The sequence below is a fragment of the Desmodus rotundus genome, chromosome 9, assembly GCF_022682495.2.
Source record: "Desmodus rotundus isolate HL8 chromosome 9, HLdesRot8A.1, whole genome shotgun sequence".
In the NCBI taxonomy this organism is placed as follows: domain Eukaryota; kingdom Metazoa; phylum Chordata; class Mammalia; order Chiroptera; family Phyllostomidae; genus Desmodus; species Desmodus rotundus.
The window spans coordinates 45,250,819-45,322,907 of record NC_071395.1 but is presented as its reverse complement, the minus strand read 5'-3'; the positions used below and the strand labels follow the sequence as shown (position 1 = coordinate 45,322,907).

The window sequence follows — 72,089 nt, the reverse complement described above, 5'->3', positions numbered from 1 at the left end:
GCCATCCCTGTCCTGACTTGGCCCCTAGATGCATCGGTAACACCGGAAACCTGTTTGCCTCTCTGCATAAAGAGCAAAACAATAGTAATAGTAATAACAGCAACAAAGCGTGCTCTAGCCGCTTCCCAAGACTTTTGTGTGCAATGTGCACCACAGAAACACTTTGGAAAAGAATCACAAGCAGCACAATCTATTCACCACAATGGTGACGAGAGTTAAATGAGTTTATGCATAAAGGACTTGGAGCTGTGCCCTGAAGATAGCCAATGCTCCATCAATACTGGTTATTACTATCATCACAGCACAGTAAGTCTTATTCATGGTACTCATTGCAGTACACTTAGCTCTCCTCTCCCTGCCCTTCGTTCTCCCACCCAGGTCCTCTATTCACTGATGACCAGGAGGAGGATGGCAGCATAGAACGAAGCTGCTCACATCGACCTCACCTGGGAGCCTGTTGGAAAGAAATTCAGAGCCCCAGGCCCCGACCCAGGCCTGCCAGTGGGAATCGCACTTAACAAGAGCCCCCCAGGGGTCCCAAATGTAGTAAAGTGTGAGGAGAACTATCCTGGAAATGTCCTCCTGGGGTAGGCCCTCCTAGTTCCCCCACACGCTTGCGCAGCCCCCTCAGGGCGCTCTTCCAGCTCCTCATCATTTGTTTTGTGTTGGTTTTTCCTGCTGAGTGGAGAGTGTCATTCTGGAAAGAGCCCACTATTGACTGATATGTCCCCAGGGCCCCACGTGGAGCTAAGCACAGAAGTGGTGTCCTAAATATTGGTGGAATAAAGTGGGGGAGGAAAGGAGGGAGGGTGAATGGGTGAGAAAGGGAGAGTAAGGGGTACAGAGGAGGGGAAGGGAGAGAAAAGGGGAGGGAGAGGGAAGTAAAGAAGGGCAAAGAAGGAGGGAGGGAGGGAAGGAAAGAGCGATGAAGGGGTGAGGAAGACAGGAGTAAGGGGGAGGAGGAAAGAGGGAAAAGGAGAGTGGGAGGAGGGTCGATGACAGGGAGGGAGGAGGAAGGGAGATAGTGTGGGTAAGGAGGAGAAGGAAGGAGGGAGAGGTGGGGGGGAGAGAAAAGGAAACCCTGTGGGGAGAGGGGAGGGAGGCAGCACCTCCTCACTCCACTCTGGGTACAAGAACGCCCAAAGTGATTAGGGGCACCCCCAGGCAGTATATCTGTGGAAGTGTGGAACCAAATACTCAAACTTCCATTTCTGTCCTTGTTTCATCTGAAATGAAGGAAAGCATTGGCCTTCTTAACCCTTAATGTAGGGTTGGCCTACATCTGCTTAGCCAGTTGGCAGTGACCCTCACTCATGCTCATCGTTTATTCAATCGATATTTACTGAGCACCTACTGGGTACCAGCCTGGTCTCAGGCACTAAGGACACAGCAGTGAACAAGACAGATAAGAATCTCTGCCAGGGACATTCTAATGAGAGAGACAGACAGGAAACAAGGTAAATAACCAGGCCGGCCTGCAGTGATGTACCGCAGCCTGCTCAGACCTGTGTAAATGGGTTGATGGATTGGGATATTGGCTGGTGAATGGAAGATTTCTGCCTAGAAAGAGTCAAGATTGAAGAAAATATAATGGAAGCAGAAAGGAGCGGTGAGAAATGGCAAAACTGGGACTCTGTCCTCTCCTGGCACCAGGATCCCCTCAATCACAGGAAGAAGTGAAAACAGTGTGATCTCATGCAATCTCTGCCAAAGAAGCCCAAAACCACTCTGAGCTCTCCTGAAGACGTTGTGTGATGTGGACTCCCACTTGCTATGGTTACTTCACCTTGGTGGGCACTATGCCTGGTGCGGTTCCCACAATGGGCAAAGCCACGTGGTTAGCAGGATGCAAAAGTTTTCAAACAGTCAATTCAGAAGGTGGTCTATTCTATAAGACAATTGATATGGTTTCTTCCGTGGGTCAGTGAGATAGGAAAAGGGGGGCAGAGTATCAACAAAATAAGTCTAGAGATAGAACCACCAAAAAAATAAACAGAATTACCATACCACCCAGCAATTCCACTCCTGGGTATACACTCAGAAGAGTTGAAAACAGGGTTTCAAAGAGATGTTTATATATCTATATTCATGGCTGCATCATTCACAATGGCCAAAAGGCGGAAGCAACACCAGGGTCCCTTGACAGATGACTGGATAAACCACATTTGGTGTATCTGTACAATGGAATATCATTCTGACACCTGCTACCATATGGATGACCCTGAGGACATTGTGCTGAGTGAACACGCCAGTCTCAAAAGGACAAGCACTGTGTGATCCCACTCACAGGAGGTCCCTGGAGGAGTCAGATCCACAGAGACAGGACGTAGATGGTGTGTGTCAGGGGCTGAGGGGAGGGGGAGGGGGAGTCAGTGTCTGATGGGGACAGAGGCTCAGTGTGGGAGGACGAAGTCCTGAGACGGGGGGTGGGGATCGGCATGCAACAGTGTGACTGTACTTAGAGCCACTGAACTGAACACAAAAATAATTATGATGGTAAATTTTTTATGTGTATTTTACCACAATAAAAAAGCCATGACTACCAAATGCAATACACAGACCTTGATTCTAAGAAATTAACTATAAAAACGGAAGCGGGGAAATTAGAATGCTGACTGGAAATTAGAAAATAAAAAAATGTTAATTTTGTAAGTGTGATATTAGTAAGAAGATGCCCATGTGCTTTAGAGGTGTGACCTGAAGTTTGTAAAACCACCCAAGGTCTGGGATTTCCTTCAAAACAACTCAGAAAATAAAAAGAGGAAACGGCCTAATGACACTAACCTGGCGAAATCCTGATAATTACTAATGTGGGTGATGGGAATATGGTGTTGACTGTGTCCTTCTCTCTGAATGTATTTGAACACTTTCAGAATAAAACACTCGTATGGGACACAGTATTCAAAAAGCGAAGACAAGCCTCTAACACGTTTTGAGGGCAAAACTGTTTTGTGCCGTTAAATTTTACAAATTAAAATCATTCAAAAATATTTACTTATTAACATCTCACCCTTTTCACATGTTATGTATTTTATAGTGCGTATAATAAATACAGTAGAATACTTATGTAATTGATAAAAATATATATACATGTGCTGAAAATGTGTCTGTTTTGCTGCTGGGGTAGGACTTCGGAAGTTTGAAGACCACAACTATAAAGATTCTTCGAGTCTTTTCATGGTCCTAACAGGCAACGAGGATGGGAAACTACGGCAGAGGTTAGCCATTCAAGGAGGTTGTGGCAGAAATGTCATCTTAAACAAGGCCTCCCGGCTCTGAGTTCCCTGTAATGGGTCTCCCTTTCTTATTTTCTGACTCACATGAAAGCAAGTTTCTGCTACCTTCCGGGTTGGGTTGGATACCCCGCCAGCGTGGCAGCGAGGAAAGGGCAACAAGATCATAACATTTGGGCATACAGTAGGTGCCTAATAAACACTAGCTGTCATTATTATTATAAATTATACTTAATAGTTTTCCTTGGACAACAGGGTTTTAAAAAATTCTATAATTTACTGACCACTTTTCCTCCCCTAAAAATCTCTTCTCAGTGGGTCTGTGGAAAGAACTCATTCTAGCCCCTTAGAGAAGCCTCACTGTTTCTGAGAAGATTAATAAAAGTTCTTTTTAAAATGAAAATAAAAGAAAACCAGAGGAGGATGGAAATAAGTGGACACTGAAGAGGAAAGAGAAGATGAGTCCTGGAGCTGGGGGGGGGGGGGCGGGGCAGGGGGGCGAGAGAGGAGTAATGTGGGGCGTTGCAGCTGCAAACAGTGGGTGCACCCCGGTTACGTGGCGGGGGAGGGGAGGGAGAGGAGGGGGAAAGGTGAATGGGTGGGTGGGTGGATGGATGGACAGATAGAAGGACAGTTGGGTGGGCACCTAGATGGATGGGTGGAGAGGAGAAAGTCAAAAGGACCAGTGAGTGTCCTTTGCCACCACCATTGCTTTTCCACAGGATGCCAGCAAGTGCCACCAGGTGTCAGCCTAACCTCAGGAAACTACCTCAGGGGCCAGACTGGCACTAGCTCACTCACTCAGCCTGAGCCCTTCATGGGTCATTTTGATAACCCAGGGTTCACTGCACCCTATATTTACAGAGCCCTCCACAGCACACCCCAAACTCCACGGGCATTTCTACCCCAACTCCCCTTCCAGCAGATGAAAAAATAAGAAAGCCTGACAGAGAGCTGTGTGTGGTACCCGAGAGGATATTGCTAACTTCCCAGAGGTCAGACTGGAGCATGGGGGGATGGGTGGGGGCAAGGGAAGAGAGAATTTTGGGGCCCCTGGGGATGATCAGCATCCATGTCAGCCTCAGTTCCAGTTGCCCTGAAGTTACTATTCACTCCCACCTTCCTGCCCTCTGCCGGGGAATGCACCCAACTCCAAGCCTTTGCCAAAGAAACTCTTGAGAAAAAGAAAAAGAAAAAGGTGCCAGCTCCCCGTAGCCAGACCCAGACGTTCATGCAAATCACCTTCGGTCCTGCAACAGCCCAGATGGAGGAGAGGCTGGGAGCCCAGGGAGCCCCCTGGCCCAGGAGCACATGGGCAGAGGCAGCCTGAAGCCCGGCCCTCTACCCCACAGCAACTCCCAGGAGAGAGACCCACTCTTGGGCAAAGAGAAAGGGGGGCCAGGACCAGTCTCCAGAGCCACCCCATTCTCCCAGCCCCCTCTCAACCTTTGTTACAAACTTGTCTTCTGCCCCCAAACCCACAGGTTGGGAAGCACAAGTCCTGTTCCCCACACCCCCCCATCCTCCACCCACCCCAGAAAAGCTGCATTGGAAATATCTGCCAACCTTTCCCTGGTCCCCAAGCAGGGTCCTCTGAGGATGTCTTGCCACCTACAATTAACCCTATTGTTTCCATACTGTGAGATGCCCTTGGGGGTTCACAAGAGGGCTTAAGGCAGCTGACATTGAACAACAGGGAAGGAATCTGAGGTGTCAGCAGCCAGCACAGCTTACAAGGGAATTCCAGCCACAAGCACCCGCCCCCACCACCCACACACACATACACACAAAGTTTGCCAGAAACAAGCTTTGCCTGACCCCAAGAGACCCCGTGTACTGCCCCTCACCCCATGCATACTCACTCCCATTCCTTTCTCCTGGCCTGGGGGGTGCTGTGGATTTTGTGTGCCTGGTGGGCCAAGATGACATCCCGGTGGTCCACCAGGCCACCCCGCCGCTTCAGAGAGGGCCCCTCGCAGCTGCTGCTCATCCGGTGGGACCGAGTGACCTGCCAGGTGCTGGGTGGGCCCGAGGGGGCCGGACCTGGGGGCCCTGAGCCACCGTCGTGCAGAGCATCATAATAACCATGGGGGGAGAACATGGGGTCTGGGACCCAAGAGGACTTCGACATCCATGGGCCTCACTCAGAAATCTCAGGATCTTCTGCCTCCAGCACAGGGTAAAACTAGAAGAGAAGAGAGAAAGAGAAAGGGAGAGGGAGAGTGAGGGGGGTTGCAGAGAGAGCAAACACAGGAACAGGAGAGGAGGCTGATGGAAGGACAGTGCAGGTGACCAGACAGCCACCTTCACAGGAAGTCAAAACACACCCCAGGCCCGGCCCAGCAGGATTTAGCATTTCCTTGGCAACTTGGGGCAGGAAAGCCAGTTCTTAGAAGCTGCCTGGCAACAGGTGCAGGTGATGGACTGAAAGACCATGAGCTGTGTCTCCCAGCACAGGCTCCACCTCAGAGGTGTGGGCCGCAGAGGGCAGGGCGGTGGATGGCTCAGCCTCTCAGTGTCCCCCTCTGCAAAACGGGTAGTCAGGAGCCTGCTTTCAGGATCCTCTGATCCCTGGGTCCTGTGAGCTCTAGAAAGTCAGTTAGAAAACTGGAAGGGTGAATTCAAGGCTCAGCTTTTGTTTCTTAGTTTTTAAAACAGATTTTATTTACTTATTTTCAGAGAGAGGGGAAGGGAGGGAGAAAGAGAGGGGGAGAAACATCAATGTGTGGTTGCCTCTCACGCATCCCCAACTGGGGACCTGGCCCGCAACCCAGGCATGTGCCGTGCCTAGACTGGGAATCGAACCAGCAACCCTTAATTTTTTTTTATTTATTTATTTTTTTGGTCAATCCTCACCTGAGGACATTTTTTCTCATTGCTTTTAGAGAGAGAGGAAGGGAGAGAGATTAACATTGATATGAGAGAGAAATATCAATTGGTTGCCTCCCACACTCGCCCTGACTGGGAATCGAATCTGCAACTTTTTGGTTTATGGACAATGGTCAAACCAACTGAGCCACACCACCCAGGGCTCAAAGGTCAGCTTTAAAATCCATGGGGTATGGTCATCTCTCCAGTGAGCCTGCTCTTGCCACCTCAGTTGGCTTTCTGGAAAGAGAAAAGGGACAGAGCCCCACCCCTCACAAATATTTCGGATGGATACTCAACAACCAGAGGAACTTAAAGCCCCGAGAAGATCTTTGTGTCCATTCCACTCTCACTCACCCAATAAATGCTGAGTGAGGCCACTATGTGCCCGCCCTTTGCCGGGCACGAGAGGCAAGTGTCCCTGCATCATGGAATGGGCATTCTCCAGGGGTGAGGAGAGGGGATGGGCAATGAGCAAAAAAAGTACCTTATGCAGAGATTAGGGGTTGAAAAGTGCTGTGTAGAGAAATTGACCAGGACAAGTGTGTTTATTCACTGGGGCTGCTGTCATTGTGCCACAGACTGGGCAGCCTAAACACAGATGCTCATTTCTTCATTGTTCCGGAGACAACAGTGTCAGCAGGGATGATTTCTCCATAGGCCTTGCTCCTTGGCTTCTAGATGACATGTCTTCAAATCATCTTCCCTGTGTGTCTGTGTCCTAATCTCCTCTTCTTATGAGGATACCAGTCATATTAGATTAGGACCTTATTTTACCTTAGTTACTTCTCTAAAGGTCTTTTGCCAAATACAGTTGTAGTTCTGAGGTGCTAGGGGTTAGAACTTCAACATATGAATAGGGGGCGGGTACGCAACTCAGCCTGGAACTGATAGAAAGTGTTGGGTGGGCTAGTTATTATATTAAATAGGGGATCAGAGAAATAATTGCTAAGGAAATGATGTCTAAGCAGGGACCCTAGGAAGTGATGCAGTAGCCACGTGGGTATCTGAGGGAAGAGTGTTCCAGGTAATGGGAACAGCACGTGCAAAGGTCCTGAGGCAGAGCCATGTGTGACTTGCCCAAGGAACAACGAGGAGCCCCAGGGGTCTATGAGGGATCAAGGTGGAGAGTAGGAGAGATAAGGGTGATCGCATAAGACCTGGTGCACCATGGGGAGGACTTTTCTTAGTTCTTCTTGGAGTAAGACAGTCCATGGCTTTCAGAATGCACACCACACTCAAAAGCGTATTTTTAATCCCAAACTGATTTTCCCCACTAGCATCAGCCCCTCCGTGTCTGTCCAAGAAAAGCAAACCCATTGGAAGGCTGGCCTGAATGAAATAGAATTAGGAGACTAAGCCTCACGTATGAATATTGTCTAAGTCACCTCAGCCCACGGAGGCATAAGGAGATGGGTGCAGAGAATGAGGCCACCCCCAGGATGCAAAAAAAAAAAAAAAAATGGGCGTGGGAAGAGAGGCCTAGCAACCTCCTGTGTCCTCTCTCTCTCCCTGTGTGAAGCATCCACAGATATGATCGCTCTCCAGCCTCTCTTAAGAAGATAACTTGATGTAAGTTTCTTTCCAAATCTCATAACTAATGGGGTTTAATAGATCAATTGTTCCTGATGCCTTGAAGCTTCCATTTACTCCCATGAAACTTTACTTGTAATTGCCCACAAGCATGAATTTATACTCTTCTGTTTCTCCAAATATTTCTTTCACATTGGAAAAAAAAATCTATTCCTTTTATAAGCACTTACACATAGAAGGCATTTTGTTCTCCATTTTACAGCAATAAAACTGAGGACAGACCCTGGCCAGCTGGCTAAGTTGATTGGAGCGTCATCCCATACACCAAAAGGTTGCAGGTTCAATTCCCAGTCAGGGCACATACCTAGGTTTTGGGTTCCATCCCCAGTCAGGGGGCATGCAGGAGGCGACCAATCAATGTTTCCCTCTCACATCCATATTCCTTTCTCTCTCCCATTCCCCCACCACTCCTCTCTCCCTAAAATCAGTGATACACATCCTTGGGTGAAGATGGGTTTTTTTCAGATTTTTTTCAACTCAGGACAGAAGGTAAATTCAAGGCTTTATCTCTACTTCCGGGAGTCACCCCCTCCCCACCAAAAAAACATTCTTATTGCACCTATATTGAAGAAAGAACCCAGCTGGCAGGTTGGGTGTGCTCTGTAGTATCTGCAATGCAGCTAACACCCCAGAGACCAGGCACAGTGGAAACACCTGACGGAAAAAGATTCGGGCACCTATGGAAAAGGTATTGGTACCTGAGAAGATGGGGAGAGGAGCAGGAAAGACAAAGGCTAAGGCTCACACTCTGGGTGACATCTTCTGAGACATCCACATGCCCCTCCTGAGACAAGATGATCCACTTCTGTCCCTGCCACACTGTATGTGCCTGCCAGTCCCCCATCTCACTACGGGCCCCCTTGTTTATCCTGACGACCGAACCATAAGGCGAGTCATCACTCATGGTTCCTCCCTTCCCTTCACTCCCTGATTCAAATCCTCCAGTAAGTCCCATCCTCTCACCTCCAAAACATACCTGAATCCCCTCACCCCTCACCACTGCACAGCCCCCTCCGTGCTCACGTGGATGCAGGCAGTCGCCTCGCCTGGGTCGGTCAGCTTCCCCATCCTCAGTCCCAACCTGAATTCAGCTGGGCAATCAGTGGGGTATTTCAGAAACATCAGTCAGCACCCCCACTGTTATAATAATAAAAGCCACACCCTATGGGCCTGTCCCATCTCTCCAACCCCATCCCCATCCCCATCCCCTCCCTTCTCCCCTTTGCTCTCTACACTCTGGACTCACTGGCCTCCTCACCCTTCCTGGTGCCTGATGGGCTTGTTCAACCTTTGTACCTGCTGTTCCCTCCTGCTAGAATGCTGTTCCCCTCATTTTCAAGAGGCCCGCTCTCTCTCACCATTCAGGGCTGTAGTTAGATGCAGGCACCCCTATCACATCCTCCAATGAGGTCTTCCCTGTGGTGCTAGTCCCTCCCTGGGAATGGTACTTATGTGTGGGCTTGAATAACATCTGCCTCCCTGCCATAGGATGTCAGCGCCACCTGAGTGAAAATCTTGTTCTGTCTTGTCTGCCACTGTGTCCCCGACACCTTGAGTATTTCTTACATGCATGCACGCATGAATGAATTAATGAATGATCTTAGGAATGGAGCTTAGGAAATCATTAAGCACCTTGCAAACTGCTGCCTAAGGTCCAGGACTTCTCCTAAGCAGGGGAGGGATGAGGTGTGGTCGAAAGGAAGATGTATTCTGGTGCCGGGTCCAACCTTAGCACATAGTCAACAAGCTGAGTGGTCTCCAGCAAATTACCTAACCCTCTGAGTCTTCTGCACAGTGTGGGATGATACCATCGTGGTGGGTTGCTGAGCTTACCAGTGACAAGGCAGCACCCTGGGCACAGCACAGGGCCCTGGCAAGCGTTGGGTCAACACTGGCTCTTGTGTTGATAGTGGGGCTGGTGGGCGGAGCCTGGTGGCCATGGGAAGAGGGCACAGCTGCTTTAACAGCACTGTCTAGTGTGCCTTGCAGAGCCCTCACCAGCAGTTCCACGGGGGCCCCAGCTGTCTTGTGTGTACACATGCGAAACAAGCCTGGCCAGCAGGACCTCCCAGCCGGCTGTCCCTCCCCGACACCTGCCAGGCCCGTGACCAGGTGTGCTGTTCCCTCTGTCCAACCACAGCACAGAGGACATGGAAAAGCACACAGGGTAGGCTTTCCCTAGAAGCAGCCAGTTTCCATGAACAGACGGTTCCAAGAGAAGACAATGGGGGAAAGCAAATAGAAGAAAGTAAGTGTCATTAAGCCTGAGGCCCCAGACAGCCTTGTTGTTAATGCACTAAGCACAGAACTTTCCAGAAGCGCCAGATACTGCTTGTATCCACAACTTTCCCAAATCCAAACTTAAGCCACACCTGAGATGGAGGCTGACCCCCACCTCCATGCCTGGACCAGCCTGGGTGGCCACGGCAGCCAGACGGGGCCTACAGGTGCTCCTGATTGATAGGAGCTGGTCCAGGAGCTATGGGAGAGGAGCAGGGAGGGAGCAATTGCAGAGAAATCTGGGGCCTTCTGTGACCTGCCTTATGTGGACAGGGAGCCAGGCTTCCCCACCCACAGGTTAAACGAATGCTAATACCTGGTAAAAGAGGCTTTATCCATGGCAAAATTTAGTAAAAAGATATGGCACTTAGCAAAAAAGTAGAGGAAAAGCATTCTCTAAGACTTGGCAGGCTCATTATACACATTAGAAAGCCACGTGATGCTCCCGGGGAGAGGATGGGAACTCAAACCTGTCCACAAGGTCCTTCAGCCAGGAAATAAAATAAGGCCAGGCAGGTGTTGGCACCTAACCCTGCAAGCCTTCCATTTATTTTTTGAAAGATTTTATATATTTATTTTTAGAGAGAGGGGAAGGGAGGGAGAAAGAGAGGGAGAGAAACATCAATCACTTGCCTCCTATGTGAACCCCAACCAAGAACCAAACCCACAACCCAGCCATGTGCCATGACTGGGAATTGAACCGATGACCTTCTGCTTAATGGGAAAACATCCAACCAATTTAGCCACACCAGTCAGGGCCAAGCCTTCAATTTATTCACTGGTGTGGAAGGATTTCTTTGGCCCTGTATGAGAGTAAAACTTAAAAGCTAAAAATGGCCAGGTAGTTTCACTCCTGAGTTCACGTAGCCACCAAAGGGCATGTTACCAAAGGGCATGTTCATAAAGCTCTATCTATAGCTGCTCAAACAGGAAATAACCCAAAGGTCCATCAACAAGAAAACAGAAATTGTGGTTCATCCATATGATGGAAAACGGCAAGCAATGAAAAAGAATGTGCTACAGGCAGCAGTGTGGATGGATCTCACAGACACAGACCCAGGACCCACTGTGCAGTCCCTTTGAGGTGAAGTTCAAAACTAGACACAACCAGTCTGCAGTGAAGAGAGTCAGAACACTGTCAGCTTTGGGGGCAGGGGGTTGTTGACTGGGATGAAGCACAAGGGGGCCAGCTGGTAGGGTCACCTAGATAAAACACAGGACACCTGGTTGCACGAGATACACTTATGCTAGAAAGCTGTTCATCGTTTACCTGAAATTCAAACATAGCTGGATGTTCTATGTTTATTTTCATTTGCCTAACCTGGCAACCCACCAAGGGGATGGGTTCCTGACACCGTAAATATTTCTTGTATGAATGAATGACTCTTGACCTTTTATATACACATGTGTAAAAACTCACGTAAGCAATATTCTGCATGTTTGTTACATCACAGCAAATATTTTTAAAGCTAAAATAATCATACTAAATTTATTAAAAGGGATTAGAAATGCCCTTCCTCCCTACAACCAAGTTTTGAGTTGGGAAGTAAAGGAAACATAGGCCACATCCCCCCACCTAAACACAAGTCCCAGAGGCAGAGAGAAATCTACTCCCTCATGTTAAAGGTGAGACTGAGATTCAGAGAGGTACAGTGGCTCACCCGAGTTCCCACAGCCCAGAACACACAGGTCAAGGATCTGGACCCTGGATTTTGGGGAGGCCCAAGGCCACTCTCGGAGGTCCATCCCAGAGTCTGACAATGAGTACTTTTCTTGTCAAACCCAGTTTTCCTGAAACATAGACAATCTATGGTTGCAGGGTTTTGTCCCTCATGATCTTGGCCCCTGGAAGTGTTACATTGCATGGCAAAAGAGACTGCCACTGAAAACAACGCTACGTATTTTAAGATAGGACGATTATCCTGGATTACCCCAGCTGGTTTTGAGATGAAGGAGCCACAAGCCAAAGAATGTTGGCAGCTTCTAGAATCTGAGAACCACCTCCAGCTGACAGCCAGCAACGGAACAGGCCCAGAGTCCAGCAACAGCATGAAACAGAATTCTGCCACCAGCCTGAGTGAACAAGAACATGGGTTCTCCCCAGAGCCTCCAGAAAGGCACACAGCCCCACAGCATCTGGATGGCAGCCCAGCCTAGACTATCAGACCACCAAGCTATGGAAACAATGGGAGAGTAACTGGGTGCCGATGTTAAAGCCCTCATTCTGTGATCATTTGGCACGGCAGCAATAGAAAAACAAATATACAATCCTATACATGTAGAATAAGCTTTTTACAAGCATGGAATTTGTGAAATTATATATGTGTGTGTATAAACCCCTAAATACATAAATATATATATACATAAAAGTCTGTGGCTCTTTTGCACTGAGTACTATACGTTAGGCAACATTCCACACCAGTCCCTTCAATATTTTCTAATACTTCTATTAAATTTACCTCGTATGGATATCTGAGTCTTTTATATTTTTGGCTATTCCTCTAACGTTGCATCCACCACATTGTACATAGATTTCTGTGAATTTCTACAAGTAGTTCTGTAAAATGAATTCCTAGAAGTAGCACTGCTACTTCAAAGAGTGTGCACATTTTAAAATTTGACAGGTCATGCCTCCAAAACCAAGGCCGTGCCCTGGTGAACACACAGGGGTCAGGGACTAAACTCCCAGCTCCTCTTGAATTGGTGCAGCCATACAACTCATTCTCATCCATGGATGTGAGCAGACGTGAAGAGTGTCACCCCCAGGTTAGAGCTTTAAGGAGCAAGGGTGCTCTCAACACGTTTCCTTTCTCCTCTGCCAGCTGCACGTGGAAGACACTAAGGGCCATGACTCGTTAGAGTCTGGGCCCTTGAGTCACTGTGTGGAGGAGGACAGCCATCTCCTGATAAGAAACATCCTCCTGGGGCTATCAGGTGAGTTAGAAACACATTTCTGTTGTGCTTAACCTTTCATCCAGTTGGAGGCCTATTTGTTACAGCAACCTTCCTATCTCAGTCAGCTCCAGCTGCCATAACGAGATAGCATAGACTGCATGACTTAAACAACAGACATTTATTTTCTCACAGTTCTAGAAGCTGGAAGTCCGACACCAGGGAGTCAGCATGGTTGGCTCCTGGTGAGGCCTCCTGCAGATGGCCACCTTCTCGCTGTGTCCTCATGTGGAGGAAAAGAGAGAGAGGAGGTTCCCTGGTGTCTCTTCTCACAAAGGCACTAATCCCTCATGAGGGCCCCACCGTCATCTAACCGTGATGACCTCCCCCCTCCAAATGCCATTGCATTGTGGGTTAGGGCTTCACCATATGAATTTAGGGGACATGATTTGGTCCCTAGCAATTCCCTAACTAACACACTACTTGATGGAAGCAGCACTGGTTTTATTTCATGAATATTTTCCTTGTATTCTGAAAGCTTAGTATTCAAGGGGAGTACACACAGTCCTGTGGAGCACACCACAGTGTTCCTTAAAAAGAGGGCTAGAAGACAGCATCTCCACATGAAATCATTTCCTCTCCCCTCTTCTCTCATGATCTCTCTTTCTCTCGGCCTTCACTCTCTTTCTTCCACTTGTTGTTCGAGCTTCTCCTGGGCAGTTTCATTCCTTCCAGTCTTGATCTATGTGCTAAGATCTCAGCCAATGAAGCATCTTAATCTAGCCCTGGACAAGACAAGGGTTACGGAGACCTCTGGAAATGGTGTTCTCTGCTGAGTTCCAGGCTGAAGGGTGTGAAATTCAGCAGACCATGAATTCTAATAGCTGGGATGAAGATAATATAATAAATGTCATCTTTAACGAGACTTCAAATGTACTTGTCATCTTCCAGATGATGTTTTACTTGGCTGATAGCAACAGTGACTTCTGAGCCCAGGGCAAACAATCTCCAGAGCAGGTAACCAGATCTGTGGTGGGTGTTAAGGCTCCACCTAGAAGTAAAAGCTTATAACAGGGAGCAGTAAAAGCAAAAATCAACAAGTGGGACATCAAAATAAAATGCTTCAATACAGGAAAGGAAACCATCAGGAAAATGAAAAGGCAACCTACAGAGTGGGAGAAAAGACTTGCAAATCATATTTTGGATAAGGGGTTAGTATCCAAAATATATAAAGAACTCATATAACTCAGTGGCAAAAAAACAAACTAATAATCCAATTGATGGGCAAAGGACATTTTTCCAAAGAAGACATCTAAATGGCCAACAGGCACATGAAAAGTTACTCAATATCACTAATCATCAGGGAAAAGCAAATCAAAACCACAGTGAAATGCTACCTAATACCTGTTACAATGGTATCCTCAAAAAGATCAGAGATTATGAGTGCTGGCGAGGACGTGGAGAAAAGGGACCGTGCACACTGTTGGTGGGGGTATAGGCTGATAACAGAGGTACAACCCTATTGTCCATTGACGGATAAATGGGCAAACAGAACGAGCATATCCATCAAAGGGAATATCATTTGGGCCGTTAAAAGGAAGGAAATTCTGACAAATACTACAACATGGGTGAACCTTCACAACATCATGCTAAATGAAATAAACCAGACACAAAATGACAAATACTGTATGATTCCGGTCATATGAGGTCCCTAGAGAGTCAGACCCTTACAGGCAGAAAGTAGAATGTGGGTGCCAGGGGCTGGGGGTGAGGGTGGAGAGTTAGCGTTCAGTGGGCACAGAGTTTCAGTGTGGGAAGATGAGCAAGTTCCAGAGACGGATGGCAGCAATGGTGGCACCATAATGGGAACGTACTTAATGCCACTGAAAAATGCTCACAAGGGTAAATTTTTTGAAGTGTGAAAAAACGCGACAGGTGATATAGAGGCATCCACCCATCTTCCTAAATGTACTTCAACAGTCACAGTAGCCCCAGCATTTCGGCCTTCTTGCCTCACAGCATCAGATACCCCCTTACTGAGGGTGCTGAGAAGTAGACAGAAATATGTACAAGGCCTTTCATGCTATCTCAAAACCCGGAGCCACCCTATCTCAGGCAATGTGGGTTCGCCCCACACCCCACCTTTGCATAGAGAAGCTAAGAGCAAGGTGAAATCACAAACAAAGTCAGGGGCAGCAAGAACTTTCATCGCTTGGGGCAAAATCCAGAATTGCCCCACATACATGGGAACAGAGCTAAATAAAATGGCAGGCAGATGGCAAAGGCTGAAGACGAGGCTGAGACCGGCGAGCCGGCGTAGACCTGAGTGAGCCTGCAAAGATCCATCCCCTGATGAGAAGAAACTGTGTCACAGCTGGTCTGGCTTTTCATTTCTTTTCTCCCTTGCTGGCCAATCACAGCTCAGCAATACACATGCTTCCTCCCACCTGGATGAACTCTTGCCTGAGGTCGATGGACGGTTTTCCCTGGTAGCCCCAGAGGAGAACAGTGTGGGTTTTGGGCAGGATCCACACGAGCTTCAGAATCTCAAGCTGAATTCTTTCTCCCAACTTCAGTTCATGGGTCCATTACCCTCCCCATCACTCATTCATTCATTCATTCATTCATCCATTCATCCAGCAGTATTTATGGAGCATCCCCTGTGTGCCAGGCACTGTTTTAAACACTGTTTAGACCAGGACAAAGGTTCCTGCCCTCACAAAGCTGACGTTCTCATGGGGGAGATGAGCAAGAAACACAATAAACAGTTAAAATATGTAGAAGGTCACACGGAAAAAAGAAAATGGAGGGAGGAAGAGGGAAGCAGAAGTGGACTGTCAAATGGCCAGGAAAAGCCCTAGTAAGAAAGAAACACTGGAGTAAAGACCTGAAGATGCTGAGGGAAGGAGGTGAGGGTGTCTGGGGGAAGAGCATCCAGGCAGAGGGGACAGCCTTCGCAAAGTCCCTGGAGCAGGAACGTGCTTGGTGTGTTCGAGGAGCAGCAAGAGGCCTGTGTGGCTGGAATTGAGTGAACGAGGGGACAAATAGAAGGAAGTGATGGCAAGGAGGTGACCGAGACAGATGGTGCAGGGCCTTGTGGGCCTCAGGAGGACTTTGGTTTTTGCTCTGAGTGAGGTGGGAGCCATGGGAGGTTCTAAGCAAAGGAGAGATGTGACCTGACACAGGTATTCACAGATGCCCTATAGGGGTCAAATTTGCAAGAAACCCAAAATGCAGTGGAATTTATCACCCAACCATTGTGGGGCTCCCTCTCTCTCTCCTTCACCCCACATTCTACTTATGGTCTGGGCTGCTAATCTTACCTTCTACTTCCTCTCCCACTTGTCCTGGTCAGGCCCTCCTTTGCCCCACCCAGATGGACAGTAACCTTTCCTCCATGTTCATCCCTCCCTGAGTCTCTCCTCCCTCCAATTCACAATGAACTATCAGATTATCCACTGGCCATCTCCAAAGGACCCCCCCTCTCCCAATTCTGAACACACCCCTGACTTCTGTACCCTTTGCCTCCATCCTGAATGCCTGTCCATCTCCCCACCCCCAAATCCAGCATAAAAGACGCTTCTGCTATGAAGCATCCAAGAGAATTCTACCAGTGCTTACGCCTGTGGTCTGCCCAACCTGCGCATAGCTCCCTGCCTCCAGCACCTGCCACCCCCTGCCAGAATGGGATTCATTCTGGCAACAGGAGCAAGGGACAGGCCAGAGTTGCTGGGGAGTTAATACTCTTGGAAGATCCCTCAACCAATAGCTGATGGGAGTTGGTGGACAAATGCCCCCAGCTTTGCAGCCAGCCTGCTTGGGCTCAGATCCTAGATCTGCTGCCTCCTACTGCGTGACCTTGGGCAAATTACTTCACGTCTCCAGCTGCAGTTTCCTCATCTGTAAAACAAGGATGCTAAGATCAAGCACTTTACAGAGTTGCTGTGGGGATAAAATAATTTTATTTTATGTAACATGCTCAGAGCAGCGTCTTGCATGTAGTAAGCCCTAAATGCACGTTTGCTGGTATTATGACTGCGACTACCATTAGGATTGTATTCTCTGCTGACTCCTCACGGCCTGGCACAGGACCTGGCCAGCAGGAAGGACGCACAGTGCTTGTTAAAAGGCAAATCAATTATCGCCCTTGTCTAGGCAATATTGCAGCCAGACCAACATTCCGAACACCTGGCACCATTTATCATTCTCTTTTCTCTCTCTCTCTTAAACTTGCTTGATACCATGGGCACTAGAAGGTGGTTAAAGGAAAAAGAACAGACTTCCAGGAAAAAAAAATTAAGCTTCTCCCTAGAGTAGTGTTCCTTTAATGCTGCTCCCTTAAACAAAACCATTATACATCTGCTCTCTAAGATGTTCTCAGCAGGAGTGGGTAAGTAGTTGTGCCTACATGCTGTATCTTTGATTTTTTTCCCCTTGATTTGACTTCTTAGTATTTAGCACTGGTGGGAGTTTCACTATCTGCCTCACTCAGGCTTCCCCTTCAGCCAGTCAGTGGCTTGTGTGGTACAGTGTATTGCTATGTTAAGGCATTAATTCATTACAGTGGCGATTATCCGTACTGGCTGCTCTGTTCATGCAACAAATATCTATTGAGCACCAACTGTGTGCCATCAGGAATCAATTATCGTGCATGTCGGGATCTGAAAACTCTGGAGAAATGCTCTAGAGACTGCCTCCCCTTGGGGCTGGAGGAAATTTTCATGATGGTTCTTGCTGGAGGGAAATTATTGGATACCAAAAGTGGGAGCCACTTCAGAAAAAAGTGAGTAGCCCTGACATTAGATCCTGAAAAATGTGTTTGGGGACAGAGAATCCCTACACTCTGTTCTTGCTCTCTAAGAATTAACATTTCAATTACGTCTGTAATATGATTTTGTTACTCGCACATGACCGGCATGATTTAGGGGAGGGGTGAGGGACATGTGGATGAAGGGTAGGATGGAAATGTGAACCACAGAAGAAATCAGAAGTGAAAGAAGCCAGACACAAAGGGCACCCCCTGTACGGTTTCATGAGTACGAAGCATGGGGAAGAGGCAAATCCATAGGGACAGAAGGCAGATCAGCAGTTGCCAGGGGCTGGGGGAGGGGGAATGCGGAGTGACTGCTATGGGGACAGGGTCCCCTTTCCGGGTCATGGAAATGTTCTGGAACTAAATAGAGTTGGTGGTTGCACAACATTGTGAATGTGCTAAGTGTTGTTAACTGTTCACTTTAAAATGATTAAAACAGTAAACTTTCCATTGGGTGTATTTTACAATTTTTAAAAAGGAAAGAGACCTGGTCAGTGTGACTCATTTGGTTGGAGACTCGCCCCGTAAACCAAAAGGTCGCAGGTTCCATTCCTGGTCAGGGCACATACCTAGCTTGTGGGTTTGGCTCTCAGGCAGGGCTCCTGAGAGGCAACCTATCAATGTTTCTCTCTCACATTGATGTTTCTCTCCAACCCTCTCTCCCTCCCTTCCCCTCTCTCTAAAATCAATAAGCATGCCCCCATGTGAGGAGTTAAAAAAGAAAAAGAAAAGAAAAGAAATTGGACACCACCCTTTCTCTAGAGAGGAATTTAAAAGTAGCCAATATAGCAAAGTTTAATGTCCTTTTCCTTTCCTTTAAAATTCAATGTAATTCTATCCAGTGACTTTTTAAAGCAGTGCATTTTTTCACCTTTTTCAAAGAAACAAACAAAAATGAATTTAAAAAGAAAAACTTTGCATGCTCGCCTCAGCAGCACATGTACTAAAATTGGAACGAAACAGAGAAGATTAGCACGGCCCCTGCACAAGGATATCACACCAATTCGTAAAGCGTTCCATATCTTTAAGAGGCATGGGATATTAAATTCTACTTTACCGATTGGTTGTTTGCCACTGGCCAGGATTCTGAAAATTATAAGTCTTATTACCCTAATGTGAAATAATGTCAAAAACAATCCATCACTATGGATGATTTAAAGTTATCACAATAAATATGTGACCTTCATTTAAAAAAAAAAAGAAAAGAAAAACTTTGCTTATTTAACAAAAACGTAGCCAAGATTTAGTAAGCACCTTCGATGCACCCAGCACTACGGGGCAGACCTCCCAGGAACTCTACCACACAGGCGCCACGGTTAGCCTGGGTGCCAGCCCGAAACGCTGGGGCCCAGTGACACCCCCAGGGCTTCCCCGACTCTGACTGGCCCAGGGCTCCCCCAGGATCAATTTCAAATGCAGATTCTATCAACAACTCAGCAGAGCTGGATGGTGCCTAAGCCTGCATCCCCAGAGGGCCCAGGGGGTCCCACATCTGCACCTGGATGGGAGGCAGGGGCTCTGGGGGCTCTGAGGAGCTGGCCCTCTCGCTTGGCTCAGTCAGCCCTGCCTCCTCCATCAGCCAGGCTTGGCCTTGCTGGAGGGGTTCGGACACGCTAAGGGCCCTTGCCTGTCTGTCACTGTGAAGATAGCAGGGTTGAGAGATCCCAGAATAGAATCTCCCTCACTTGCCCTCTGCCACTAAGGGGCCTCTGGTCCTGTAAGCTAACATTTTGAAAAGAATAAAAAAATAATAAGAAGAAGTAAAACCTGGTGCCAAGGATTTGATGTCCCAGAGCTGCTGCACATGGCATTACTCTGTGGGTCATTTGCCCAGTAATTTGTTCAATGTCAAATCTACCCTTTGCCTCAGAAACCTGGTCCTGATCTTTCTGCCTACTTAGGCGGTAGGGGCAGCACTGAATTAAAGCTATCTCAGCTGGAGGGAAATTGGCACTTGCCCCTGGAGTTACATCTCTATGCATCTCTGCAAACACCTACGTGGTGAAGGGAAAAGGAACATCCAGGGGAATGAACTCAGCTACTCAGACGGCTGGCATTGGGAGCCTTCCTGCAGCCTGGGCTTGGGGTGTTGGGGGCACTAGAGGCCGTGTAGGAAGTGAGGGGCCATCCTCAGCCACAGACACCTCACACCTCCCCCAAAAGGGAACTGAGACTGTCCTGGAAAGAGTCTGTGTTGAAAATGGCAAGGTGGCCCTGAAGTTGTGGACTTTGAACAGAAAACTGGGACCCATCTAAATACCTAGTGGAGACCCCCATCCCAGCGCACATTTGTTTGGGTGTAAGGAGGGGCGCAAGTATCAGCTCCACTCTTGTGGGTTCAGCCACACGAGGTAGCACCGCCAGGAAGGTGCGCGGTGCTCCAGTACCCGTTCTATTCTAGCTCCTTCTCCAGGATCCGTCTCTCAGGACCCCCCAAAGCAGGGCCCCTGGAGAAGGGCAGGCGAGCCCGGGCCATGTGCCTTCCTCCTGCGCCCCCCGGGGTCCCCACAGCACGTGTACTGGGAAGCTGTAGGCAGCACAGCCCGAGGGAGGAGGAGAGGGATCCTGCCGCCAGTCTTTCTCACTCGAGAAACAAAAGCCACACGGAGAGAGTCAGCTCTGTACAAAATAAAAGCAAAGGGAGGGGTGGTCTAGAGGTGTGTCAAGCGCTGTCCCAGCTTTGTGTGCGGCACAGGGAGGGGAGAATATTAAATATTAAACGGAGCGAGCGGTTTCCTAAGACGATGTCATTCTTCTCAACAGCCGAAACCCCATCTGCCATCTCCCTTGTTCCAACGCACTCACGCTGCATTGAGCACAGAAAACAAGGCCCCGCCTCGGGGCTTCGGGAACTTCTGCGTCCTGGGACCCCGAAGGGAGGCGATGGGGGAGGGGATGCATGCTTGCTTCCTAGCCCTGTCACTTGTGCAGCCTACCTGGTCTCAAAGTAGAAAGAGGAGACTAGACCTGAGTGAATGTCAGGATGTCGGGATGACATAAAAAAGTAAAATTTGACTTAATCAGACACCAATCACCGGGGAAAGGTCCGCTGTCCAGAGCAGGTGGCATAGACACCAAATCTACAAAGGGGCTGAGGGCAGTTGAAAGAAAATGGAATTGTAAGAAGGAAAGAAGTATATGCTGGAAGTCAGGGATCTATCTACCCGCCCCTCTGCCCCACCGCCAAGAGAAACTACCCAGAAAGAGAAAGCGGTTTTTAAAGACAGAAACAAGTAAATCTGGAAATAAACTGCCCACTCCCACAGAAAAGCTATTCGTAGTGAGCATATGCGGGAGACCATGCGTTCCCACCTTGGCTCACGGAGGTAACGTTACAGCAAGAAAATAAAGATCGAACCCTGCGCAGGACCCTGTCCCCAGCATCCCACCTCTGCAAGCCCCACTCACTCACCTGTATCGCATGGGCTCTGGGGCTCCCCTGGCGTGGCTAGTGCGCAGCGCAGCAGATCCTCCAGGTGTCCCTCGGGTCCCACCTTGTCAGCACCCCGGGGGCCAAGCCGGCTGAAGCCCACGCATCCATTGCCCGCCCAGTGCAATGGAGAAAGGGGCCCTGAGCGAGGAGAGAGAAGGGGGAATGCCAGAAGAAGCCGTGCTCGGAGCTGAAGTCTCCCCACAAAGGCAGACACCGATCGGGGCTGCTGTGCCAGCTGCCAGGGGGAAAAAGAGGAGGAGGTTTCCCTGATGCCGGGAGGCGGGAGGGGAGGAAAAGCGGCTCCAAAGCTCCTGATCACCTCCAGCGATGTGCTGCACAGGGATCCAGCTTAGGGAGGTACATCAAGCCAAGGGCATGAGCTTCCATTGCTCCTGGGGCAGGGAGGGGGGGTGAGGGTGGAAGGAAATCAATTTCTCCCTCTCTTCTATATGCCCCTTACACTGCCCTGCGACCTCCCCTCACGGGCAGGACTCTGCTCTCTGGAAGATGCTGTTGTTCCCCACCCCACCTCCTTCCAGACTGGCTTCTTTTAGGGACAGAGGAAAAGTGGTAACACGTGGGCTCTCCTTCCTCCACCTTGGGGGTCTGCAGAGGGGGCGTGTGTAACCAGCCTGGTGGGGTGGGATCAATCATGCTTGGCATTTAACCACGTCCCCTCCACCAGATTGAAACCTAAATTATTGATGCCCTAACAAAAAAAAACCCATCATTAGAGGACAGCTGCCAACCCCTGTCTGAGTGTTTCTATTCATTCTCAAAACAGCTCCCCTCACCCCCAACCTCCTTCCTTAAGGCAAAGGGGTTGTAGTATTCGAACAGAAAGGTAGGGAAAAGGGAAATTGAGTCATTCGATGCAGAAAGGCAATTGGTTGCAAGTTCGTTGGTTTGTTTGCCACTTGTGTAGGCTCAGGATACCAAAACTGGAGTGACCCGTGCCTCTTCTTGCGGGCCCCCTTTTAAAGACAATGCCTCCTAGGCAGCATGTAGAACACAGAGGCCCCCTGTCTTCCCAGGATGGAGACAAAGTGAGGTGATCGATCTCATTGGGGAGAGAGGCATTATTTGTTTGCTTTTAATTAAGGTGTAATTAACATATAACATTATATTAGTTTCAGGTGTATGACATAATGATTCGATATTTGTATATATTGCCAAATAATCACCCAAATAAGTCTAAGAAACTGGCATTGTTCTCCTTATACAACAAGGAGAATCGAACTTGGACTGGGTGCTAGGGGATCTTAAGGAATTAGTGTTAATTTTGTAAGGACTGTCGGTAGTATTTTGATTGTGTTTTTCTTAAGTCCTTATCTGTTAGAGATGCATATTGAAGTTTTTATGGGTGAGGTAATACGATGTTCCAGGAAACTAAAATATCCATAGACAGATAAGTGGATAAACAAAATGTGGCCAGTCCATACATCGGAATATTATACAGTCATAGAAAGAAACCAAATTCTGATATGTGCTACCAGATGGATGAACCTTGACAATATTATGCTGAACGACACAAAAGGCCAGGTAGGGTGTGATTCTTTTGCTAAGGAATGTCCAGAACAGGCAAACCCATGGAGACACAGGTCGGTCAGGGGAAGGCAGGCATGAGTGACTGCTAGTGAGGACAGGTCCTCCTTCTGGAGTGATGGAAATGTGCTGGAACTAGGGAGAGGTGATGGTGCACAATATTCTGAATGCACTAAAAAGGGGGGTTCATTTTATGTGATGTGAATTGAACCCCAGTGAAGAATAAACAACAAAAAGGGAGGAAAAGGGAAGGAGAACAGAAGGTTGCTCATTGAGGAGGTTGGAGAATGGGGACCTGAGGATCCATTTATTTTTCATTGATTCTTCTCTCTTCCTTGTGTGTGCTTGGAATTTTTTTTAAAGAGATGAGGTGTGTGGAATAGGAAGAACACAAGGGAGAAGGGGCTTCTCTGTGGGTGAGAGCGCCCCCAGGTCCGCACTAGAGGAGCCCCTGGCCTGCAAAGTAAAAGAAAGTGAAGGAACCAAGCCCTGGGGTCCCGGGGCCTGGCAGATGGTGTTGAAAAGGTAGGGGGTGGAGGAAGATCATTTGCTTTTATGTGTGCTAAAACCACTTCTGGACAGATGCATGAAAACCAATCACAAGGGCCCTCTGTGGGGTGGGGGACCTGCCTGAGGGGACAAAGATAGAGGGGGCTTTCCCTGCTGACCTCTTTACGTTTAAGGGTTTTTAAACCATGTGTGTACAGTACAGATTAAACTATTAAATTGAAAACTGAGATGGTGTATGTCAAGAGATGGCACACCTTTTTCTGCAAAGGGCCAGATAATGAGTATCTTAGGCTTTGTCAGTCATGCGATCTCTATGACCTCCCCTCAGTTCTGCCCCTGTCCAGGCACCCTGTGATGGGTGGGTTTGGCTGTGTGCCAGTAGAATTGGTTGTTGGATGAATGTGGCCCCCCGGCTATAGTGTGCTGACTGCTGGTGTGCACAAATTTCTCAGCACCTGCTACATGTCAAATGTTTTTCTTAATTCTGGTCACTGCCACTGACAAGCTGTGTGATCTGGGGCAAGTCACTTAAGCCTCCACGTCCTCCAGTTCAAAACTGGGAGGGCTGTTTCGAGTGTAAAACAAGACATCTGATATTAAAGTGCATTGTGCTCTCTAAAATGCTACCCAATGTAAGATGTTATCATTGTTATGCCGAGAGTCATAAGCCTATACAATTAGCATGGAATTTTCCTGTTTTTAAATCACATGACTTGTATGAATCACTTCACAATGAACATAAATAGCCACTGCATAAGGGAAAAAGTTCTTTTTCCTTCATGCGAATGAGACCATCCTGAGTCAGCCACCTTTTAAACTCTTGTGTCTTTTGCAAGGTTTGATGACCACAAACAGATTGGACAATTGGCCCCAGTTATTCGTCCTCCCCGTATCCCTATCTTTGTCATTGTTCTCCAAACACAGACTTGAATCCTCACTCTTTCTTGTGACACAGAGAGGCTATCTCACCTCTCTGACCCTCTGTAGCCACCACTATAAAGTGCAGTAACAAGAGCACCTACCGGAAAAGGTTATGGCAAAGGTTAATTCAAAAGTGCAGATTGAGAACGTCACATGGGCCAGGATGCAGCAAGCATGCACCACTCTACGTTAGCTTCCACTCTCATTGTCACCATCACCATCTTCTTTGCTTCTCAGAAAAATCCGGAGCAACAGTGAATGATCAAGGGCTTGGTGCCAGACAGCCTGTGCTGGAACTCTTGCTCTAGTACTCACTAGCTCTGTGACTTTGAGGAAGTCACTTAATCTCTCTGTACCTCAACTTTCTCGTCTGCTGGGTGGGGATAATGATAATATTTACATTACAAGGCTATTGGAAAGTTAACAGCTACAGAGCACTTGGAACAGTGCCTGACTCATAGTGCGTGCTATAGAAATATTCGTTGTTGTTGTTAATATCCATCAGGGTCCATTCAGAAAACAGAGGGCTCAAACTGGGTAATGTGAGAACCATTTAGTAAAATGTACTTACAACAAGAGCAGGGTCAATGGGATAATGCAGCATCTCCCAGCTAGGACTAGAAACAGCAGGGAGCTGTTCGCACCCAGTCCCAAACGGGCAAAGAGGGGGAGCTGTTTCCGAACCTGAAGACAGAGACAGGGCAGGGCAGCGAGCAACCTGAAGGAGCTGTGGCCTTCAGTAGGTGGATGCACACATGCATGGCAACCTGGTATAGAGGAAGCCAAGAAATACATTCCCCAGCCTCAGTCTTCTTTCGTCTTTCATCTGTGAGTGCCTTCAACTGGCTGAACTAACTGGAAGCCAGGTGCGATGGCTTAATTTCAACATAACTGGGCTACAGGGGGTGCCCAGACACTTGGCCAAATGCTATTCTGGGTGTGTCTGTGAAGGTGTTTTCAGATAAGATTAATCTTTAAATAGGAGGGTTTTGGGTAAAGCAGATTTTCCTCCGTAGTGTGGTGGGCTTCATGTAATCAATTGGTGGCAGGACTAGAATAAAAGATTGAGCTCCCTGAGTCAGAGAGATTTTCTCCAGGAGAAGTCTTTGGATTTGAACTGGAACATTGGTTTTTCCTGCCTTCAGAATCAAACTGATATATTGGTTCTTCCTTGGTCTCTCAAACCTGCCAGACTTCAGACTGGAACTATACCATTAGCATTCCCAGATCTCTAGTTTCCCAGCTCACTTTTAAAATTCTAGACTTGTCAGCCTCCATAATTGCATGAGCTAATTCCTTATAGTAAATCTGTTTCTATATATGCACGTCCTATTGGTTGTTTCTCTGGAGAACCCTGACTAATACACCAGGAAACAAGAGAGCCCAGTGATATCATCCTTGTAGGTCAATCTCCAAGGGAACAGAGCAGAATGGAGGTGGGTGGGGGGAGGGTGGGACTGGATGGCCAATGGACTTTACCCCGTTTCATTTAATCAGTTCTCAGTTGTCAGAGCATCATCAGTTACTGTCTGAATCCTGAGATCCAGATCATTTTTCTCAGCAGTCTGCTTGACCTGATTTTTTTCTTCTCTGGATACCAAAGGAAACAGATACACAAGGGAAAAATAGATTCTGCCAGAAATCCCCAGTAAATCTTAAGGATCCCCTCTACCTATACATTTACTTCCCTAGTGACATCTGTTTTTGAGCCAGCTCGCCCAGAAGAAGAGGGTCATTACATTCTCTTGATTATATTTATCTTGCCCAAATGAGCAGACACCTGGCTGAACTTACACTGACCTCCAGGGTGGCGGAGATGGCTCTCTGAGCCCAACAGCTGATGCTGCACACACAGAGCGCTGCTGGGAAATGTGACACGGTCCACCATGTGCTCAGTGAACACCTTTACCATCTGCCCAGTGAAAGAATTACTGCTTCTGTATCCTGGGCAAAGTCCAATTATCTGGTAACAGAGAAGGGTGGGCAATCAAGAGGGAGGAAAGCAAGAGATAAAATGTCCTCATTCCTGGCCTATGTGAGCCAATCATTTAAAACAAGAAAAAACACACAGTGAAAGTATTCAAGCTCTCAAATCCAATCTGCCTGTGCTAGACTCCAACTTTGCCACTTCCTACTTCCATTATCTCTAAGGTGCTGCTTTAGCATACTAGGGCAGCCAGAACAAAACAACTATGAACTGCTTGGCTTAAACTATAAGGATGTATTTGCCCGAGGTGCTGGAGACTAGAAGTCTGAAATCGAGGTGTCAGGAGGTTGGTTCCTTCTGAGGGCTGCAAGGGAAGGATCTGCTCCAGGCCTCTCTCCTTGGCTTGTAGATGGCTGTTTTCATGGTGACAGGGTGTTCTCCCTGTGGTGCGGCTGTGTCCAGATTTCCCCTTCCTTTAAGGACACTGGTCATATTGGATTCAAGCCCACCCAGTGACTTCATTTTAACTACAGTTGACCTTTGGACAACACAGGTTTGAACTACATGGGTTCACTTTTACTCCACTTAGCAGTGGGTCTGCACAGTTCAAACCAGCCTTGTTCAAGCATCAGTTGTATTTTTGATCTGAGGTTGGGAATCTCCATATGCAGAGGGCTCACTTAAGTTATATGTGGATTTTTAACTTCAGAAGTGGTTGGAAGCCCTGAACCCCTCATTGTTCAAGAGTCACCTACAATTACATTTGCAGTGATCCTATTTCCAAATAAAGTAACATTCTGAAGTTAAGATTTCAATGGAAGTCCTATATTTGGGGGTACTATAGACTGAATGTTTGTATCTCCCAAAAATTTACATGTTGAAATCCTAACCCCCAAAGTGATGGTAGAGAAGGTACAGACTTTGGGGGTGATTAGGTCATGAGGGTAAAGCCCCATGAATGAGATTAGTGCTCTTACAAAAGGGACCCCAGAGAGCTCCCTTGTCCCTTCTGCCATGTGAGGACACAGCAAGGAGACAACCATCTATGAACCAGGCAGTGAGTCCTCACCAGACACCAGATATGCTGGCACCTTGATCTTGGACTTCCAGTCTCCGGAATGGTGAAATACAAATGTCTATTGTTAATAAGCCCCCTTCATATGGCATTCTGTTTTGGCAGCATGAGCAGAGTAAGATAAGGGAAACACGTTCAACCCATTGTGGCAATCTCAGTTTCTTCCTCATAAAATACTTTAAGAATCTTGAATGGGCTAATCATCTTGATAAAATGATTATAAAATAAGTAAGCTCTTTAAAGAGTGTTTATCATAGGGTGGTCCTCAAAAACTGTCAGGCTAGCAAAAGACATTCTGAAGGCTTACAGATGGAGTCTGATGGTGGGAGGGACACGGAGAAAAGCCTGCCACTAGGTCAATCAGGGATAACACTTTACACTCAACTTCACTGAGGTGTATATTACCTACAATACAATGCACCCATCTTAAATGTACAGTGTGGTGAGTTTTGACTAATGTACACACCCGGTCACCACCACAACCACCAAGATCCAGAGCATTTCTCCAAAAGGTGTGTCGTGCCCCTTGCAGTGAGCACCTCCATCTCTGTTCCCCAGACAACCACTGATCTATTTGTTGTCACCATACATTAAATTCCCATCATCTATAATTGCACAGAAACAAACTCACACATGATGCCCTCTTTTGTGTCTGGCTCCTTTCACTCAACAAAATGCTTTTGAGATTCGTCGATGCTGGTCTGTTTATTAGTTTCTCTACCTTTGTATTATATGCATTGTATGAATGGACCACAGTTTGTCCCCTCACCTGTTGATAGACATCTGGTTCATTGCTGATGTTTGACCATTATGAACAGACCTGCTCTGAACATTCATGTACAAGCCTTTGGGCACATATTTTCATTTATCCTGGGTGAACAGGAGTGGAATTGCCAGAACATCAGGTGAGTGCAGGTTTAACTCTGTAAGAAGCTACCAGATTGCCCTAGCCGGATGGCTCACTTGGTTAGAACATTGTCCTGTACACCAAAATGTTTTGGTTTCAATCCCTGGTCAGGGCACATAGCTAGGTTGCGGGTTCCATCTCAAGTCAGGGTGAGTACAGGAGGTAAACCAATCGATGTTTCTCTTTCACATCGATGTTTCTCTTTCACATCAATGTTTCTCTCTCTCTCTCTCTCTCTCACAAACAGACATTAATTTATCCTGCAATGGGTATAAACATTGTCATAAACTTTTGAGAGAGCAAAGTTATATTCATCTTATTAGTACTCATATTATTTAAAATCTAAACATGATGCTATTATTAATTTGAAAATTTTTGGAAATATGTAGTAGAACCAAATTAAAGGTAGTCTAAGCAAAATGATGATGATGGTGGTGGTGATGGTAAAAGGGAAAGGATTATCATACCTCAGGTAATACAAGATCAAGCGTCAAATGGGTTTCTCACAGGAGCTAGGACTGGTCATCAAAAAGTCATCAGAACCTGGTGCTCTTCAATGTCTACACATTGGCTTCAATTTTCCCACTCTACATCCACATAAATATTTATGCTCAAGTATTCATTGAACACCTTACCATGTGGTGGTGAAATATATAGCATTGTGGTCAGGCTTGTGAGAGACAGGCTGGGCTCTGCTTCTTTCTGGATTTGCTCTTGTATAGGGAACGTATCTGCAAGGCAGTGGCAAATGTAGCCCAGCCCCTGACTAGGAAAATCAGTGTGGAGCAAGTCGGCACACAGGACCCGAGCCCACGGATTGGTTTTCCCATGGGGAATCAGGCCTGCATTGTACCTAGGCTGCTTTGAGGCTTGCTTTTTGCTAAAACTCCCTCACTCTGAACTGAGGCAGCAAATGTTTATTGAGTATCTTTAACTTCCTAAAGTCTGTGCTAAACCTCCCAAGTATGGAGTGTAACCAGTTCAACCACTTTTCCCCTTGCATCTGCAACATCCTTTTCTTTGAAGTAATTAACAACATTCTTTCCTTTGTTATCTGTAAAAGGTAATCACCTAAAGCAAACCTGTGCATTGTAAATGAGGACCATCCTCCATGTAATGTGCCCAGAAAAGCAATAAAAGGCTGTCCAGGCAAGGATGGAGGCTCTCTCTCACTTAGAGAATGGCATGCCATCCCTTTTTCTCCACAGGACTTCTGCAGTCCGTGTGAATTTGTCGCAGCTACAACACACGGATCCCACTGGCCAGAGTCCACATCACTCTTGGGCAATGTTTTTAATCTCTCTAAGTCTCAGTTTTCTTATTTGTCAAGTGTGAATAATCATGGGACTTGAATTACAGGGCGGGTGTGAGAAAATGAGATAATAAATGCATAGTGCCTGGAAGACAGTAAACACTCAAAATATGGTTGGTTATTATTATTTTCTTACATTTGTTATGTTGGGAAGAAAATAAGAGTGATCCCCCTCTCATCATGCTTTCAATCAAGAGACAATTCTAAGTTAAAACACAGAAACTTTAGTCGCAATCCAAAAGGAGAGGAAAGGGTCTGAAATAGTCAGTTGGGGTGAGATGCTCTTTCCAATCCAGACAATTGTGGCTGGGGGAAGGGAGGAGGGAGTAGCAATCACATTGCACAGACATGGCTCTCTGGCCCATTTCTTTGGATGGAAGAAGAATTCCCAAAGAGATGGGTAGAGAAAGGTCATTGCACTGTGGACAAGTAGACACTCCAAAAGGTGTTCATTACAATAACATTTATCTCAACTCTTTATTTCCAACATTAACTCTTACCTAGTGAGACAGTTGCACAAATCTTCAGGACAGCTTTGTGTCAGTTACCTATCACCAAGATAATGCTGTGTAACAAATATGTCGGTGGCATAAAAACAGTAAGTGTGTTGCTTGTACATCTGGAGTCAGTTGAGAATGGTCTTGGCTAGACTTGCTCACAAGTCTGGTGGTTGGTTGACTGACCCTGGGATGGCATGAGCAACTTGGCTACACTCCATATGTCTCTCATCCTGCTGCAGTCTAGCCCAGGTGTGTTCTCATGGTGATGGCTGTGGTGCAAGGGCAAGTCAGCCCAGTCACATAGGCACCTTTCAAGCACATTCTTACCAACATTCCATGCACCCAAAGCTAGTCACATGGACAAACCTACAGTCAAAGCGCTACTGTGCTACAAAGTTAGTAGCAAAGGTGTAGATACAGGGAGGGGGGAAGAAGTGAACCATTTTGGCATTGTTGGTAAGAGCAAAAAAATTCTGAAGTAACTGAAATGCCCATCAACAGAAAATAAATTATGCTGCAATAGGGAATGGCATCTGTATTAGTTTCCTCCTGCTGCTCTAACAAATTAGCACAAACTCAGTACCTTAAAAACATAAAAATATTGTCTGAAATGGGTTCCACTGATCTGACACCAAAGTGGGGGCAAAGCTGTGCTTCTTTCTGGATGCTGTAGAACAGAATGTATTCTTTTGCGTTTTCCAGTTTCTAGAAAGGCATTCCTTGCATTTCTTGGCTCACGGCCTCCTCCTCCTCCTCCATTTTCACATTGTTTTCTGTCTCTGGTCTCCTGCCCCTTCTTATGAAGACCTCTATCATTACATCAGATGCACCTGGGTAATCCAAGCTAATCTCTCCATCTCAATATCCTTAATTTAATCAGAACTGCAAAGTCCCTTTTGCCATAAAAGGTAACATTCACAGGTACCAGGGATTCAGACAGGTTACCATAGCACCCTCATCAATCACAAATAAATGCATTAAAATCACAAGCTATCCAATGACTTTTAATAAATAAAGCAGATAGCAGAACAGTAGACACAATATGTTCTAACTTTCAGCATTAACATTGGCATATGCATATTCATAGACATAGGTTTGAGGAGATTCTTTACAAATCACTGATATTGATGAGCGCTCGGTGAAAGCGGAGATCTTCACTTTCTTTTTTTCACATTTCTGAAGTGTACTTTTTCTTCCAAGGTATATAACTTCCATAGCTGTAAAAAATGCAGAGGAAGATGAAATAGCACTATTTTCATCAGCTTTATTCAATGTTGTCTTTAGCCATTGGAGGTCAAGATTGTAAGTCATTGCTATTACCAAAAAGACAATAAGAGATAACAAGTGTTAGCAAGGATGCAGGGAAAAGGGAACAGTTGTGCACTGTTGGTGGGAATGTAAATTGGTGCAGCCATTATGGAAATGAGTGTGGAGGTTCCTCAAATAATTAAAAATAGAACTACCGTATGATCCAGCAATCCCATGTCTAGGTTGCATCCAAAGTGGAAAAAATCTGGATCTTGAAAAGATATCTGCGCTCTCATGTTCATTGCAGCATTATTCACAACAGTCACAATACGGAAACAATCTAAGTGTCTAATGACAGATGAATGGATAAAGAAGGTATGACAGTAAGTGGCCGGAAATCTGGTGATGGTAACACAGAGCTATAAGTTTTGTTTTGGAAGCTTTAGAAAAGGCTTCCCTGATTTAATGTCATTTTTGGAGGTTGCAAAATCAATTGATGAGTATCAAACTGGAAACCTGGGCAAGTAGTAAGGGGAATAGGGGTAAAACAGATTCGGAAATCATGAGTATATAAGTGATAGCTGGTGCAAAAAGGCTGGATGAGCTCCCCTAGGGAGTGCGAGGAGAAATAGGAGCAGAGGAAAAGACAGGCAAATGAGGAGGGGTGGGATAAAGAAGCAACCAAGGACAATGAAAGGCAGAGGGAACAGAGCAGCTTCACAAAAGCCGTGGGCTGGAAGAGTTCCAAGGTGAGAGCAGCTACAGTGCCAACTGGTAAAGATGCTCAAGGAAGTTAGGGGAGAAAATTAGCCATGGGTTTGAACAAATATGAAATCACTTGTGACTCAAAGTTAGGGGAGAAAATTAGCCATGGGTTTGAACAAATATGAAATCACTTGTGACTCAGGCAAGAACAATTGGAAGGAGTGCTGGGTTGCAAGGCAAGCAGAAGTGGGTTTGGGGTGAAAGGAGAGAGAATGGAGTAGAGTTGTAAAGGGCAGACACCTCTCGAAACCGTTGGCTGAAAAAATGAATAATCATGCCTGATTGATATAGGTTGTTATGGCAACCAACTAAGACAATGATGGTGGGTGTTCTTTTTTAAAGGACTTTTTTAAATTGAAGTATAACTTATCTACGGTCAAATCTAGCCTTTATTAGTGTTCAGTTCTATAAGGATTGACAAATGCACATAGCTGTGGAATCACCACCAAAATCAAGATGCCAAACAGTTCCATCACCCCCATCAATTAACCCTTTCCCACAGCTTCCATGCATAATGCTCATTGTTCTTTTTCTGTTCCTACAGTTTCTGCTTTCCCTAGAAAGTCATGTAAGTGGAAATATATAGCATGTAGTCATTTGAGTCTGGCTTCTTGCACTCAGCATAAGTGCATTTGAGATTCATCCATCTTTCTGGGTCTATCAATAGTTTATTCTTTTTCTATTGCTGAATAATATCCCATTGTGTGTGAAGGCACCTTGAAAAACTTATTATTCTTGGCAAAATATGTGCAGGCATGGGGAGGAGTATGTTTTAGTTTGGGGTCCTGCAGAGGGAGAGTCTTAGACACTATGCAGGTGGAAGTCGTTTATTGTAGAGGTGGTTCCAGGAGAGTGGGGGGGGGTGTGGGGGGGGAGCGGGGAGCAGTGAGACAGGGAAGGAAGGCAGCTGGTACGGAGCGTGTTAATCAAGTGACCATAGTAGGCAGCTAGAACTCAGTCCTGCTGGGGACTTCTGGGAAGCAGCATAGAATATAGACCTCAGTATTGTCCAAATGAGGGGTGAGGAAGTTGGGGTATTTGCCTACCATCTCCTACACTCGTTGGTTGATGGCCACTCATGGAGGGCATCCTTTCCCAGGCATTTCTGGTCTGACTGCATAGATCACTATGGGTTCCCCCAAACGCCAGAGAAGGTCAGCAAATGAATGCAGATGCCGACCTCTGGAACCTGGGCCAGGATGTGATGACTAAGAGTGAGAGGAAGGGGTGGGGCACTGACTGGGCTTCAGAGTGTATGCACAGCTCATGAACTATCTCCTCTTAGTTTTTGTCTCTTTCTTGAGCTGTACACATCACATATTTTTTACAGCTATGCAAGATGCTTTGCATGAAGACCTTCTAAATCATCTCTGTCATCTAATTGGGCTTGTCACTCACAGCTAACATTGCTGTATTTATAGTTACTCTCACCATATAAGGTCTGAAGGTTTATTTTTGGGCTTGTGAGTCAGGCAGGCATACCCCAAGTATGCATATTGACATCGCTGTTTATCTGTCTCTTTGGAAAAACAGGGTGTCATTTTCCACTTTTCCCCCTGCCTCGGTGTGCCTACCTCTGACCATTGTCTAGCAGCTTTCTTGTTTATGTTAATTTTCAGAAATATCTTCCATGAACTTCGTATTATTCCAAATATTCACAAATACATTATTTTACTTAATCTGCATGGTAATGCTAGGAGAATGACAGGAACCTCCTTGCCTCTTAAGCATTTTACAGATGAGAAAAGTGAGGCTCCAGCTTATTAAAACTCACTTAAGTTTCCACTGCATCCTTTTTTTTTTAAATCATTTTCTCTCAGGACTTTTTTCTAAAAGATTTTATTTATTCATTTTTAGAGAGAGAGGAAGAGAAGGAGAAAGAGAGGGAGAGAAATATCAATGTGTGTTGCCTCTCATGTGCCCCGTACTGAGGACCTTGCCTGCAACCCAGGCATGTGCCCTGACTGGGAATCAAACTGGCGACCCTTTGGTTCACCAGGGCTCCACTGCATCCTTTAAGATGACTCTGGTTTGGTTTTTGTTTTGTTTTGTTTTGGTTTGGTTTATTTTACTTTTAGAGAGGGGAAAGAGAGCAAAAGAAACATCAATGTGTGGTTTTCTCTCGCATGCCCCCAACTGGGTTCCTGGACTGCAGCCCAGGCATGTGCCCTGACTAGGAATCGAACCAGTGACCCTTTGGTCCGCAGCCTGGCACTCAATCCACTGAGCCACACCAGCCAGGGCCTGGTTTTGAATAAGCAAAATTTCAAACTGAACTGAACATAAAGAGGGTTACTGGCTGCTATGTACTGAATTGTGTCCCCCTAAAGCTCACATATTGAATCCCTAATCCCCAGTGTGGCTATATTTGGAGATAGGGCTTTTAGAAGGTGGTAAGGTTCAATGAAGTCTTAAAGGTGAGGCCCTAATTTGATAGGACTGGAGTCCTTGTAAGTGGAGGAAGAGAGAGATCACCTATCTCCATGTGCGTGAGCAGTGGAAAGGCCGCATGAGGACACAGCGAGAATGAGGCCACCCGAAAGCCAGGAATAGAGCCCTCACCAGAAACCTAATCAACTGGAACCTTGATCTTGGACTTCTAGCCTCTGGAACTGTAGGAAATAAATTCCTGCTGTTTAAGTCACCCAGTCGATGGTATTTTCTTATAGCAGCCCTAGCAGACACAGTAACTATAAATAAAGGTTTGATGGGTTTTCAAGGGAGGCTTGGCCTACTGGCTCAATGATGTCATCAATGGCCTAGTTTCTTCCCATCTCTCTGCTCTGCCCTCCATGGTGTTGGTTTCAACCGGTGGTTGGCCGTCCCTGTGGTCACAAAACGGCTGCCAGCTGCCCTGGTGCTTCAGGCTTCCTGTTCACAACTAGAGAGGGACATAGATAGTCTCTGTCCTGAGATTCACTCTGATTGGCTTAGTCTATATCACATGACCACCTCTGAGACAATGACTATAGGCAGATGGATGGGGTCCACTGACTGGCCTAAACTGGTCACATGTTCTACCCAGGAGCTAAGAGGGAAATCAGATTTCTCCAGAAATAAATGGAAACCAAAGCAGAAAGTAGTGAGAAGGGATGCATGGAAGTCATGTGTACTAGTCTGATTGGGCTACCATAGCAAAACACCACAGACTAGGTGGCTTAAATGACACAAATTTATTTTCTCACATTTCTGGAGGCTGGAAGTTCAAGGTTAGCTGTTGGCAGGTTTGGTTTCTCCTCGGGTTGCAGATGGCCGCTTTCTCTCCATGTGTCCTCACATGGCCTTTCTTCTGTGTGTGTGAACCCTGGTGTTTCTTCCTCTTCTGATAATGATACAAATCCTATAGGATTGGGGCTCCATCTTTATGACCTTATTTAACCTCAGTTACTTCTTTAAAGACCCATCTACAAATTCAGTCAGTGCTACAACATATGAATTTGTGGGGTGAGGGGGACACAACTCAGTTCACAAGAGTGTGCTACTTAGGAGTACCGTCATCTGAAGCTTACCAGCACCTGAGTAAGCGCGGCTTAAGTAAGTAGGCCTTTAATTTTCTCACATAACAAGTGCAGGGGTGGGTCATGGTTCTCGTGTGCCCCAGGAGATACCCAACCACGCACGACCACACTGACCATTAGCGTGAGCACCAGGACCAGGACAATATCCCCTACTCCCAGCCCAGTGCCTGTGCCATTCTACTCTCATTCTTGACAGCTTTCAGGACTAACAACTAATCAGGATTAAATGTCAAGAAAATATTCTTAAAAATATGTGGCTTTCCTCCCATCTTCCTAAACTGAGATTCTCAGAAGTATTTTCCTAAACTATCCTCTAGATCAACCAACCATTCTCCAAGTGTGCTGTGTGGACCTCTGAGGGTCCCTAAGACCCTTCCAGGGGTCCGTGCATCAGTGATGTGCTGGAACCAGCTCAAACCAGCTAGAAGAAGCTGATTGTTTACATTTTCAAGAATCGTTGCAAGCCACTTAAGTAGCTTGAAATTGGCCATGGAAGAAATATTTACATCCCCCCACCAAAAAAAAAGAAAGAAAGAAAGAAATATTTACACCCCAGAAATTAACACAATTAGCCCTCTTTTCCTTCCTTCCTTCCTTCCTTTCTTCCTTCCTTCCTTCTTTTTCCTTTCTTTCTTCCTTTTTTTTTTTCCTGGAGAGACTGTTATTAAACATTTACCAGCACACTACTGTTCATAATAATATGAAGACATTATTTTCTTCTTTCTCTGTGTTGTCATTTGCACTGTTGCTATGAAAGCAACAGTGGGAAAAACTACTGGAATCAAGGTACTATCCCCAAACTGTACTAGTAGTCACATTCCTCATCTCCACTCACAACAAGGAAAAACGGAAAGGAAAAAAAGTGGGAAGCATTATTCACAATAGCCAAGAAGTGGAAGCAATCTAAATATCAATCAACCAATGAATGGATAAACAAAATATGATACATATATACTATGAAATATTATTCAGCCTTTAAAAAAGGAGGAGCCCTGGCCAGTGTGGCTCAGTTGGTTGGGCGTTGTCCTGCAAGCCGAAAGGTCGCAGGTTTGACACCCAGTCAGAGCACATGCCCAGATGGCAGGTTAATCCCCAGTTGGGGCTCGTGTGAAAGGCAATGAATCAATGTTTCTCTCTCACATCGATGTTTCTCTTTCTCCCTCCCTACCTCCCCTTCTCTCTCAAAAACCGATATGCATGTCCTTGGATGAGGATTAAAAAAAGAAAAAGAAAATTCTGGCACACACTACAACATGGATGAAACTTGAGGACATTATACTGAGTGAAACAGGCCAGTCACAACAAGAACTGGTAATAGTCTACATCCTGTCTTAGATGTGTTCACATAAATGTTACACATGTAAAAACTCACTGAGCTGTTCACTTAAGATTTGTTTAAGTTTACTCAAAAGAAGGAGCTAATCACTACTAAGGACTATGCAGAAAGACAAAATCACAGGATGGTTAGCCATTCCTCAAGAAGAAAGATCAGAAATAAAAATCAAGCATCTGTATTTTTTTTCCAAGTGAATTAAATCAGTCACAAAAGATAAATGCTACATGATTCCACTTCTATGAGGTAGAATAGTCAAATTCATAGAGACAGGAAGTAGAATGGTGGGTGCCAGCATTTGGGGCAGAGGGAATGGGGAATTAGTGTTTAATTAACAGAGTTTCAGTTCAAGAAGAGGAAGCGTTCTGGGGAAGGAAGGGCACCCAGATGGAGATGGATGGCTGTACAACAATGTGACCAAATACCACTGAACCGTACACTTAAAACTGATTAAGAGGGTATATTTTATGTTATATGTATTTTACCACAAGTTTTTTAAAAACTGGAAGAAGTTGAAGCATCTCTAACTACTACCTCTTTGCTCTGAACACATTGCTTTCTAGTGCTTCCTGGGCAATTTCAGCATGTGGTCCACCACTCTGAACCTGAACGCCCTTCCTGATGCCCTTCTCTCCTAAGACAGCTGCTACCTGACCTGGGAGATGGGTGTCTCCTCTGCTTGGAGAGCTCCCATGACAGCCACAGAATATCTCTCAGAATCACGGAGATGGATGTCTTTCTAGCAGCAGAACATCGTGGAATTTCAGCATCACACGCATTAAGAAATAAAGGAGCAAGAAGGGCCTCACTTAGACAGCAGGGACCAGCCCAGGGACACATGGTTCCTCTCATAGGCCCCCAACGCAAACAACTGGTCTCAATTTAGGAAGCCAATTGGCCACAGCTGGGAACTTCTTCCTTCCGGATCATGGGGCTATCCGACTGGCACATCCCCCACAGGACAAGGACATAAAGGATCCGTAAGCAGGGTAACTGTGACGGGGTTCTTTTTTAAAGATATTTCTTCATTATAGATGCTATCTTAGCCAATTCAGGCTGTTACAACAGAATACCACAGACCCATGGCTTATAAGCAACAGATATTTATAATACTTTTCACAGTTCTGGAAGTCCAAGATCAAGGTGCCAGTCCACTTCCTGGTTCATAGACGGTATCTTCTTGCTGGGTCCTCACATGGCAGAAGGGATGAGGGAGCTCTGTGGGGTTCCTTTTAAAAGGGCACTAATCTCATTCATGAGGGCTCCACCCCATGACCCAATCACCTTCTGAAGGTCCCACTTCCAAATACCAGCACATTGGGGATTAGGTTTCAACATATGAATTTTAGAGGAACATACACATTCAGCCCATAACAGAAGCAATAATACACATCAGTTAAAAGCTTAAAAGATATGTATAAAAAATCAAAAGCATCCATCATGGCAGACAGATACTGTTTTTAAATGTGCAACACCCGTTGCCACAATCTTTCTGATAGCAACAGCCTGATTTTCCTTTGGAAAACCACCCACCTACATACGTTTCTCATTTCATGTGGCTGGAAGGACTCTGACTGTATTTCTAGCTCCAGCGGTAAATTCACCCCTCAGAAGCACCCCACCCCCTGCCCTCTAAGGCTATTCTGGGGGGAAGATGACCCAAGATGAACCAATCTGATAATGCCAGGATTTGGAAGCCAGCAGGAAAGAGACCAGCATTTTCCATCAGTGTGGATCAACTTGTGGAGAGGTGGGGGAGAGTAAGCCTGGAATGATCGTGGTCATAATGTCATCATAAGGGGTCTGCTTGCCTGAGAATAAAACCTGAGTGTAAAAATAAGAGAGATGGTATCCTGACAACATCCTTCATGTATCTGGTCCAGCTGTGCTGGAAGCTGAAACTACCCTGCACTTGTCGGTAACAGGAGCTCATTAATTCCACTGTAACTGTTATTAGTGAAGATAATATGGTTTATATTTCTGATCTCGGCAACCAACCCATCCATCCTCCAAAGCCAACCAGAGCTAACATCTCAGCATTTTTCTCCTAAGTCTCTTTTTTCTTTGCTCTGGTGTTTGAGCTTTTTATGTATTTGTGACGACCCTGTGTCTATATCTGTGAAGCTACAGCTGTAGGTTGTATTCGTTGGGTTTTTTTTTTTTGCATTTGTTGGGGTTTCTTGTGGTCAGAATGCCAAATAACAGAGTCTCAAAACTTCCTTTTCTTGTTTACACATTGGGGAGGCAGAGGTTTTATGACAGGTTCAGAGTTCTCTTAGAGCTACCATGCTCTATGATCAAAATCAATGGAAATCTACAACCCAGTCAAGCAAAGCTACTAATGTACTAATGGCCCAGACTCTTCAGGAAGGAAAGTTTGGGCCACCCCACCAGGTCAAGAATCACAACTAGGTAAGGTGTTTACTGAGGGCAAAGGGAATACGGAATGGGCAGCAATAAGTGTCAGCTGTGACCATATGACCAGATATAAAACCAAGAACTATAATAGTAATATTTCTCCCTTATTTCATTATTAATGTTTGTTGTATATATTTATTAACCAAATATCTTTGTTTTCTTCCATCTCTATTCCCTTATAATATAACTTAAGATGTATTACCTTTACAGCATAGTATTTAAGTATTGTTAACTTTATACCATAATATTTAACTAATAATGTATCAAGGAGAAGAATGAACATCACCCAAGGAATTTGCTTTCTGTTCTTGGGAAATGTTAGTGCATTTTCAGTTGTAGTCAGGATAATTATAGTATATTAAGCAGAAATATGACGTTAGTATTGTTGTTAAGCAGATGTATATGGGTGCCAAGCTGACAAAGAGGGGACTGTGATGGTTAATTTTATGTTCCAACCTGGCTAGGCCATGAGACCCAGTTGTCTGACCAAACACTAGTCTAGATGGTGCTGTGAAGTACTTTGTGGGTGTGATAACATTTAAATCAGTTGACTTTGAGTAAAGAATAATTGATCGTGTGGGAAGGCCTCATCCAATCAATTGAAGGGTTTAAGAGCAAAGACTGAGGTTTTCTAGACAAGAAAGAATTCTACCTCAAGACCTAACATAAAAATGCTGCCTGAATTTCTCACCTGCCAACCTATCCTGCAGATTTCAGACTCAAGGCCACAATTTAAACTCTTGCCTGAGTCTCTCACCCTTCTTGAGTCAGCAGCCATGTTATTCTCAGGGCAAGTGGCAGGGTGGCAAGAGGAGCAAGTAGAGAAGTAACTCTGCCCACTCTAGAGAGGGGGGCTCTGCAAAGTTACGTGACAAAGAGTGCACAAGTGATAACGTGATGGCGTTCATTAGTCTGGCTGGGAAAATAGAGCACTAGAACTTGCAAACAGAGGAAGTTAGATATAGGGAATCAGTCATTCAGGTGATGGGAAAACTAAGAAGACAAATGGGGACCAAAGGGCCAACTCAAAGGTTTAGCAACAGCAGTAACAGGGCTAGAGGGACTGTTTCCCAGAGCCCAGAAACAGGGCTGTTCTGTGGGAGCTGGAGCCACATAGGTTGCCCAGCAGGAGCTGGAACAAAGAAAGGGGTGTGCAGAGGGATCTGAAAGCATGGAAGAGACACCACCACTGCTGCAGAGAAGAGAAGAGAGGGAGAAAGAGGAGATATACCATATTTCCTCCCCCATCCCACCCTCCAGTCTTTGTACACCTGCCTCCCATTGGCTAACTTTCTCTGGCAAGGGATCCTGGGAAATGTAGTTCCCTGTGACAATAGGCAGAGAGAGGACGGGAGGAATCTCAAAGAAAACAGGTATTTGGCCTCAGGACAAAAGCTTGAAAATAATAAAAGAAAGTAAGAAATATGTGTCCTATAAGATGAAAAATTATGTGCATCCTGATAGACCCAAACAGGGAAGCAGAACACCCGCTTGTTACCTGTGGCATAACAATAGTATTGTCTGCTGAGTTATATTAGCTGGAATGGGACTCATTTCTCTTCACTTTAATTTTCTTTCCTGATAAAATTTACATTGTGGGCTGAGTGCTCAACACAAGCCATTCTTCCTTTACCTCATTACCTGGATCCCCAGCCAAGGACTCCATTCCCCAGCCTTCCTTGCAGGGAGACTGGTTGTGGGCTGAAACTCCACAACAGAGCAGATGTGACTCTGCCACTTCTGAGTTGGGGATTTTAAGTACTGTGGGTGTCCCCTCTATGCCCTCTCCCTAGTTTTGTTGGCCGGGAATAGTCCCAAGTAGAGCCACCTGGGAAGTCACCCATGGAAGACAGCAAAGCCACCATCACTCTGGGCCCCTGAGTGACCCCATGGAAGACAGCTGTCCACCTCCACAAACCAAGAAATAAGGTGTGATCTTATCTGGGCCATTGACACTTGATCTGTCTTTGTTAAATCAATTTATTATTTACTTTAACACACTAAAGCAGAAACATGGAAAGTGTTACTTTTGTTTCTTATCCTTTCTATGGCTCTATAGAATTTCTAACTGTTGGAACACTTTCCCTCTCTGAGGAATTGGGAGAAGCCAGATGCGTTGTCACCGACACTTTCACAGCCACGACTGGATACTAGTTTGTGATTTCCCACGTGGGTCTATCAAGAAGCACCATAGAGCAGTGGTTAGAGGCCTGGCCTCTGGTTCAGGCTGTCTATACTCAAACTCCAGTCCACTACGACTTGTGGTATTAGCTGGGCGACCTTGGACAAATTCCTCAAAGTTGCTGGCACTATTCCCTCATCTATCAAGAGTGTATAATAACAGTACATCCAGCTAAGCCTCATTATTTGTAAATTGGCCTAACTAAAGTTCATCTGCAGCCCCCAGGTCAAAACCTGTGACGCTTTGGTGGTCACTCCTGCCCAAGTGCAGAGCGGGGGGAAATCAGAGACGGCCCCCAGCATGGTCCCAGGTCCCAGATGAGGTCGAACAAGGCCGCCTTCTGCCTTTTTGTTTCAGCCTCATGCAGACAAGCCCCAGGGATGTGCAAAAAGCTTTGGCTCTTGCATCCCAGCCTTGGCACCCGTTAGTGGCACAGATTCAGGCCAGTAACTTAACTCTTTTGAGCCTCATTCATCTTTTGTAAAATAAAGAAAACGAAATCTGCCAGGATGAGTTGTTTTAGGATTTAATATCATATTCTATATGATAGGTAGGCAGGAGGAAGGATGGATAGATGGATATGTTCCCCAATAAGCAATAGTCCAGAATTCACTCATTCATGGTTTGAGTGAATTTACAGAACATAACTACTGCAAATAACAAGAGCTGGCTATACTTCACAGTACTGTGAAGACTGAATTAATATATATATTATATATATATGAAGTACTTAGAAGTGAATACAAACCTAAGTGTTATTGCAAGCACTGGACAAGGAAAACAGAAGTAAAAGCACTTGGCACGTGGCAAAGACCCAGTGCATTTTACTACCCTTCTTTTGCCCTGTGCACACGTCTGACTTCCCCTGTGCTCATCACAGGGCTGAGCATGGTGCTTTGTCTTAAGCTGAATCCCTTAGAAGCAGAGCCTGAGACAAGGGTTCAAAGCCGAGTGGTTTATTTGGGAGGTGGGCCTGGGATGCATCAGTAGGGACATGAAACAGGAAAAAGGAGAGAGCCCATGCAGGTGTAAACGGTAATGTGGACTGAGCCACTTTAAAACAGAGCCAGGGCGGCCATTCCACAGGAACTACCCTGCACATCTTCCACCTCAGACCTCGGAAACCTTAAAAACAGGGCCAAGTAACCTTTGGACAGTGAGCCTAGGACAACCTTGTGTCCCAAAGGACTATTTGCAAAGATAACCCAAAAAAAGCAGATATGACTACTGGACTGAAAATTAGAAACATGGCTTAGAGTTAGCATTACTATGTTATGTCACCTGCACCCACATAAATGCGCTCCTGCTGTTGACATCACTGCTCCCCTTCCCTTTCTCACTAACACCCCTTGCCTTTGTCTCATCAGACACTATTTGGGCTTCTATTTGAATAGCTATTCTTATTGATCTCAATAAATCCTTTTGCCCCTCACTTTGAAAGGCCCTTTTTATTTTTAGGTTAGCACAGGTATATCAATGAGCAGGTTACCACTGAGAACTGATTCCACGAAGAAACCTTGGGAGACATGCAGAAGCGTACCTCAGAGTTACTGCACGGGGGTGGGGTGGGGTGCGGTAGGGTATTTATCCTCCAGCTCCCATGCATCACCAGGTGAGGGCTGCCCATGGGGGTGTTTACATGCCCTGCACGTATCTAGCCAATCCTGTGTGTGATCAGTGTGGGTTCCTGCAGCCAGAGAGCCATCAAGCAGAGCCAGAGTTGGAGACAGTAAGGAGCAATTGATCTGTATAGGCTAGTTGAAGGGCAAGAGTATATGGACAGTCCACCCACACTGTCAGTACTCAATAAAGACTTGTTGGCTTGGGGTTCAATGCACGGGACTTCTTTGCACCTTGTAAAAGCAAGGAGCCACAACGTTAGAGACAGTATGACTAGAGATTGAGTTTTTTTCTACCAAAATCAATAAATTCACAATCCATCTTACATTGGGCAGTGGAGAAATTAGAGGTTCTGCAGCTTGGCATGGAAGCACATGGCCTAAAGTTTCACCTGGGAAACTAGCTGTGTCCGTGGTGTGGGGGCAGGGGGCGGGGGGAGGTGCAGAGGTTTGTGCCACTTTATCCCATCTATAAATTTGTAGAACCACCATCATAGTCCAGATGCAGAACTGTTCCATCTCCAGAAAGAACTCCCTCATCCTAACCCTTGATAATCATACACCCCCTTCCTCAGCCCTTGGCAACCACTAATCTGTTTTCCACCTCTATAATTTTATCATTTCAAGTCTGTTATATAAATGGAATCATACCACATGTAACCTTTTGAGATTGGATTTGTCACTCTGTGTAAACCCTTGCAATCTATCCAACTTGTTCTGAGTACCCCTAGTTCATTTCTTTTTATTGCTGAATAGGATCCCACCTGTGGGGCTTGTTAATCTTAGACACACCCCCACAAAGACACGCACACCCTGCAAGGGGGTTGCCCCTCCCTGGTCTAAACTGTTAGCCTATAGCTACAGCGTTTCTAACAGGGGTGTGTCATACCCCTTAGGTGTGCTGGGTGGTGGGACAGCAGGGAGGAAGGAGAAACGAAAACCACTGCTTGTTTTCATTGCTTCCCCTTCACCCCGGTGGGAGGCAGAGATTCCCACCCTAGGATTATGGGGATGGCCAACAGTGATGGCACAACACCCAACACTGGACAGATGAGATTAACAACCACTTATTGGTCACATGTACGTACAGACTGGGGAAGGGAGGGGACTGCATGCCAGATGGGGTTGCACTGGGAAACACATCGAGCAAACAGAGGCTGTGGGAGGCAGGCTTAGAGCCACCAGAGGGTAAGGTGACCCTTGGTTCCGGTGGCAGCACGTGACTGGCTGGTTGGAGTCATTCCAAGGGCTGGCAGGAAGTGAAACCCACTGCTCTGGGAGAAGCAGGCACTGCACCTAATCTGTTTGATAAGGAAGGGTGCTTGGCGAGGGAGCAGAGCGCGGAGGGGTGCTGTGGTTCGGTCATCAGAGGCCCTCTTAGTTTCACCGGATGTCAGCGGCACACAGTACTGAGCCTTCATTTTAGACTGCACTGCTTGCTTCATGGCAAGATTGGTGAGGATCTGTTATGGAGTGACAGAAAGGAGAGGTGGAAGTATTTGCCCTGCATGCTTTATTCATAACCACTGTGAGCTGTACAGAAATCAGTACCAGGTGTCTAGGTTTTATTTGTTTGTTTGTTTTCTTGTCCTGGGGAACTAAACTCCCAATGAAGAGACAGGAAGTCGAGAGAACTTTAACCTTGTTGCCAAGGAGACCAGTTCTCACTCAAGAGGAAGGGGGCAGCTCACAGGAGGATTTCCTGAGGCCATAAGGTACCTGGACATTGGCAATTCCAGATACTTGATTGACAGGCGGGAAATCATGGGAATTTTCTGGAACTGGCAAACCAAGAAAAGGAAGCTTGGGATCTGGACTATTGTGATTTATAAGAAATGTATCTTTGGCCCTGGCCAGTGTGGTTCAGTTGGTTGGAGCGTTATCCCATAAGTAAATCGAAAGGTCATAGGTTCACTTCTGGTCAGGGCACATACCTAGGTTGTGAGTTCGATCTGGTACTAGAGGCAACAATCGATGTTTCTCTCTCCTATAGATGTTTCTCTTCCTCTCTCTCTCTCCTTCCCCTTTCTCTATAGTCAATAAGCATGTTCTCAGGTGAGGATTTTAAAAAAAAGAAAGAAAGAAATACTGTATATATTTGGTCTCCATCCCAGTTTCTGGCACAGAGTTCCTGAATCCCTTGGAATGTTCTGTGAGGAGAGTAATAAAGGTGTCTTTTGTTATGCTAAGGAGGTGACTTCTGGAAGCACCTAAGGACGGGGGTTGGTTGCCAGGAGAACCAGCCACATGATGAGAGGGCTGGAACTTTCAGTCCCACCCTTATCTCCAGGGATGGGAGAGGAGGAGAGAGGGGTTGGAGATTGAGTCAGTCACCAGTGGCCAGAGATTCAATCAATCCCATCTGTGTAGTGAAGCTTCCTTAACAACCCTCATCCACCTCCTCGTTCTAAACTAGGTTCTCCGCCATCCTCATGCCCCAAGTCTCTCCATCAGAGGAAGTACCACCATGTGCATTTATGCATCATTGGTGTCCTCCTTGAAGGCAAGGGTCATAAGATAGAAAACATGAGGACTTTGTTCATGCTGTGACCCCCACAGAACCAAGAACTAACACATATTTATAGAGCAAACAAATGCACAAAGTTAGCATACAGGTATACCGACTTGCCGTGGTTTCTGATTTAATGAAATCATTAAGAAGGAGAGCAACCATGGTTTAACCAGAACTGAGGGAGTTCCTGGCACACTGGACTTGCAGTGCTAACACCAAGGAAATCCAGGGCAAAGCAGAATGAGTTGGTCACCTTTAATAAGGAGCTAAATGACAACAGAATAGATCACTGGAGCTTTACTCCTAACAGAGAAGAAATGTTTTCCAAGAGGTTCACCCACTGTTTTCCAGGAGTGATCTCCATTCAGCCAGAGAATCGTCCTTGGGTATCAGGTTCTTTGCACTATTAACAAGTCCCATCACTGGATGTCATTCCATGGGAGCCTTGTGGATGTGTTTAAGACTGGGGAAGCGTCCCTCTGGAGCCCGTTTACTTTGCTTCAGCTGGAAGCTGGGGCCGCCACTGCCTCCATTTAAGCACCTTGTCCCCACCCAGAGTCTCAGACTCCCCAACTCTGCCAAAGCTCAGTCTCCCAAAAGCAGGGATGCTAGTGACTTCCAACCTCCATGAGTGCATCAAATAGCAACCTCTTCAGCCCAGCTCACACTTTTGCTTTGTTCCTGAAGGTGACATCCTTGGAGTTTACACCTTGTAGGACCGACAATATCTCCAAGAGTATATCCTTTCCCAGGCTTTGCCAGCAGCAGCAGGCACTGAAACTGACATTCGTAGGAAACATTTAGGTTTTAGGTCATAGAGTCTAGAGATGCAGGTATGGGCTTTAACTCAATGTTTCGATTGCTTTGCTTGTCATGTAGCTTACAGTCAAAGAGTAAGAGGCCTGCCTATAAAGCAAGTTCCAGGTAAAGTACACCTTGCTTGAGATAATAGAAAAATGTAGCCAGTTAAGCATAAACTGGTGATAGCTTAAACAATAACAGTAGAGACAAGATGCCTCATTTCTGTCCTTTGCCTTAAAGATAACATCACTGACACACAATTATGAAATATTTTGCAACATCTCAGTTCCTCAACCTGGTTAGATCACCCAACTACCGTTTCCAAGGCACCAGACAAGATAAGTCAGGGGTGAATTAATCAGTCTACTACAGAAAACCACTGAAGCTTACACAAGAACTAACCAATCAGCTTCACCCATGACCCCTAACCCCAATCCTCAACCCTCAACCTTTGCCTTTTAAAACTCTGATTTAAAAACCATTAGAGAGTTCGGATTTTGAATGGTAGCTTGCTGTTCTCCTAGCTTTGTACCCTGCCAATAAACTGCTTTAATTTGTCCACTGCAAATCCTGGTGTTCAGTGTTTGGCTCAGCTGGGCATCGAGTGGGCATTTGGTTCCATAACAGTACCTCCCCAATGATGCTTTGCACTGTGTCATCTGGGCTCCAAAGCAAAGTGGTCCTTGGTACCCCAAAGTCTCAGGCAAGCATCTTCCTCCTCATCTCCACATATTCTCAGAACCTCAAGAACCCCAGTACAACAAGCAGCCGAGATACCCCTCCCTTTCCTCCATGGCCTTCCCAATCTCTCTTTCCTCCTTCAGCAAAAGCTGGAAGCCCTGGTGCAGAGCACACGGTGTTCCTGCTGCTGGAGTCTGGGCATCTGAGAGAGATGGATGCTAAGAAAGCTGGATGGGGGTCACACCTGTGGCAGCCCAGATTTGGGTAAAATATGAACATGGGAAAACTTTGTTTTGTGGGAAAAACTTGAGTTTTTCTTTTTTATGTTGCTTTCTACTGTGTCCTCATGAAGCAAATCTTCTTTAGAAAAATTCCAGCTTTCCTTCACTATATATTATGGTCAGCTGGAAAGCAGAGGGACCACCACTCAAAGTTGGGTTTCAGTGTCAAAACTGATGATGGTGTGGCACCCACACATCCAGAGACTGTGAAGAGGATTATGACTCACATAACTGAGGCCCTTGGGGAGAGCAGGGCAGGAAGCTCATGGAGCTCTGAAATGGCTCCAGAGAGAAAGGAAATGAGCTGGCTTTTATCAAAAAGGCAAGAAGTAAGTGTTGCTGTAAATGTAGAGAAAAGGGAACCCTTTTGCCCTGTTGGTGGAAATGTAAATTGGTGCAACCACTATGGGAAACAGTATGGAGGTTCCTCAAAAAAATAGAACTGCCATCCGATCCAGCAATCCCACCTGTGGGTATTTCCCTAAAGGAAATGAAATCAGCATTTCAAAGAGATATCTGCACCCCCTGGCAGCATTATTTATAAGACCCAATGTGGAAACAGTTGTCTGTTGATGGAGGAATAGATAAAGAAGATGTGGCATGTGTATGTATACAGTGGAACAATATTCAGTCATTGAAAAGAAAGGAAATCCTGCCATTTATGACAACATGAGTGGACTCAGAGAGCATTCTGCCAAGTGAGATAAGCCAGACAGAGAAAGACAAGTATGGTATTATCTCACTTACATGTAGGACCTAAAACACAAAGTCAGACTCATAGAAACAGAGAGTAGAATGGTGGTTACCAGGAGCAGGGGGTGGGGGTGGGGAGATGTGGGGAGTTACTGGGCAAAGCGTACAAGCTTTCAGTTACGAGGCGAATGGGTCCTGGGGATGTAATGTACGGCATGGTGACTGCCGTTAGTAATACTGTGCTGTGGGCTTGAAATTTGCTAAGAGAGTAGATCTTAAGTGGTGTTGTCATTTAAAAAGTATGTGGGGTGATAGATATGTGTTCATTAGCTTGATTGTGGTAATTATTTCACAAAGTATACAAATATCAAATTATCACATTGTACATGTTAAATATATGCACTTTTATTAATCAATTATACCTCAATAAAACAGGAAGGAAAGGGAAGAAAAGGGAAGAAAAGAAAAGAGCTTGGTGTGGGGTTTTTTTGTGATAGGGCCAGATTGCCAGAAAAATCACCAAAAGCTGGGAGAGGGGAATGGAACAGTTCTTCCGCACCACACTCAGAAGGAACCAACTCTGCCAACACCTGGATCCCACACTTCCAGCCTCCGGAACTGTGAGTCAAACATTATTGTTTAAGTCCCCGAGTTTGTGGTACTTTGTTATGGCAGCCCTTGTAAAATAATAGAAGCAGCCAGGAACTCTGAAGCACGAGTTTGCCAAGCCTTGTCTGTGTGCAGCAGTTTGGAGGAATTGAAAAATCACTGTTGAGTTGCCTCTCAAAACACAGACACTAATCTCAATCTCTCTCTCTCTCTCTCTCTCTCTCTCTCTCTCTCTCTCTCTGGGTGATTTATTCTTGTTATTTATTATCACATACTGAAGCCTAATATTTTGATTTCATATCACATCCAAAAAGTGGCTTGGGGGGGGTAGGTAGGCTTATTTTCCTTCATAAGGACTCCAGGAAGAAGAGATAGTGCTGAATTTCAGCCATCAATAGAGGGATAATAAAAATCCCATATGAGGTTTATTTTTTCAACATATAAACTCAGTTATAAAATGTGACCTTTACTGGCATGTTTAGGCTACAGATATTCAGAGTATGGTATTGAGGGGCTGCAAAAGTGCAAATCCCTCCTTTGGTTCTTAAGAGAGAGTGTCACGTATTGGCTTCAGGCCTGGCTGCATCCAGGTGCTCAAACTGTGTTAGGAATCTGTCTGTTTCTATTCTAGGCCATGCTTCCCACTGTGTTACTTCATTAGCTGTCAGGCCATCCCTGCTTTTATTCTCCAAGCTTAGCAACTATGACAAAAATGCTGGGAGTAAGTCTCATTGGCTTACCTTGAGATATGTGCACATGGCTGAACTATGGGCAAAGAGATGAAATACACTGAATGGCTGGTCTCGGTCACATGCCCAGTTCTGAAGTTGGCCCTTCTCAAACCACATGGATGAGAATGGGACAATGATTCACCAAAGGAAAATCAGAAGATGTTGACAGAAGAAAGAGGAATGGATGCTGGACAGGCAAACCCAGCAGGTGACCATCACACCTATGCTAAGCAAGTCATTAAGAGTTACTCAAACATAGTGTTCAGAAATTAAAAGCAGAAAATTACTATAGTTTATTGAGCCCTCTAATTGAGTATTCCACCTTGAAATCTGGTTGCCAAATAATATCTCACAGCATTACGTACACATGTGTGCCAATAGTAGAAAACTTCATCATTTCATGAAGGAATATTTTGTCTTGGCGTTATCTTGAGTTGGCTATGGTTTGCAAATGCTATTCTTTTTGCTTAGCTAATGATGAATTACTATGGTTTAGCTTGTTATTACCATCTCAATTTGTTGTGGGGTGGTTGGCAAAGCTCACAGTGTTTAATAACACTCATTTGCATCAGAGTATTTTGGGTCACTAATTTTTCAATAAGTAGACTTCGAGTCATGTGTGCATTGAGTGAAAATAGGAATCATCTGTACTCACATTGCTGAAATAGATGTATCCACAATTCTCCAGCTTTTAGGTTGGCATTCCATGTTTACTTCCCAGCTGTTCTCCTCTGGAGAGTGGGAACAGGTAGAGTCTTGATCCCCCCTAATTATGTCAGGAACAAATAAAAAAAATTCTAGAGCTGATGGCTTAGAGGACTATGTGTATACCAGTTTTAATACTTTGGAAAGTTTATGTGGAGTATATATTTTTAAAACTGGCCTTAAATGGTAGAGGGCCTGAAAACTTGACCTAGCCTAGAGTTGGCAAACTCCTGAGAAAGACCAGATAAATATGTCTAGGTTTTGCAGGCTACATGGCCTCTGTTGCAATGACAAAGTTGGACTTTGTAGCATGGAAACAGCCATAGACAGTATGTGAATGGACATAGCTATGTGTCGATAAAACTTTAATTACAAAAATAGGCAGCCAGCAAATTTGGCCCCTGGACCATAGTTTGCCCCCATGGTCTAGGAGTTTGGACTTCCCCCTTCAAACCCTTGAGTGTCAGTTCAAGGGTGTGAATGTCAGTTCCCAAATAAGGTACCTAAGAGATGTAACTGTTTTTGGTAACAGTTTCATGACTAGTTCAAAATCCTATTCTGTGGGATGGTGGAAACCTCATCTCAGCCATATTAGGGTGTCCTTGTTTTTGGTGGGATGCTTTTTCTTGGTTTCCTAGTGGGGCATCTTAGTTTTCTAGAGCTCAGATGGTGCCTAACATGGGGGTGGGCAGGGAGAAGGGTAGGAAATGTTGTCAAGTTATTATCTCTCCACGATGGTCCCACTGAAGGGTTCCTCATGATTGTGGCTCTTGGTTATTGGCTGTAATGGGTGGAACTGTATCCCTCAAAAAACATATGTTTAAGTCCTAACCTCCAGTATCTCAGAATATGACCTTGTTAGGTTATACTAATTAAAATGAGGTCATACTGGAGTAGAAACAGCCCTTAGCTCAATACAACTGGTGTCCTTTTAAGAAGGAGAGACGAGACAGAGACACAAGGGAACAGCACCATGTGACAACAAGGCAGAGGTTAAAGTACTACAGCTGCAGGTCAAGGTGGATTACAGGCAAACGACCAGAAGCTAGGAAAAGGCTAAAAAAGATTCGTCCCCACAGGCTTTAGAGGGAGCATGGCTCTGCCAACATCTTGATTTCAGACTTCCAGGCTTTAGAACTGTGAGGGAACACATTTTGTTGGTTTTCAGACAGCATAGGGACCCGGGCCCGGGATCCCAAGAACACCAGGTGGCCAGAAGAAACACTGGAGAAGCCCACCACAAGCATGGTGCCACCACCCCAACTTCCTGCTCAAAAAATGAAGAATTTTAGCCCTAGCTGGCTCAGTTGGTTGGAGCGTCCTCTCCTAACCGAAAGCTTCTGGGTGCAGTTCCTGGTCAGGGCACATACCTGGGTTGCAGGGTCAATCCCCAGTCAGGACGCATAATATCCCCTGTGATCCCTGGTCCAGGCGCATGTGGGAGGCAGCCAATAGAAGCTTCTCTCACATCCATGTTTCTCTCTCTCCCTTCTTCTTTTTCTAAAGCAATGAAAAATAAATAAATAAGCAGAATTTTATCCCTGACCATCTACTTCTCCAGCTCCGTGTGGAAAATTCTACTCTCCACTCAAAGTTTGCATGAATCCTCCCTTCTCGTCAATAAAAGCCCCTCCCTCAAGCCATTTGAGGAGCAGCCCAAAACCTTGTTTCTCTTGGGAAGGTCTTCCTTTTGTGCTCAAGCATAAGCTTAATAAAATTTGTCCAGAAATTTCTCCGGCAGTTCCTCTTGATTTCCAATGCCAGTAACACTTTAAGGCACTCACTCAGTTGTACTTTGTTGTGGCTGCCCATTGGAAACTAATTCCTTGGCCAGTGTCCGTCACTGCTAGAGCCACTCTTGTTCCTACCTCTTCAGACCCCCAGGCTCTCTGGATCACATCCTAGTCCCAAATCCATCTCCCTTTTCTTCCAAAGTAATAGAATGGTAGCCAGGAACACAACGGCCCGGCTAGACATTTCCCAGCCTCCCTTGCAGTTAGATAGCAACTGATTTCTAATTTAATACAAAGAAGGTAAATTCTTATTGAATGAGGGAAAAAAACCCTTCTCCCTGGCTCATCTCTAAGGACAAATGTTTTGAGAGAACATAATCCATTTGCCCCTGGGATGGAATTAGAGCAGTTTCAATCTCAGGGTTTAATTTTCAGCCAAATACGGGCTCTGTTACTAACCCCCTCGGCTAGAAAGCTGCAGGATCCAGAGATCAATCTTCTCTGGTCTCCAACATACAGATGCTGAGAGCAAACGTGTGTCCTCTGGGGACCTCGGCAGGGAGAATGGTTTTTCTGCCACCAAGCTACCTTGGGAATTAAGATTATTAAAGGCTAATAGCAGCTGTTAGGTACTTAGCAAATGTAGCTAATTGGCCTCTCACACGTGGGGAAATACCTTAAAAACACCACTGCTGCTAAATCCCGGGGTGACTGCAGAACTATCCATCTCCCTTTGGACCAGGTAATTAGAAAGGACTGAGTAATCACCTTGGCCAAATGGTAGAGGCAGCAATATATCACAGCCTGTGATATATCACAAGCATGGGGCAGGATCAGAGGTTGCAAGTGCTTCTGGACTGAAAAGTATCACAGTGAAAATGCGGCCTAATGCAGGCTGAAATTCACCAAGGCAGATGCAGTTGGAAGACTCTGATACCGGTTCAGTGAGGAGTAGGCATTTGGATGCCCAGTTGGAGAGTACGTTTCCCAGCCTCCTTTGAGTGTGGCCAGATAAGTAAGGTCTTGCCAGTGAAACATGACCCAGAGTGATGGATGAGTGGCTTGTTCAAGGGGTGGAATGTAGATGCACCTGTGACCCATTCTCAATTTATCAGAAGAGGACAATGCCTTAAGGAATGACAAAGCAACAAGATGAAAAGAAGCAGGATTCCCAAATGACAACGTGTGAAGCAGCTCTGTCTTGCCAACCTGGACAGCTCATGGAAGTCTGTTACATGAATGAGAGTGTTCCATAAGCCACTGCATTTGGGGGTCTTCTTGGTTATAGCATCTTAACCTTTACCCTGTCTAATACAATAGTCCGGTTCGTTTCAGCCTCCCAACAACCCAGTGAGTTGGTTACTGTCATCTCATCAGTCCAATTTTTCAAATAAAGAAACTGAGCTGTGGTTGAGTAGTTCAGTTAGAGCATCACCTCAATATGCCAAGGTTGTGAATTTGATCCCTGGTGAGGGCACATATAAGAAGCAGTGAATGAGTGGATGAATGAGTGGAACAAACTGATCTGTCTCTCTCTCTCTCTCTCTCTCTCTCTCTCTCTCTCTCTCTCTCTCTTTCTCTCACCCCCCCTCTCTCACCTCCCCCCAAGATCAATTAAAAAAAAAAAAGAAACTGAGACTCAAAGAAGGTTAAATAATTTGCCCAAGATTCTAAAACCAATAAGTAACAAACAGAATTAGGGGCCAGGTTCATCATACACCAAAGCCCAGGCAGACGGTTCTGATTCAGTAGGTCCAGGTCAGAGACTGAGATTCTGAACTTCTTGTGATGCTGATGCTGCTAAGCCACAGATCACAACTTGAGGAACAAAGATTCCAACCACTCCACACCCCTGCCTCCCCAAAGAGTTAGTAACTAAGCATCTAGATTCCCAAATTCTGGTCGCAGATCTCAAAATAACAATGAAATCTTCCTTTAAAAAAAAATTCCCCTTTCTGTGCTGTTTTCTTCTGGAAATCAGTTAGATTTATATATTGGGTTTTTAAAATAAGCAAACTTTTAAGCATTAGATTTCTCCTAGGAAGGTGTCACACTTCTAAAGAGCAGTCACCATGAAATTGTGAAATATGATGCCACTTTCGGGGTATCTTGTGACAGCTGTCTCACCCTCTGTCTTTTCTTTAGCTCTCTAACCCAAGATAACATTTCCCCAAGTCTGCTTGGGAAAGGTGACACGTCATTCTGTGCTCATTTCAACATGAAACATTAACTACATGAAGGTAAAAATTCTCAGCCTGGAGGGATATTATAATCATCAGCAAAAATCCAAAACACTGGGAAATGTTTTCCTACTGCAAAACTGACTCCAACCTGAAAATCAGCACATTCCAAAAGGCAGCCAAATCCAACTCACAAAAGAGAAAAACAAACGGCCAGTAAGTGTATGAAGAAGGTTCATCACTGCTGATAAATAAGTGAAGCTTAAACAAGGTACTATTCTTCACCTGGAAAATTGGCAAAAACTGAAAATAATAATAATAATACTGTTGGGGTTTTTTTAAAGATTTTCTTTATTTATTTTTAGAGAAGGGAAGGCAAGGCAAAAGAGGAGAGAAAAAACATCAATATGTGGTTGCCTTTTGCATGCCTCCCATTGGGGACCTGGCCTGCAACCCAGGCATGTGCCCTGACTGGGAAGTGAACCAGCGACCCTTTGGTTCGCAAGCCCACGCTCAATCCACTGAGTTACACCAGCCAGGCCCCAGTGCTGTTGTTGATAAGAAGAAATGGGCATTCTAATATAGTGTGAGGGAGAGTGTATATTGGGAATCATGTGGTTGTAGGTGACAGAATTCTGATTCAAAATAGCTTAATCAAAAAGGGAAGTGTCAGGGATGATTTGATTGATGACTCTGGGAAGTTCAAGGATGAATGTGGCTTCAAGTAGGGCTGGATCCATGGTTACCAAAGGTGTCATCAGACACCTCTCAGGTGTCATCAAACTCTCTCAGATATGCCATCCATTGGATAAGGACCTGCCTCCCTCCCATAACCTAACCGTGACAGCTATGACAGATGGAATTGCATTTCCAGAAATGCAGTACATCTACTCCCTTTGCATGTGACTACAGTGCCCTCCTTCTATGAGTGTAGTATATTTTCCTTCCACATTGACTTTGGGCTTGATCATATGACTTGCTTTGGCCAATGGGATGTTAGCAAATGTGAACAAAGGCTTTAAATGTACCTGCATGATTTAGTTTAGTTCTTGTACTCCCTTATCAGGAAAAAGAGTATGCCCCAGGCAGCTGCTTCCCCTTTTCTTGAGCCACAGAATTAACCAACATGGAGCAGACTAAACCCATCCCTCAATTTGACACCAACTAAGCCCAAGCAATCCACAACCTGAAACAGAATCACCCAACCTGTTAAAGCCTTTTGCCATTTTGTTACAATTTGTCTTACTGATTTGTGGGGGTTCTTAGTATATTCTGAATATGAGTCTTCACAGACTATATGTAATGAAAATATCCTGGTCTATGGCTTGACTTCGCACTCTGTCAATGGGGTCTTTTGATGAAAAAAATTCTTATTTTTAATTGAGTCTAATTTGTCAACATTTTCTTTTATGATTAGTGCTTTTGGGGTATAATTCAGCTTCTTATTCAAGCAAAATAATATGCCTTCTCATTGATATTCACAAAAGTAAACTCAAATTTTAGTTCTGTTTTACTAGCAAAATTTCAAAACTTTAGAAGCATTGATTAATTTTTTGCCTGAAAAATGAGAAAGACATTTTTCTCTTATTAATTATTTTCTGTAACAAAAGACATAAGTCTACAAGTCAGATTGATGTTGCCTTCTTAAAATATTTTCAAAGGCAATATGGGCCACATGCAGTTTTTGCCTTTTTCACTGCCTCCAGAACCTAATCCTTGAACCAAGTGCAGCCCCACTATAAGAACAAACTTATATGTGCTCCTCTGCATATCCCAGTATGCCTTGCAGTAGGGTCATATGACTAGTTTCAACCAATGAACTGTAAGCAAAAGTGATGTGTGCCATTTCCAGATGGAAGCCATAAAAACTGGTGTTCCTCCTCTCCCCAACAATCTTGGAAACCATTTGTTTCATTTCCTGCAGCTACCAGATGGAAGAGGACTGCCCAACCTTCCTCAGATGATGGCACATGAGTCGGAAATCAGTCTTTGTTGTGTTAATAAGCCACTGAGATTTCAGAACTTGCCTATTGTAGCAGCTGAATTCACTTATTCTAACTAATACCCAAGGAGAATCAGGACTCCTATTAATAGAAATCACCACAGCTCTGCAAGCTGAATTAATGTCCTGGCAGTTTCTGTGTCCTCAGCTCAAACAGAGGTGACCTTTGGTAAGTTCTGCCTCCCTGATCTAGGTCTGATTTTCCCAGAAGCAGAACCTGAGACAAAAATTCAGATGCAAGTGATTAATTAAACTCTCACAGGATCACCATTAAGGGTGTGGAGGAAGCACAGGAGGGAAAGGAAAGAAGCCACACAAGGATGCAATGTCAGCACAAGTCCTGAATTCAGACTGATCCCGTAGGGAGTTCTGGAACATAAATTACACCCCAGGCAAAGGGGACTGGGCTTTTGGACTCTAGAGGTGCTATAACAAGGCACCACAGACTGGGTGGCTTAAATAAGAGAAATTTCTTTACTCACAGTTGTGGAGGCTAGGAAGTCCAAGGTCAAGGTGCCAGCAGGGAGGATGTCTAATGAGGGCTCTCCCCTTGTGTTGCAGATGGCTGCCTTCTCACTGTGTGCTCACAGGACCTTTCTGGGTGGGAGGGGGAGAGAGATGGTGAGCTCTCTAGTGTCTCCTCTTACAAGGATCCCAGTCCTGTGAGATCAGGGCCCCACCCTTGTGACCTCATTTAACCTTAATCACCCCCTTAAAGGCCCATTCTCTGAATACAGTCACATTGGGGCTTAGGGCTCCAACCTATGAATTTAGGGGGACAAAAACATTCAGTTCATAACTCATTCCTAAAGCCATCAGCGATTGGCTTCCCAGACATGTCTGTCCCTCCATATAAGCAAGGTGGCTCCAGTACCCCTGAGCAACTCTGTGAAGGTCACAGGTATGAGCAAGCAGTAGATTACCTTGAAGAAGCCATGGGATGGCTCTAGCTCTGGGTGACAGCAACACTTCCTACTACATGGGCATTTTATGAGTGAGAAATGGCTTATAAATGTGTTTTAATAGAGGGAGTAAACTTTTTTTTAAGATTTTACTTATATATTTTTAGAGAAGGGGAAGGGAGGGAGAAAGAAAGGGCGAGAAACATCAATGTGTGAGAGGAACATCCATGGTTGCCTCTCGCACACCCCCAGCCGGGTACCTAGCCCACAACCCAGGCATGTGCCCTGACCATCAATAGAACCAGTGGCCTTTCAATCTGCAGGATGACACCCAACCCACTGAGCCACACCAGTCAGGGCTGGAGGGAGTCCATTTTAATTGCTTATCTGCAGATTTCTTACTCCACACCCGGCTGCATAAGTCTCCTGCTAGAGCTGAACAATTTCCACAGGATTAGTCTCCTTTCACAGCTTGCCAATTTCACCAAAGAAGTTCCAAGATTTTTCACAAAATCCATAATGGTGACCACAGGGCCTTGCCCCCTCGTTCAAATGCTCCTAAAGTACTGCCAAGCCCTGGTTGATCTCCGTGTCAGATTGCTCTGAGAGTGAGCAAAAACCAGAGAAACTTCTGCCCAAAGCCAAATCAAGCATTTGTCTTAAAAGCATTGGCCTTGAAAGCTACCCAATTTCTGTGCAATAAAAAAGAATCCATTTTCTGCTTCTATTTCTTTATCAGCCCCCATGAAGAGCCAGACCTCGGTTCTGTGGAAGTCCGTTGTTGGCATAGGAGCGATGAGATGCCCATCAGTGGGCTGGCAGCCTCTGACTATGGTGTGTGCCTACAGAGAGGCTGTGACTCAGGAGAGCACGTGGCACTCCATTATCCCCACGAGCTGCCAAGCCAGGTGTGGTGCCAAGCAGCACAGGTGCTCCTGAGCTGGAAGACAAGCAGTTTTCTCCCAACTGAACTTGTATTTGGCAAAAAAATTGCTTGACCTTTTACATTTATTGACAGCCTTTTCATTTCCAAAGTGGAGTCAGAAAATGGGAATTCTTAGACGATGTCAGTGGGTACGCAGGGGGTGTGTGGTTGCTCTTTGTGCTCAGAAACATCTGCGGCTCCATCCAGTTGCACACTGAAAGGAGATGGGAAGCTGCCAACTCCTCCAAGACTGCTTCCAAATATTAAAAGAAATAATTTATTTTTTTAAAGATTCTATTTATTTACTTTTTAGAGAGGGGGGAAAGGAGGGAGAAAGAGAGGGAGAGAAACATCAATGTGTGATTGCCTCTCACTCCCCCTACTGGGGATCTGGGCTGCAGCACAGGCATGTGCCCTGACTGAGAATGGAATCAGTGACCCTTTGGTTCATAGGGGCTGGCACTCAATCCACTGAGCCACACCAGCCAGGGCTGAAAGAAATAATTTAAAAATATTAGCAATTCTGGGTTGATGGCAAACTCAATTCTTTAGTTCCTCTCCCTTCACCCCCACCACCCGCTGCTTCAAACTGTAAACCAATTCAACCATTTCTAGGACACATAACTCTCCCGGGGGTCCCAGTCCATGTGCTGTAGGGGATGTCAAGGTAAAGTCTTGTGTTGGAGCAATGCCAATACTTTGCAAGGTGTTTCTAAACACCGGGGGCCTTTATAAATTGTGTTTTCATCACACACACACACAAACACACACAAAACCAAGTTCAAGTTGGGTAGACTTACATAATCTACTCTGAGAGTGTCTTAATTTGGATTCCCCCAGAAGCAGACACTGAGACGAGGCTTTGAGGATAAGTTGAGTACTTAGGAAGTAGCCTCAGTAAAGAATGGGGACGCAGGCCTGGCCCAGTGGCTCAGTTGGTTGAGGCATCATCTCCTACACCAAAAGGCCTCAGATTCAATCCTCGGTCAGGGAACATACCTGGGTCATGGGTTTGATCCCCAGTCCAGGACACATACGGGAGGCGACCAATTGATGTTTCTCTCTCACATCGATGAGAGAGAAACATCAATCCCCCCTCCACAACCCCTTCCTCTCTCTCTAAAATCAATAAAAACATATGCTCAGGTGAGGATTAAAAAAAGGGATAGGGATGCAATGCAAGAGAAGTCAGCCACTAAACCAGGGGTGTCAAACTCATTTTCACTGGGGGGCCACATCAGCCTTGTGGTTGCCTTCAAAGGGCTGAAATAATTTTAGGACTGTATAAATGTAACTGCTCCTTAACTGTTAAGGACTTGAAATTACATTCAGCCCTTTGAAGGCAACCACGAGGCTGATGTGGCCCCCAGTGAAAATGAATTTGACACCCCTGCACTAAAGGATGCACTGGCAAAAGCATTACCCCCATGGGTGACTAAAGTTTAATTCCTTTAGGGAGGTTCGGGAGACCCTGAGAGTCATCTACCTGAGAGGCAAGGGAGCTGGGGTGTGGCTCCCCCACCTCCCCTCAGTCATCAGTGGAAGGCTGTTCTAGGGGCACTTTGACTCCCCGGCACTCTGGCTGCCACAGTGGAGGCAAAATAGACTCTTTCTGTTTACAAGGGGAAGTCCTGGGTGGGGGGAGAGGGGCAAATGGTTAAGTCCTGGCAGAAACAGAGAATATGGAGGCAGAGGGAAAATGTGTGACCTTGGGCTTCTGGAGATGAAAGTCTTGCCACATAAGCAGCACTAATCTCTTGTAATCCATCAAATGAATGATGAATGCAAAAGCAAAACATTCCATGGACCAAGCAGGGATAATTGACAGGAGAAAAAAAATCCCACTTTTTAAATTATGGTATAAAACACATAACATAAAAATTACCAGCTTAGCCCTTCTAGGTGTGCAGTTCAATGGCATTGAGTGCACTCTCAGTTCGTGCAGCCGCCATCACCCTCCGTCTCCAGATGGTTTTTATCTTGCAAAACTGACACTGTCCCCATTAAACACCATGTTCCCAACCCTCTCCTCCCCAGGCCTTTGGCAGCCACCATTCTACTTGGTGTCTCTGAATTTGAACTCCTCTACGGACCTCAAATAAGCATAATTATTCAGTACTTGTTCTTTTACGACTGGCTTATTTCACTCAGCATAATGTCCTCAAGTTCATCCATGTTGCAGTATGTGTCAGCAGTCCCTTTCCTATAAAGGCTGAACAATGTTCCATTGTGTGTGTATATCATATCTTATTTACCCATTCTTCCATTGATGAGCACTTGGGCGGCTTCCACCTCTTAGTGATTGTGAATAATCCTGCTATAAACATCTAGTACACATCTTTGCAGAAAAAAAGAACTCCAGCTGCTGAGTTCTGAAATCCAGCACTGCACAGGTGTCAAAGCCGTGCTCCCATGGGCTGCTGCCCACCTGTAACTGAGTGCGGCAGGGACACTGAGGCAGCCCAGGTCCTGGGAGATGCAGGGCTTCTATGGGACAAGACAATGAACCCAGAGTTCTAGCCACATCTCTCAGAGCAGCCCTGCCATCCACGCTGCTTCCGTCCCACCTTCCTTCCTTTCCTCCCTCTCTTTTGCACATTGCACATGGCTCTTCCAGCCTCCCTGCCTCCATCTGCATTTCCCCACATCTGCATCACCTCTAACAAATCTCTCACATGGCTAACCTCTGCATCTTGGAAGTCCCAGTCTCATCAAAGAAACCAATCACCAAACACCCCGTTGACTTCACATGAACAAAAATCATACTTCTGTCTTCTTAAAAAAAAAAAACAAACACTGGTTTACAGGGGTTTTATAGCAGCTGTGGTTACCTTTATTAATACAGGAAGGAATCAGGGGACCACTTCCCAAAGTGGTAAGTTCAAAAACCACAACTCCAGGTCATAATTCAGAGATCAGGAAGCTGCCGCTGCAACTGCCAAAACTTCTCTGGAAACTCACAAGCTAAGAGTACTGAAATTCTGCTAGGAAATAAAAATGAAAAACCAAGATCTCACTAACCATCCTCACTATTACTAACTGGTGAAGCAGCGAAGTATTGGACCTCAACCTTCCAGCTCTAGAGTGCTTCCAGCTGACTGGACCTAACTCATCTCCAGCGTTCTAGCTGCAAGGGAGTCTTCGAAATGCCATGTGCTGCTGCCCAGCCTCTGCATTACAAGAAGATATGTGAGGCCCTGGTCAGTATGGCTGAGTTGGATGGGTGTCATCCCACAAACCAAAAGACTGCAGGTTTGATTTTCATTCAGGGTACATGCCTGGGTTTTGGGTTCAGTCTCTAGTCAGGACACATACAGAAGACAGCCAGTTGATGTTTCTCTCTCTCTTTTTTTTAAGATTTTATTATTTATTTATTTTTAGAGAGAAGGGAAGGGTAGGAGAAAGAGAGGGAGAGAAACATCAATGTGTGGTTGCCTCTCACATGCCCCATACTGGAGACCTGGCCTGCAACCCAGGCATGTACCCTGACTGGGAATTGAACCAGTGACCCTTTGGTTCACAGGCCTGCACTCAATCCACTGAGCCACACCAGCCAGGGCTGATGTTTCTCACACCAGTGTTTCTCTCCCTCTTCTTCTCCCTCCCTTCCCTCCTCTCTAAAATAAAAAATAAAAATAATTTTTTTAAAAGGTATATATGTGAGAAGAAGGTTGGGATGGATGCCCAGTGCAAATCTACCCATGTCAACCATCAAGTGAAAATTTTAAGAGAATTTCTGTTTTTTGACATATTTGAATCAGTGCAAGTTGGACTTGCACTGATTCAAATAAAAACCAAAGCAGATGGTCAAAGTGTCCCAGTCCAGGTTCCCCGCAGAGTAGAACTGGTGATAAGTACTTTTGTACAAGTAATTTATTGGCCAGGAGGCAGGATGAAGAAATGGGAAGGAAGGTACAGAAGAGAAGCTAACAGAAGATGTGATAATGAGCACTGTATTAGTTAACTATTGCTGCACAACAAATTTCCCCAGAATTTAGCAACTTAAAATAGCATACTGTATTATCTAGCAGTTTCTGAGGGTCATAAATCTAGGAATGTTTTAGAGGGACCCTCTGTATCAGAGACTCTCTCAGGCTGCAAAGAAGATGTCAGCCAGGGCCGCAGTCTCCACCGAAAGCTTGAATGGGGAAGGAGGCACTTCCAAGATCATGTGATTGCTGTCAGGAATCAGTTTCTTGCAGGCTGTTAGACTGAGGACCTCAGTTCCTCCCTGGCAGTTGCCTGGTTATGGCCCTCTGATAGTAGCTTGTTTCATCAAAGCCAGCAAGAGAGAGTCTGCTAGTAAAGGCAGAAGGGACCATCTTCTATAACATGATCATGGATCTGATTCCCATCACCTTTGCCATAGTCTATTGGCTAGAAGCAAGCACACCCACCCAACAGGTAAGGAGATCACACAAGATGTGAATTCAAGAGGCAGGGACCACTGGGGCTGTCTTAGAGTCCGTCTGCCACAAACACATTCCCACTCTTAGCAATGAGGGCTCAATCCTGCCTGGACACTCTGAGAGACCATGAGGCAGACCCCTCAGAACTGTCCCAGTGCAGAGTGACAAGTAGAATATGTATCCACCAATGTCTGTCTCACAGAGTTTGAGGGCCACACCAGAGGCATTAATCTTACAGCGCTTCTGGCTTGCCCGCTCTCTTAGTCCATCTGAGCTGATAGAACCAATTGCCTAGGCTGGTTGGCTAATAAACAACAGAAATTTATTTCCCACAGTTCTGGAAGTCCAAGATCAACGTACCAGCAGATCAGGTATCTGGCGAGAGTCCACTTCCTGGTTCATAGACAGCTGTCCTTTCTGTGTCCGCACAGGATGAAAGGGGCAAGCAAGTTCTCTGGGGTCCCTTTCGTAAGGGCACTAATCCCATTCATGGGGGGTCCACCCTCATGACCTTATTATTTCCCAAAGTCTCCACCTCCTGTTACCATCACATTGAGAATTAGGATTTCAACATATGAATTTGGGGGCAGTGGTGGGGAGGACACAAACATTCTGACCCTAGCACCCACACAGGCTCAGGACAGTGGCTTTAGTAAGTACAGTGGGTGGAACAATGGTCTTCCGAAAGATATGTCCATACCCTAACCCCTACAACCCGTGGCTGTGACTTTATTTGGAAAAAGGTCTTTTCAGGTATAATGAAGGATCTTGAGATGAGAACATCCTCAATTTAGGATACACCCTAAATCCAGCCTCTGGTGTCTTCATAAGAAGAGAAGATAACACACAGAAGCACGCACAAAAAGAAGGCCATGACAAGGGAGGCAGAGACTGGAGTGATGTAGCTACCGGCCAAGAAATGCCAGGGGTTGCTGGAAACCACCAGAATCCAGGAGAGAGGCACAAAACAGATTCTCCCTCAGGCCACCAGAAGGAACCAACCCTGCCAACACCATGATTCCAGGCCTCTGACCTCCAGAACTTATAAATTTCTGTTTTCTCAGCCACTGCTTGTGGTCTGCTGTTACATAGCCCTAGGAAACAAATACAGTCAGAGAGCAGAAGGCAGTTGTTGGTGTAAAAGAGAACTGCTTGCAAGTGACCTCCAAGGCGTTCCAAGGAAGTAGGAGCACAAATAGCATTGCTATAGCACAATACTTGTTTTTCTGTCTCTGAAAATTGTTGTAAATGCAACAAAGAAATCAGAAAGATGACAATACTTCAATCCCCCTGGGGAGCTGACATTGGTTATATTTCTGACTATCCAGCATCTATCTTTCCACCTTCCTATTAGCACCAGGATCTCCCTCTTTTTTTTTTTTTTTCCTTTGCGGGTGTGGGAATAGGATTCCCCCTGAAAATAATCTTAGCGCAAAGTCTGTTCCAACACCAGCCTCCCCTCCCCAGGCAGGCACAGATCTCTCATTACCAATCCCAGGCTCATCGCCTTGACTCCTGGATGAGTGGCCCAGGGTCATTTGGGAGTGTTTGAAGGATGTGGCCAGAGCTGCCTGCCATGTGACCTAGGCTCAGAATCCTCTTGCTGACCTCCAAGGAAGAATGTTCATCTCACACAAGACAAACCAAAGATGAACTTCCTACAAACTTTTCTGTACAGCATGAAAGTGCGCAGGAGAACTGTGATAATACGTGAGTGACCAGGAGGAGGGACGAGCTGAGCCCTGCCGGGAGCTTCCCCTTTCTCACAAATCAAGTGTTAGCTGTGTAGAAGGAAGGGAACTATGAGCACAGCTGCTCCCACCCTGGAAACCCACCATGCTCCTGTCCAGGGATGGCTGTCTGCATGTGACTGGGAGATTTCGGGGAAACTTCTGGGTGCCAACATTGGCCCCACCTCAGTGCTTCACACTCATTGTGGATTCTAAATTCCTGGGTCTGTGGGCTTCTGCCATGAAATGCAATTGTCTTCACGTGGGTGCCCCCAGAAATAGACACTGAGGACTCATGGGCAAGTGGCTTAATTGGGAGTTGAGTTCAGGCAACACGGGGAAGGATTGGGGATGTGAGACACGAAAAGGAAGGCAGCCCCTGCAGGTGTACCTATGCATATGTCACCAGCGTAGGCAACTGGGGCTCAGTCCCACTGGAGAACACTGGGGCCTGCATAGGATACACCCCTCAGAGTCAGCCCGCCTGAGGGCAGAGGGCACCAGGCTATTGTCCCACCAGTTCCCATCAGTCAGTGATTGATGGCTACTAATGGTGGGGATGAGGTATAGCTGTTAATTCCCAAGCACTTACAGCTTGCTGTGTAGCCTTTGGCAACTTTAGAGAAGACTTCTGGGCCAGAAGATGCAGACACTGGCAGCTGGGAGTACCTACCAGAGGTAATGGCCACGAGCCTTTAGCATCAGCAATTCATAAGCACACAGCAGGCAGAGCCCAGGGCTTCCTCAGTTCTCCCCTTTCTTCAAGCCCGTTTCTACAGCTTCTGGTCAATTCTGAATTTCTGATATTATGATTCATAAAACCCATCCTATAAATGTAAGACCCATAGAATTTATTTCTGCTGCAAATGAAAACCCTGGCTGATATAACTTGTAAACAACATAACTGGGCAGTTTTAAATTTGTTTTTTCTTCCCAAAAACAATTTTCAAACTAGCAATGAGAAATTTAAAGGGCAAAAATATTTGTGTCCAGGTTTCAGGGACATCTCACATGCCCAGGCTAAAAGTCTGGGTTTAACTGCTAGCACCCTGGTCCAGCCCCACCATCTCCCATCTGGGCCAATGCAGTTGCTTCCTCTGGTCTCTGGGCCGCCCCACTCACTCTTCCCATCCCTGACTGTTCCCCCCACAGCAACCAGAGGGCACCTGTGAGCACTTAGGTCACATCATGTCCTTCCTCTTCTCAGACCCTCCATGGCTCCCACCTCACTCAAAGCAAAAGCCAAACCCCTTGCCACAGTCCACATGGCTCTGCACACTCTGCCTTGTCGCCTCCTTGTCCTCACCACACCCCGCTGCTCCCCTCCTTCACTCTATCCAGCCACAATGGCCTCCTAGCTGTTCCACCAACCTGCCAGGCCTAGTCTGGCCTCAGGGCCTTTGCACTTGCTGTTCCCTCTTCCTGGAATGCTCTTTCGTGGATATCCATAGGGCTTGCTGCCTCACTTCTGTAAATTTTTTTGTTTATTTTCCATTAGTACTTTTTTATTTTAAAAAAAGTTTTAATTTATTTTAATTATAATTGACATAAAATGTTATGTTAATTTCAGGTATCCAACATAATGATTCAACAGTTCAATGCCTTACAAAGTGATCACCACAATAAGTCGAGCGACCGTCTGTCACCACATGCAGTCACTATGATATTATTGCCTCTATTCCCTGCGCTGTACTTCACATCCCCATGACTGACGTTATAACTGGATGTTGGTACTTCTTAATCCCCTTCCACCCAACTCTCCAACGCCCACCCCTGATAACCATCAGTTTGTTGTCTACCTATGAGTTTGTTTCTGTTTTATTTTGTTTGTTCATTTCGTTTCTTTTTTAGGTTCCACATATAAGTGAAATCATATGGTACTTGAATTTCTCTGACTTACTTCACTTAACATAACACCCTCTAGGTCCATCCAATCCATGTTGTCACAAGTGGCTGAGTAACATTTCATTATATATGTGTGCATATATGTATATATGTGTCATATCTTTATCAATTAATATATCAATCAGCATTTAGGTAGACGCCTGTCTTGGCGATTGTGAACAGTACTGCAATGCTTGTGTGGGTCAACTCCTTGGTGTCAGTGAGGCCATCCCATGCCGTCTGATCTAAAATTGCACACATGTCTGTTTTAAATGTAGGTTTTATTATCTTCCAGGTCTGGTGAGGCTGACAGATCAGGAGACGACTGCCACTGTAGGGCCACCTGGGAAGCGCCGCAGTCGGTCAGGAGCCAGAGAGAACAAAGGGGAACTGTGGGCAAAGGTCTTTATTGTGGTTTCTGCAGCAAGGAACAAGGGAGGCAGCGTGAGCAGGTTTAAGGTTGGCTGGTCTGAATAGTTATAGCGGTTCTGGGGAATAGGAACAGTCCCTAGTTGTCTGGTAACTGGCCGTGCGGTGGTTAGGGCAGGTAGATAGCATCCTGAAGTAGGAGAGCCTTATAAAGGACGTGCTTGGGATGTGGAATCTGGATTGGAATCCTCTACCAGCTCTAGGAATTGGCCAATCCTGGGAGAGGAAGTTTTTCCAGGCTGAGCCAGACTCCAGCTGTCAAAGCATCAGAAACACTGTTAATACTAACCCCCACCCCAGCACTGCCCATCCCCCAAAATACTGCATTATTTTTCCCCATTCCAGTTAACAATGGTATACAGTATAGTTGACTTTTTTATTTTATTGTGTGACACTCCGACTGGGTGCCAGCCCCATGAAGGCAGGAACATTAGTCTGCTTCACTCCTGGCTATAGCGTCAGAACCTACAATGAGTGAATGCGGGAACTGAACCATTCGTTCTATGAGTTATCCAATGACTGCTCTTCAGCAGGTGGTGTGAAAGTTCAGAGCCTGCATAGAAACTTAGTGGCTTCCCTGACTGTCCTTCGACCATGCCCAGCAGAGCAGGACACTGCCTGGCACTCACAACAATCTGGTATTAAGGGAACCATATTGTGCGGCCATCCGTCTCTCGGGCGTGAGCAGTTCGCTGGAGTGAGGCTCTCTGGGTATGGATGCGGCTCGCATCCTGAGTGAGTAAAAGGGGGCGCTTCTCCCTGGAGGTGACTGACTCTCGGTCACATTTTTCCTTCACCCCCTTCCTCTGTCCTAAAAATAGTCAGGGTGCTGGGAGCTTGTTGAGGGTACATTGAGCTATTTTTAACCTAAGGATCCTGGAGTGGTGACCAGGCTGGGCTTAGCTGCAACAACAGGATGTTGGTGGGAGGTCCCAACTCAAAGAGGCTTTTGAGCATCCCTATAATGTGAAAATTCTCATTTCTGACTTGATAAACGGTGTAAATTGAGAGTTATTGGGGAAGAAGCAGAGGAATGAGTGAAATGCAAGAATTCATTCATTCTTTTAGTGCCAGACTCTGTCCTGGGGACTGAGGATACAGGAGGGAATAAAACAGACAAAAAGCTGGGCCCTGGAAAGGAAAAGGACCAGTGTGGAATATCTATTTGTGTCAGAAAGCAATGAAGGCGCTTTTAAAGCCTAACAGATTTTGTCAAAGGAACACGTGAACTAGATCAAAGGGGTCAAAATTGGGGAAACATTCTCCTCTGTTGGTCAAAAACCCATGCCATAAAAACTTTGCCTACAGATGTTAAATGTAATTTCTTAGAGCTCCAATTGGGGAAATTAAATAAATAGACTGCCTGGACATTTCACATAACAAAAATAAATAGCCAAATGCCATTTATTTTTAAAAAGTAATATTTCCCTTGGGACAGTCATGCTGAACCACTGATTAATCAAAATGCAGCACCTAAAAAATATTCTGTTACCAGGAAGTGTTATTTCTGAGTGACTTATTCTACTTTGGAATATTAAGAGCTGCTAATTTCTGGGTCCTTTCTAGGTACCACTTACTGTTCTCTGTGTGGGAGTATTTATTTTTCTAGCAAGCAATCCATGTGCTAGGAAATAAAATGCAGAAACATTGGTTAAGGGTGCAGACCCTGGGGCCAGATTTTCTGGGTGTGAGTCCCAGCTGCCCCTCCCCACACTGGATGATTGACCTTGAGCAAGTCACTGCCCGTCTGCAGCCTCTGCCCCCCAGTGAATGACAAAACGGACATGTCATCTCAGTATCTCCCAGTTGCATAAATGTCTAACCACTGTGCTGAATAATACTCTGAAACCGATATAAAATAATACTGAAAAAATGAGCTCAGTATCTCCCTTTTAAGACGGTTATGAGAATTAAATTATCTGTTTGTTTACGGGTAAAACGCTTAGACTAGTGCCAAGGCACACAGCAAGGGCTATACAACTTGTTGTTGAAATGAGAGCTCCTTTACTGAAAAGTGATTTTAAAAAATGGGAGCAAGATGTAAGAAACCTGTGTTCAGCTCTGACTCTACCAACATCCAGCTGTGTGAGAGAGAGAAACATCGATGGGTTGCCTCTCGCACACCCCCAACCAGGGACTTGGTCCACAAGCCAGGCCTGTGCCCTGACCTGGAATCAACTGGTGACCTTTCAGTTTTCGGTCCATGCCCAACCCACGGAGCCCCACCAGTCAAGGCCAGGCCTTCTGTTTTTAGTGCTCACTGCGAAATGGATATGAAGGAAATCTTAAGACATCAAGTGTTGGCAGCCAGATCAAAACACATTCCTGATCTTGGACCCTCTATCTAAGACAGAGCTGGATAATGCTCAAATGTTACTAATTGTGTAGCCAACATGGTTTGCCTAATTTCCAGGCACATGGAAGGACAGCATTTCTAGGCCCCCTTGGCATTGGTTGGGGCCAGGAGGCCTGTTCTGACCAATGAGGTGGGAGACATAGCCAGTGTCCCCTCCAGCATTTAAAGCCACTTGAGGCCTCAGATAACTTCTTCCTGCCATGTTTATGCTGCTTTCAACCTACAGCAGCAGGACTGAGCTGCTGCCAACCGAGACCACCTGGCCTAAAAAGACAAAAACACTTGGTGCCTGGCCCTTTACAAAAAACGCTCGCCAATTCCTGTTTAAACCACCAGGATTGGGGAGTTGTTGCTACAGCACCATGTAGAACACTCTGATTGCTGAACTGCCCAAAGCCTGGTTCTCACCTCGGAAGGTTCGGGGCACCTAAGTTACCAGCGTGGTGCATTAAAGAGACCACAATTTTTTTCCACTCCTACCACCAAGAAGTGACTGAGAGACTTGGACAGCATGGCTCTGGTTGGAGTGTTGTCCAATGAACAGAAAGGCCGCAGGTTCGATTCTCGGTCAGGGCGCATGCCCAGGTTGCAGGTTCAGTCCCCGGTCAGGGCGTTTGTGAGAGTTAACAGATTGATGTTTCTCCCACACAACAATGTTCCTCTCCCTTCCTCACTCCCTTCCCCTGCCCCTAAAATCAGTAAGTATGCCCTCAGGTGAGGACTAAAAGAAGTGGCTGCCAGAATGGGGCAGACATGATAGTGTCCTGGATTTCTAGACCCTGGTCTAAGAGGACCCACAATTTCCATTTTCTCTCTCCCAGGAAGCCCAGGCCAGACTGTTGAATGAGGAGAGGCTAGTTAGAGAGAAGTGCTCTGGGGTTTCCCAGCACTGCCCCCTGAACGCAGCCACACAAAGGACCAACCACAGCCTACAACATGTGGAGCTGAAGAACTGCCTGGCTGAGCCCAGTCAACCACAGAATCATGAGAAATAATACTCTAAAGCAGTAAGTTTGGGGACAGTGTGTTACTCAGCAATAGATAAGTGAAACAAGTAAGTATGGGTGAGAATTAAACCTTTATTGTTTTAAAGCCCCTAAAATTTAGCCCATTCTGACTGCCCTGTCCTCGCTGTGTTCCCCTTTGCTCAAAGTTGGGGGTTCAAATATCTGAGCAGGACATCACCCTTAAACAAACGCGGTTTACTTGGTCTTGAGAGAGATTCAGAGTTCACTCACTATGTATCAAGAGCTGTGCCATATCTAGATGCTGCTTTTCAAAATGGGGGAATGTTCAGACCCCTTTTATTACCTGGTGATATCCAAACACAGTTGTCAAGTCTCTTCTCCCATAGAAAGAATAAGCAGTGCTCAGTGCTCACCCATATGTTCTCCTACATTTCCCAGACTTCCTTGCAGGTGCAACAGACCCACGTGACTACTTCTAGCCAATGAATTATCACTACTTAGCAGAGGCAATTAAGACCTGGTGCACCCCCTAAGGCCTTCTCCTCCCCTCTGCAGGTGGCTTTGGAAGCCGTGTGAGTGCCAGTGCTGGGGCAGCCTGGAAGAAGGATGGCTCTCTGAGTCACAGCTTGGAGGTTAGCCCTGCTAACCAGCTTTACAGGAAATTGTGCTGGGTGAAGCCACTGAAGTTCCCAGTCTGTTTGTCATTGACACTGAACGGAGACTTACACTGACTATCAAGCATAATTTCTGGACTAGGGTAGAATTCTCAGAAAATCTTGTTGGCATTACATGTCCCTTTTCCTCAGCTACAGTTTGCGTAATTCATTTTCCAAGAGGAACTCAAAAGAAGTTAGTGAAGAACTACCTAAGATCCATAGGCAGCAGTTTGCTGATCCCATTTGCGTTCATAAGAGAGGAAGAATCATTTACCACACAGTGAATGTCTAGGGTCTCTTTAAAGGGACGTAGGATAGCCAAGAGCCTCTCCTGAGAGTGATGCACGGAAGTCACTTCACCAGTCTGGGCCTCCGTTTCCTTATTTGGAAAGCTGAATCAAGAGGTCTCTACAATCCATTCTCTCATCAAAAAAAAATTAATAATAACCTGTTTTAATTTCAGTCTGGATAATTTGGGAAGGGAAGCAGAGAGGAAATTCAGAAATGAAATTCCCCTCCATGTAACAAAGTCTGAAGATCACAAAGAGGTTATAGTGAGAATGGGAGCAAGGAATGTACAACTTCTCCACTCCTGGGGTGCTTGCTGCCCTGAATTTTAACACGGCAGAGCTTTTGGCAACACCCCCCTGTCTCTTCCTGCCAACAGACTCACTGAAATTAACTGTTTGCTTATGTTTGGTCCGTCCTCAGTACAGGAGCGGTTCTCTGTGCACATAACCGATAATATTCTAACGTACTTCCAGTTTCTCCTCTCCTCTCTGTGTTGTGTTGTGTCCTCAGTTTGAAAGGTCATGTCCATCAAATTAGACCATGAGAGGTTGGCAGGCAGACATTTCATGTAAGTGCCTAAATGCCTGGGGCAGGATAAGGAGGAAAAAACTTTCGCAAGAGAAAAATAATTATAACAGTTCAGGCACAGTCCTGGGGGTGGGCATATATTAAATTTAGTAACATTAGACTTTATTTTAACCAGCTGATTTTCTCTGCGATGATTTTATTTGCCCAAACCATTCCAATAAATTTGCTATGCATAAAAATGTAGCTATTATATTAAAATGCAAATTGTGACAAGTGGTGATCTAAAATAACACAGACAAGTTGCTAACACCTGGTCTAAGCTTCCATCATCTCCCACCTGGACCAGTGCCATTGATTCTGCCCAAGTCTCCTAGCTCCTACCCTTGGTGCCCCGCCCACCACCCCTACCACCACCCCCCCACACACACACCAGTCTGTTGCCCCCACAGCAGCCAGAGGGCACCACTGAACACTTGAATCAGGTCATATTCTTGCCCTGCTCAGAACTTTCCACAGCTCCCATGTCACTTGGAGTAAAAGCCAAGGTCCTTCCCATGGCCCAGAAGGCCCTGCACAATCCACCCTCTTCTCCTCCGTGCCCTCATCCTGCCTCAAGACCTTTACACTTGCTGTTTTCACTGCTTAGAAAGCTCCTCCACACAGCTGCCTCCTTCACCTGTGTCATTTGCTCAGTGTTCATTCTCAATGAAGCTCATCCCTTGAATATCCTATTTGAAACTGCATTCCGCTCCCCAGCACTTCCAATCCCCTTACCCCGTTCTACAATCTTTTTTCCATAGCACTTACCACCTTTTAACATACTTATATTTATGTTTTGTGCTTACTCTCCATCTCCCCTCACTCCAATTGAAGCCCCATGAGGGTAGGAACTTTGCTTACTCACTGCTGTAGTTCAAGCACCAGGCCCAGAATAGGTCATAAATATTAGTTAAAGGAATGGGTGAAAGAGCAAATGAATAAAAGACTTGCTTTGGAATAGCTTACTTATGGAACTTTTAGGATATCTACTTTTGGAATATCTCAACGTTGACTTTTTAAAAAGAGGTTTTTATTTCCTTCTCCCTCTTGATTTTATCCTATTTGAGTTCTAATCGCATTCCTCAGTCTTCTAGAATGTTCTCCATCTGCAGACCATAGGGTCCCTGTGCCCCAACCTTCTGTGTTTTCACT

General features: G+C 45.7%; 1 long non-coding RNA gene and 1 other non-coding gene across 2 annotated transcripts; one reads left to right on the top strand and one right to left on the bottom strand.

The window, feature by feature from the left end:
* Positions 1-18,598: 18,598 nt before the first annotated feature.
* Positions 18,599-18,705, top strand: LOC112301593 (U6 spliceosomal RNA). Its single transcript, XR_002974495.1, has one exon. It is a non-coding gene; the product is annotated as a U6 spliceosomal RNA (small nuclear RNA).
* Positions 18,706-30,881: 12,176 nt separating this feature from the next.
* LOC123479402 (uncharacterized) lies at positions 30,882-56,413 on the bottom strand. The gene is made up of 4 exons (XR_006655016.3): positions 56,303-56,413; positions 51,276-51,405; positions 49,856-49,966; positions 30,882-31,026 (listed from the first exon to the last, which is right to left on the bottom strand). It is a non-coding gene; the product is annotated as an uncharacterized lncRNA (long non-coding RNA).
* Between the last annotated feature and the right edge of the window lie 15,676 nt (positions 56,414-72,089).